At 32.1% G+C, this 72,089-nt stretch overlaps 3 protein-coding genes and 1 long non-coding RNA gene across 5 annotated transcripts; 3 read left to right on the top strand and 1 right to left on the bottom strand.

The window, feature by feature from the left end:
- Positions 1-27,512: 27,512 nt before the first annotated feature.
- Positions 27,513-32,115, bottom strand: LOC143073102 (uncharacterized). Its single transcript, XR_012977393.1, has 2 exons — positions 31,897-32,115; positions 27,513-30,009 (listed from the first exon to the last, which is right to left on the bottom strand). It is a non-coding gene; the product is annotated as an uncharacterized LOC143073102 (long non-coding RNA).
- Positions 32,116-34,651: 2,536 nt separating this feature from the next.
- Positions 34,652-38,911, top strand: LOC143073098 (neurocalcin-delta A-like). Of its 2 annotated transcripts, none has more exons than XM_076248412.1 (4): positions 34,652-34,815; positions 36,557-36,670; positions 37,148-37,417; positions 38,620-38,911. In XM_076248412.1, the coding sequence occupies exons 2-4, from the start codon at positions 36,563-36,565 to the stop codon at positions 38,818-38,820; spliced, it is 579 nt and encodes a 192-aa protein (XP_076104527.1). In that variant the 5' UTR covers positions 34,652-34,815; positions 36,557-36,562; the 3' UTR covers positions 38,821-38,911. The 2 variants fall into 2 exon arrangements, with proteins under 2 accessions (XP_076104527.1, XP_076104528.1); XM_076248413.1 differs by lacking the exon at positions 34,652-34,815 and adding an exon at positions 36,127-36,269.
- Positions 38,912-40,829: 1,918 nt separating this feature from the next.
- LOC143073097 (myrosinase 1-like) lies at positions 40,830-50,211 on the top strand. Its single transcript, XM_076248411.1, has 8 exons — positions 40,830-41,037; positions 42,199-42,326; positions 43,150-43,428; positions 43,831-44,014; positions 45,171-45,383; positions 46,366-46,486; positions 46,820-47,004; positions 49,701-50,211. The coding sequence occupies exons 1-8, from the start codon at positions 40,884-40,886 to the stop codon at positions 50,060-50,062; spliced, it is 1,626 nt and encodes a 541-aa protein (XP_076104526.1). The 5' UTR covers positions 40,830-40,883; the 3' UTR covers positions 50,063-50,211.
- Positions 50,212-53,186: 2,975 nt separating this feature from the next.
- Positions 53,187-62,731, top strand: LOC143073096 (neuron-specific calcium-binding protein hippocalcin-like). Its single transcript, XM_076248410.1, has 4 exons — positions 53,187-53,528; positions 57,710-57,824; positions 61,519-61,788; positions 62,371-62,731. The coding sequence occupies exons 2-4, from the start codon at positions 57,717-57,719 to the stop codon at positions 62,563-62,565; spliced, it is 573 nt and encodes a 190-aa protein (XP_076104525.1). The 5' UTR covers positions 53,187-53,528; positions 57,710-57,716; the 3' UTR covers positions 62,566-62,731.
- Positions 62,732-72,089: the final 9,358 nt, after the last annotated feature.

Raw genomic sequence — 72,089 nt, 5'->3', positions numbered from 1 at the left:
CGACAACCACTCAATTACAAGCTCCTTTAGCTAATTTTAGTATATTTAATTTGTAGAAACAATTTCCGAAGACCCATTGACGAAATCACGTCATATAGTGCGATCCGTAATGATGAATCATCAATTTCGCAGGAGAGAAAGTATAAATATGCAATCATGTTTTCGTCAGATTATTTGTAAAGCAAATATCTCCTTTTTTTTAGAAGCAGTCAATATGTTCCATATATTGTTGTGTTACCCTAGAAAAATAAGTGTTAACAGCAGATATTTTAAATATTTTTTTCTGTTTATCGTTTGTACAGCGATTACCAATCAATCAAGTTTATAGGGTCGTTGAGAAGTTCTGCACAATACCGTCCGTTTGTGGATTTCTTTATTTTTTCATTCCTGACCTTAACTAAATGAACTAAAAGACTGGGAGTATGGTAGAATTTGGGTTCAGTTTTTTTGTTTTGATTTTACTTTTTATTTTATAACAATCGCTTTTATTTATTTACACCATACATGGTGTATTTCGAATTTCCCCCTGATAATGAGGAAGAAACTGAATTACATAGAATGAAATTCAAAACAGTGTGGCTGTGGCCATTGATTGACACATTAAATTCATCCATTGACTGGGACAATTTACGTGAACGTTTGTCTGTAACGACCACTGTTCACGACGTACCTACGATAGACATTTAAACTGTGCGGTCACCAAAGGTTTCTTAACGCCTTTAATTATAAAATAATTCGAAAAATTAATCAGGAATAACCTTTATGTTTTGATTGATATAATTGATATAAATCAAAACATCGTGTTATTTCTGATTAATTTTTCGAATTACTTTATGAAGGTGTTGAGAACCTTTCGTGACCCCATAGTTTAAGTGTCTTTAAAAAGTACATAGTGAGCAGTGGTCGTTACAGACAAACGTTCACGTAAATTGTCCCAGTCAATGGATGAATTTAATGTGTCAATCAATGGCCACAGCCACACTGTTTTGAATTTCATTCTAGTTAAAGTACTGTATAAACCAAAAAGTGTTCATTTCTTCTGTTTACTCCTTTGAATCATCTGTAATCAATATCATTATAAAAACATGGTGCTTTTTATCTGATGTACAACAAACAGTAACGTATTTTTGTATCACCAATTTATATCTGTACCCAGATCAAATTATCATCAATGACCATTTATACCTATAAATGATATTGACACTTTCTGGTATGATTCTTTCTGAATATGGCAGAGACCTAAAATATAATAGACTAAAATGTTTGAGAGCAAAGAGACTAAAAGGGTAACCTTTTTAGTGGGACATTCGTTATTTAATTGTGATATCTATCAACTAGCAATTCATGCATGAACTGTACCATTAAAAAGTTATAACAGAAGCAACCGGTTTCGCTCATTCGATTGCAATTTATTTATGCGATTCATGCGATTGTTTCATTTGTTTCATTCATTTTGATTTGAGCTTTCAAAATCGAGTTACGACATTCAAAACTAATGATATATTATTGAAAAGATGAGAGTACTGAAAGACCAATAATACGATGGCTATACTATCGAACACTGATAGTCTTCCAGCAATAATATTAATGGTACAGATTCAATTGTATTTAAATATAAAACTACCTGTTCCCAGCGCCTGCTCCTTCAAATATCAATATATTATGTGTGATCGAAACCGGGAGTTATGTAAAACCTATGAAGCTGTTGCAAAATTATAAACTAAAAGATGTTAACAGGATCGTACATCTCAATTTTAATGGGGATGTAAATTTTACAACTGGTAATCCATCCATGTTAAGAAAATGGCACCTTGAAATAAATTAAACATTGTCGTACGTAGGATCTTTGAATAATATCTTTGTCAGTACTAACATGTATTTAAATATCTAAAATCAAGGAATACCAAAACGTATATTGCTATCCTGTAATTAACAATTATGACAATGCACCCAGTCGAATTATTTTCTGTTGTTTAAAACATAATCATATGTTGCCCAGGTTCCCTAAAACGTCTTCAACAGGTGATGTCGGATGTTTTCAAGTTGTAGTAACCACAATCCAGTCCTCTTTTCCTATAAATAAGTTTTCACCGACTTTGTACTTGCCTAAGTGGCCAGACGGCTGTTCTGCCAAGTCAGGAATATGACAGTTGTTTTCCATTTGTGTGAGCTTTTGATTTTGCAATTTTATCAGGGAATTTCCGTTTTGAATTGTCTTCGGAGTATTTTTTTTATTTTACTTTTTGCCACTTGCGCAATCATATTTCTTTATTTGACTTTATCATCATGACTTTGTCTGTTTGTCAGCGACTTGTAAGATTGAATTTCCTTTAGTTTCTCTCACCTCTTTTTCTTCTTTAAATCTCGCTGAATGTCATTTTTGTTATATAGTCTGGAAAAATGCAATTCAATTCATAAGTTGTAAATTGGCTCCCCATATTCGCGGGTACACTTAGGGTAATACTTTGTTTTTTTTTTTTTTTTTTGTTTTTTTTTTTTTTTTGCTTTGAACCTATTTTTGTTAGGGGTGAAGGTGTTTATACTGATGTGATTACTTATCTACCCTTATTGTACTAGTATCAATTAGAATACAGTTTAAATTTGATTTTTTTTTTCTGTCAAAAAGAAACACAATGACGACCATTTACAAATATCAAGCTATAAATCGACCCATTTGAATTTAAAATTAACAATCAAAGATCTAGGACTACAATCAACAGTATGATCCTAGAAGTCTTTTTTCCGACTTTGGAAAGTCCGCTCCGCATTTTTATTCATTTATACCAAAATGGAAATCAATCGTGTTAAGTATCTCTTTTAAATTCTGTTTATAATAGTTAATTACGCACATTTAAGTGCTGAACATTAATTTGAAAACAAGTCTGCTTTAATTGAAAACCTACGGTCTTACATAAACGTAGTTGACGGAAAATCTACTCTACTGCACTGTCCTATTAATATTTAAAATTAAACTTCAGTCTAGCAAATAAATGTTTTTTATTGCAGAAAATGTTATTAAAATGTATTTAAAGATGTACCAGTAAAAGATGTAGGGAAATCTTGATTAAATTACTCAACATACCGAGCAATAAGAAGATTCATAATTTTTCAATTGTATAAAAAAATAATAAGATATAAAACAGGGATAAAAAGAATTAGAAATCAGGTATTTTTTGTTACTTAATTGATATCTTCGTAAAGCGTTTATGACATTTTAGAAGCTCAATTTTTACAAAATAAGAAGGAGGATAAATCTAGTTTGTAAAGCTTCACTCTTATTCAAACAAAAATAATTCTGTGAAACTGACATTATCAAAATGCTTAATTTCTTGATTGACAACATATGTGTTTAGAGGACGTGTTTTGTGACAGACTGTCGGAATTCCAATGGGAACCAATTGTGTCCCTTTTCTTGCCGACTTGTTTCTTTATTATTATGAGGCTGACTTCATAAAGGAATTTCTTAGGAAGAAAGATAAGAGGTTAGCAATATCCGTTAACTTTACGTTCCGATATAGAGGATGTTCTCTCACTAAATAATACAACATTTGGTTACTATGTTGAACGAATCTTTTCCATCAAACTAGAGACAAAGGATACTACAGATACAGTAAAGTCTGCCTCATATCTTGACTAACATCTAAAAATTGAAAATGAGGGTCGGTTGAAACAAAACTTTACGACAAAAGATGATTTCAGCTTCTCTATTGTGAACTTTCAACTCCTATATAGCAACATTTCAGCAGCGCTTGCATACGGAGTATATATCTTCAATAGATATGATATTCCCGCGCTTGTATTTCCTATCATGATTTCCTTGATAGAAGGTTGCTGCTCACAAGGAAGCTATTAGACAAGAGTTCCAAACTGTGAGGTTAAATTCATCCCTTCATAAATGTTAAGGACACCATCACGAGTTGGTTGACCGTTATGGGATAACCGTTTCACATATAATATAGGATATGTTCCTTATGTCGTAACTACAATACCCTTCCCTTTTTACGAATGTGACCTACCGAATTAGACTACTTACCAGATTTGTAATAACATAAGTAACACGACGGGTGCCACATGTGGAGCAGGATCTGCCTACTCTTCCGGAGCACATGAGATCATCCCCGGTTTTTTATTTGTCTGTTTGTCTGTTTGTCTGTTTTTTATTTGTAGCTATGGCGTTGTTAGTTTGTTATCAATCTATGAGTTTGACTGTCCCTCTGGTATCTTTCGCCCCTCTTTGAGACATAGATAATCTAACGTTTGATCTATTAAATAATGTATGTTAAACTTGAACAGGTTAAAACATAAAACAAATACAAACAAGTTGTAAAAATATTGAAGCGATTTCAGTAAATATGAAAAGTTTCAAATATTTTGTTTTCTATTTTTATCTTACCTGCACTTTCTCAATATTATTTTTTAAAGTGTGTATAGCACTACTTTTGGGACAAATTATATCAAAATTTTAGAAAACTTCATCAGCTCTAACTTAAAATATGGACAATTTTAAACAGGGGGTCTTGAAATCTTTTGACAGCTTCAGAAGCTAATTTTTAACCTTTTTCATCTGTACCAAATCACTACTGTACTTTGAAATTCATGACCCAAATTGTTTTATAATGTAATTTTACCCCCCCCCCCTACTTGCCATGTGAGACATAACACATAGAGAAATAAATTTGGAAGGGGTATAAAAAAAAATGGCAAGTAACACACTGTCCACACTAGGGACTATATTACCCGCGCTTGATTGAATTTCTTCACTTTGACATTCAGAGCACTGGGCAAAAATCACATTGCGTCAACACCAGATGACGGCCATCGCAATGCCAAAATTAAAGGACGATTACTGTGGTCTCGGACCTAATGACTGCTCTGAGTATCAGAATACCATGGTTGTTCTTTAATCTGTCACTCTGCTGATAATAAAATCCGCACATTATGGTACCAACACACATCATAGCATGCGTGCCTTCTTAACATGTCCCGATATAAGTATATAAACGTCGAGAAATCTTATATAGAAATCTTATCAATACTTGGCAATTTATTGTAATGATAGACATAACAGACAGATGATTTTATAATTATTTTCTTATTGATCATTTATCATAGCACTAGATAAGCAACAAAGCAACGGTGTTAATGAATATCATAAAAGAATATACAAATTATGACATATATAATGACTGACCCATTTTTCAAACTACTAGATTAATCTATTTTTTATAATCATCATCGGCACTGCTATTAATGTAATGATACGTATGTAATGTATGTGTACAATATATTATTCCTATAATTCTTTTTATACTGATATAAGTTGATGAGAAAGAAAAAATGCAACGAATTGCGTCGCCTTGGAATATCTTAATTCAGGTACACGGACGCTGTTCCAAATCTAATCTTAACCTCTCGCGATTTTTACCGCGTAGAACATAATGTTTTATCTAAGAGCATTTGCTATGCTTTTGGCCAATGAAAAAAATAAATAACTGATATACTGATGTACATATGATAATAAGACATATTTTTTTTAAAAACAACACAAAAAAAGCAAGAACGAATTATATCAAATCTCAATAATTATAGAAAAAGCTCAACGATATGTTAATATTGATATTAAAAGACCTTCGTACAAACATGTTGAGATCCCCAAGCCCGAAGGATCTCAATTCTTATTGTCTTTTAGTAGATAAGTATAGTCATTGTGCATATTCTCCTATCTTTTTGTGCTATTTTTTAATGATAAAACATTTGAATATAAAAGAAAACCTTGAAATTCAGACAGTTGATTGTTGTAGCGTTTTACTGTTTATTATATATTCAGAGCGAATTAATTTTGATTATTGTGTCTAGCCATATATCCGTGTTGGTTTTTCGAAAAGAAATAATTTTCATTTATGACAAATAAAAAAAGATAATTGAAATATTGCAAATTTGAAGCGTAATCCCTGTGGAAATATATTTAACAAGATATGGAATAGTACATTACAAAATTATATGTCAAATTACACAAATGTAAAGAATGCTGATAGATGGGTTTACAAGTACTATTCAGTCCCAAATAGCAAATGTCACTTGTAAGACAAGCATCATTGCTCTATTGTCTATTAAAAATGGTATAAACCATATTTGATATGTTGCCAGTTTTATTCATGAAGACAATTTTTCTATGATTGACTACAGTATAAGTAATATAGGATTCTGCATAGTGTTATTCAACCGTTTCCCTCGAATTAAAAACATGTATTTTAAGAAAACAACACTTTGCAAATTGTACACGTCTCAAGATTTTTTTTATTGTTTTTCATTTATATAGGGAACACTCAAATGGAGTATTTGAAAGCCAAAGATGTATATTAGTACGGACACAGATGAAGTATCTATATAACCAAAAGGGACGTTAAAATAATATACAAATCTACCTGTAAGCTATTTTGAATGTACAATTTTAATATGACTTTGATCTTCTACGGGAGTATTTACCCTTTATACTTATCCTCTTTGAAATCTATATAAATATAATGTTTAAAAGGTCAAGTATAATCGGCAATTATTATTTCAGAAGACAAAAGTCACCTATCAAGAATGATTAAGTTGCTCCCATGCACGGTCATTCCAAGACAGGAATATGACAGTTGTTACGTTGTTCATTTGATTAATTTGTTTAAGCTTTTAATTTTACCATTTGATTAAGGACTTTCCGTTTGGAATTTTCCTAAGAGTTTTTGGTTTTTTTTTTTTTGTGTTTTTACTTTTTCGACTCCGACGAAATATGATATAATTTGCAATCATACCAGATCTCCTTTCTTTTATATTGTCCTTATGCTAAAACTGCTTTACTTTTTTTAAATGAGTTTACGAGACTTCATCATCAGTTATAATGTTGCCCCATATAAAATTCAAGGAGCAAATAACTAACGGTACTTTGAAGAAATAGCTATAAATAAACTCATCATAGATACGCCAGACGCGCGTTTCGTCTACAAAAGACTCATCAGTGAAATATTATTTATCAACATATTTCGTTTTAAGAAAATTATATATTGGTATAATAGGGTTGTTTTTTAGTTATATCAGAGACATAAAGATTCATCAATACATTTCTTTTCCATTATAAACACTTATCAGTTCTTATTTCCCCAACTGAAACTAAATTGAAATAAATATTGTTTATTTTGTGGAGATAAAAAGTGCATTGTCGTTACGAAGAAAACAATTAAGAGGAGGATGAAAATATCCCAAATCATTCCCTTGTTACTTGATGTTTTTACAGAAAGCAACGTTTTTAATTGAATTGCATTAACAATGGAACTGGTACCTACTGATTATTCAGAATGACTATTTACAATAGACTACTAGTATCTCTATACAAAATAGTATTCAATGATTGCAATTTAAATTTTTAGAGGGTTTCCAATAAAAAAAAACTATATCTAATTAGATTTGGCTATAATACCGTAGTGGGGTGGATGGCATCAACTATATGATTTCATATCTAACGTGTTTAACCTTTTTTTATAATCTTTTATGTTCTGAATAATATACACTTTTGCTGTATTCTTATCATTGGAATCCCTTCATATGTTGTCTTTTTACACGGAGACACTAATTATGTGTTTTATGTTTAAATTAACGTACTATTTTGATCCGTATCCATTATGCCTGACATTGCGATATTCCCCTTTATAAACACGACAAACCACCCTTACTCTACGACAAAATAAATGAATTCATGGTACTTTCTTCTATTTTAATGAAATAATTGATTGTTTGTGAGTTTTAATCGCCCGCAATTAGTATGTTTCGTTGCTCGTTATTTTTACATCCCGCCATTGTGTTATTATGCTATTGTAATTTTCAGTGTTTATAAAGTGCAAATCCAGCTAATTCAATTTCACTATCATATGCGAGTATGTCTATTGTAGAATAAAGGATCATGGGGAAATTATATTTGTTTACGTTTCGAAAATACCAAAATAATTGATTTGAAAGTAAGTTTCAACATATTTTCATTGTGATATGTCTTTTCAATGTACAAAAACAGCATTAAAGTTCAAATAAGTGTTATAAAAGCAACATAATATAGCATATCGATTACTGAAAGCGATCCATATTAACTATAGATGCAACGAATTATCACTATTTAGTGCAATTATTTCTGAGGTAGAATTTTCGAAGATGCGGGGAATTTTTATTGTAGATTTATGTGATAAATGGACTTGCAACAAATGGAAAAATTTCTTGTTACACTTACATGATAATGCGTCTTGTAACACTTGAATCATAATTCTTATTCTACTCTTTTCTGCCTCAAATGTGTCATTTTTATATCATTTAATATTTAAGAAATAATTGATGCAAGCTATACTTTATTGTAGTTTTAACATTGTTTGGCATTATATTCCTTTTTTTTTGCCCGAGCGATAGTGAAGGCTAAAATAACACGAATATTATGTCTACTCATGTTTAAACTACAAGAAAGTATAGCTTGCATCAATTATTTCGATTCTGATTAGGACAATTAAGGTAATTTCTATGTCCGATGTGTATAAGGGTAAAGCGATTGTGTAGGCTCTTCCATGAACCTCCTTTTTTTTTTGTTAAAAAGCAAACAGCTGGCACTATGATTTTTTAAATATGTAAATTTCCGAATGCAACACATTACAGTCATAATACATGAATTAGTAATAACATGTGCATCATTTAAGAGTTTGGAAGTATTTTAAGGTAATGAAATATATTAAGTGCATGCCAATTTGATAAAATTAATTATTCTGCAGTAGTCAATATACGCATGTGCAAAAACAAATATTGATTTAGAGCATGGAATTAATCATAAAGCGAAAGAAGCACGTCATATTAGAATATATAACTAAACATTGCTATGCACCAAAGGATACAAATTTACACATTTTATTTATTGTACAATTAATATAATACTTATTTTGATAATGCACTTGAATGATAACTTTAAACTAACTGATGACAAATGCTCAGTATATAAGATAACTTGTTTAATCAGTGGAACATATTTTACCGATGAAGAACTACTTTTACCAGGTGAGGAACAAATCTCACAAACCTTGAACTTATTTCACCAGGTAAGGAACAAATATTATTAATCCGGAACTAATTTGAACATATTTCACCAACCCAGTACTTATTTCACCAGGTAAAGTGGAACTTATTTTATAGAGATGGAACAAATTGTATAGAAATTGTCTGTAAAAAAAGTTCTCCCAGAACATATTTTCTGTGATATAAGTTCCACTGGAACTTTTTTTCACAGGAACAAATTTTGGCTCACACTATCAGCTCGGGGCAAGATCTCAAGTAAACATGAGTAGTATGCATGGTTTCTTTAAATCAGTAATGCGATTAAATTTTAGGATTAACTTCATTATTTTATTTTTGATCTAATATTGCGTAGACCTACATCTGAATGTGCAAGGTTTTGTCATTCTTTAAACGAAATGTCAACTAAAACAATTTTACTAAAATCAATGTGAATGTAATTAATTTATACTTGATGCTACTGGCTTAATAATTTCAAATTGATGGGCCCCACATTATTTTCTGAGACACCAGGAGAAAGAGAAAAAATCATTTCAAATCGACGAGATCAAGAAGTTTTTTTAATTTTTCAATACAAGTATGAAGATATTACAAATACCATAGTATATACGGTGGTATTGGATTATTAAAAGTCAAACTTCGCCAGTATTTCTCACAGACAATCCTTATGTCATGTATAATCCAAAAGGACAAACGTCATTGGAGACTCATGGGTGGCCTTCGGCGGTTATCTGCTCTTTGGCTGGGTTGTTGTCTCTTTGATATATTCCCCATTTCCATTCTCTATTTTTTTTAATCATCGTATTATGAAAACGAACATGTGTAGTGTAGTACAGATAAGGCTGTCGAACATGAACTAAAACTAATGGTTAACCGGTTAATCGGTCAAACGACTATCAAACTCATAAATCTAAAACAAACTGACAACGCCATGGCTAAAAATGAAAAAGACAAACAGAAAAACAATAGTACACATGACACAACATAGAAAACTAAAGAATAAACAACACGAACCCCACTAAAAACTAGGGGTGATCTCAGGTGCTCCGGAAGGGTAAGCAGATCCTGCTCCACATGTGGCACCCGTCGTGTTGCTTATGTGATTGCACAACCGGTTAGCCAAAATTGTACGATTTGACAACACTCATATTAATCCCATTATAAATATATTAGAAAAGTAGTGTGTTTTTTATTACTTTTTATCCCATCCCGTTTCGGGTTGAGTCATAGATAGATATAAGAAGATGTCATGTGTGACAATAAGAATACTCTCCGTCCGAGTCACAATTTATACAAGTAGACCGTTATAGGTCAAAATACCGTCTTCAACATGGAGTCTGGGCTCACACCGAACAACAAGTGTAAAACCTTTCAATCGGGAAAACCAACGGCCGGTTTAATCTATATCAAGATGTACGTAATTAATGATGAAGTGTTGTTTGAGTAAGTTGGCTAAATTAAGACGTTAATAGATAAAAAAAATTAGCATATAGTGAAAATGCACCACATATACAATACTAATGAATCGCTCTACAGTGAAAATGAAAGTATAGTATCATTATTCGACAGTAAACATGACTAGCATAAATAAAGCATCATAGTGGAATTAAGTTCAATACGAAGAAACTGAATGACAAAACCTATTCTACGTTATATAACTTTAATAATTGTGTTGAAATGAATATTTTTCTGCAACAACATCTTACCTGCTAGTTTTAAATCACCTGCACGATCTGTTAGTGAAATGTCGTAAATATTAACCTATTTCGGTATATATTTCAGCTGGATTGCTTTAGGCGCGACAAAAACCCATTCGCATCTCTTACATTGTCTTACTATTATTATTTATTTCTAAACATAAACATTTTTTAACTAATTTTCTTGATTTTCTTCAAAAATAAATAATAAATCGTCTGTTTATTTATGTTTCTACATCAGACATTTATGGCATATACAGTGAAAATGATAATTTAGGATCCACACTTGTCATACACTGATTCTGCGTATTGTTGTCTTTTATTTATGATTATGTGCTTTGTCTATAGAATGTGTACACATCATATTTAAGACATTGATTTGGTTTTTTTCATAGTGATTCAGATTATATCACAATGTTGACTGTTGTGCCATAATTGTTATCGTTTCAACCTACTATGTCTGTTTGTTTTGCTGACACTTGTTGTCCATATAATGAAATTGTATGTGACTGTCATACAAGAAAAGGGTTAAGCGAACTATAAAACCAGGTTTTATCTACAAGTTTCTACAAACGGAAATGCCTATAAAACATCAAGAACATGACAGCTGTTTTCCATTCGTTTAATATGTACGAGCTTTTGATTTTGCAATTTGTTTATGGATATTCTGTTTTGAAATTTAACTTTGAGTTCGGCATTTTTGTTAATTCACGTTTCAGTAGTTTCATAGTTTTGTAACACAATAGGCCACATGACGGTGACATATTTTATACATTTTTTGCAGTTGTTCCCCACTTTCCGTTAGTTGATTTCTTTTGACTTTGTCAAATGTTATGGACCTCCTCATTTTGACTTTGTCAAATGTTATGGACCTCCTCATTTTGACTTTGTCAAATGTTATGGACCTCCTCATTTTGACTTTGTCAAATGTTATGGACCTCCTCTTGGGATACACTTTGGAGTTCGGTATTTAAACTTTTTATGCAATTATCACAAGGGTTTCTGACCTTCTTAATAAATATTCCATATCAACTGCACAAATAATACACGAAGGTCGTAATGTATAGATGGTGATTTCCTTTTTCTTGAATGACCTTCGTCAGGTGTACTTAATATTAAATGTAAATGATGTGAGGACCTAACTGGATCATAAAAATTAAAGTTAGACCCAAGTTCAAGTATTCATAGTAATCATTTATGGCTTATATTGAAGTACGCTTTATTCAGCGAGATTGAAAATAGTATAAAAGAATTTAGAGCAGCAGTCTCCGCTGATAAACATTAGAGATCACATCATGAGATAATGTTCCCATTTCGCAAGTTACAAGCTGTACTTAAAATTATTACTTTTTTTCTTCATTATTATTATTTGAGTCAATGAATCGATTGAAATAAAGGATTACATCAACAAAACAATAACCAAACAATGCCAACACAATTTTGATATTTCATATGCTTATTTTATTTTTTAATCTGCAGATATTAAACGATATGTCAAGCCTGAATCTCCACGGAAATAAAAGCCACAATGAGTCTAAAATGATATCAAATACCTGTTGTACAACTACAGATTTAGACACTGGAATTCACTACCAAAACGTCTCTATTCCATTCTCAGTAAGTAGAATATTTCTCGGTGCAACACACTGTGTTCTCGTTTCTCAAACTTAATGTCAACGTTGGGTGTTATGTGTCCAAACCAATTCTTTATGAAAATGTTGTCAAATAAAATGAAATAGTTCTAAAATTAAATGTGTGATTTCCAATGTACCCAGCCCTCTGATATTGAAATGTTAAAGTCATATGAAACGAGTGACTGGTGAAAAATAATGTTTATCCAATTCTTGAACCAATGCATGTATATATATCATAATCTGAGTCTTCTATGCACGATTTATATTTTTTAACGAAAATGTATCGTGTAATCGTCAACTTTAACAAATATGGCAGCTCATTAAATGCCGTGTTTTGAAGCCGAAGTTAACCGATTGTCACCTTATATCAAACAATCAACAGAAAGCATAGGTATTGAGCACGTGTTTAACATGTACAATCTGATAATTGTTTATTTTAATGACAGATTATGCGTATTGCGATCACCGGATTTTTACGAGGAGGGTCACGCTAAGGTCACTATGCATACAGAAAATATGTCGGCGAATTGCTACCTGGAAGCAAGCAATTAAAGAAAGTAAATTCCTTTTAAATGTGGACAAATCAAAGAATTTTCTTCAAAAAAAAGTATATGTACATAAGTTATATAATGAAAACTATTCATGATCATTTAGTTATAAAAAACATATGCATTATTTGTTTTCATTTGAGGTTTCATATGACTTTAAGCATATAGAAAATAAAATGGAAACATGAAAATTACAGCAAATTACAATGATAATGACATTTCATGTCAGGACAGAAGTGCCGAACTTAACAACTGACAGTTGGCAAGTGAATGAGGTGGCATAAACTATCTATCAGATATGAAAATAAATCAAAACTATGAACAATGATGAATGACTTAACTTAACTTCCAAATGATGTTATCAATATTGCCAAAATATACGTTATCAAAAATGCTTTAACCCCCGGAGAGTTGTATGCATAGAAGCGCATACAAAATATTTAATTCGTATTTCCTAGTGTCGTTTCTCCCTGCGGAATATATTATTGGCATTTATTTCGATACTGATGAAAAAGTTTTAAATATCAACGGTTCATATTATATTTGTGCAAAAACAGTTAAAAATATAGTTCCAATGCATTATCCTTGTAACCTACTATCATACCCTGTTGTATGTTTTCCTCAATACGTAAAATTTGATTGATATTGTACAAAAATGTACAATGTACAATCCATATTTTTGTAGTTAATGGCAAAACGAAGAAGTAGAACTATTAATGCACTTAAAAATATTCTTAGATATAGGAAGATGTGGTGTGAGTCCCAATGAGACAACTCTCCATCCAAATAACAATTTATAAAAGTAAACCATTATAGGTCAATGTACGGCCAACATGGAGCCTTAGCTCATACCGAACAACAAGCTATAACGGGCCCCAAAATTACTAGTGTAAAACCATTCAAACGGGAATTACCAGCGGTCTCATCTATATAAAAAACGAGAAACGAGAAACACGTATAAATTACATAAACAAACGACAACTACGGTACATCAGATTCCTTGTTTATATAGGATTCGAATTTGAAAATTTAAAACAAAAGTATGCACAGTCCTTGGTTAATGCACTAGTACCACAATAGATAACATGAAGGAAACATGTCTTATATGGATTGTTATGCGTACAAGCTTTACTTGAATAACCTCCATTTTTACATTCGAGACAAAATGTATTTAAACCAAAATATAACAACAGTTTGATGTCAATCATGTACATTGTAGAACTTGAAGTAATTAGCTAAACAGCAGAATTAGACACAGAACAAATATATGAGACATGGTAATGACTTGCTTGAAAACTTAACGATTTATTCAATTAATTGTCGGCGAATTGCTACCTGGAAGCAAGCAATTAAAGAAAGTAAATTCCTTCTAAATGTGGACAAATCAAAGAATTTACTTCACATTAAAGTATATGTACATAAGTTATATAATGAAAACTATCCATTTAGTTATAAAAAAAACATATGCATTATTTGTTTTCATTTGAGGTTTCATATGACTTTAAGCATATAGAAAATAAAATGGAAACAAAAAAAATGTACAATGTACAATCCATATTTTTGTAGTTAATGGCAAAACGAAGAAGTAGAACAATTAATGCACTTAAAAATATTCTTAGATATCGGAAGATGTGGTGTGAGTCCCAATGAGACAACTCTCCATTCAAATAACAATTTATAAAAGTAAACCATTATAGGTCAATGTACGGTCAACATGGAGCCTTGGCTCATACCGAACAACAAGCTATAAAGGGCCCCAAAATTACTAGTGTAAAACCATTCAAACGGGAATTACCAGCAGTCGAATCTATATAAAAAACGAGAAACGAGAAACACGTATAAATTACATAAACAAAAGACAACTACGGTACATCAGATTCCTTGTTTTTAAAGGATTCGAATTTGAAAATTTAAAACAAAAGTATGCACAGTCCTTGGTTAATGCACTAGTACCACAATAGATTACATGAAGGAAACATGTCTTATATGGATTGTTATACGTGCAAGCTTTACTTGAATAACCTCCATTTTTACATTCGAGACAAAATGTATTTAAACCAAAAATATAACAACAGTTTGATGTCAATCATGTACATTGTAGAACTTGAAGTAATTAGCTAAACAGCAGAATTAGACACAGAACAAATATATGAGACATGGTAATGACTTGCTTGAAAACTTTACGATTTATTCAATTAATTAAATTGAGAGGACCATTGTCTGCACAGATAAACGTAATGTATCATATCAGATAATAGTGTCCCATTATGCAAGATTTAAGCTGTACTTAAAAATGATTGTATTGATAACTATCTTTTAACTTTTTAATTTATTTTTTTTTGGAAATGAATCGAACCGAGGGAGATATAGGATTACGTCAACAGGCAATACCAAAACAAAACAACATGATAAAACGAACACGTCAATTGTGTGATATTTTGTTCAATTCTGGCATATACTATACAATGTCAATTTATTGACGTATTTTCGGAACAACTATTTTTTTTCTTTTTCAGGTTATTGATAACCTTACTAAATGGTTATCAGTAGCTATACTCGCGGGTATTATAGTTTTCAACACTTTAGTAATAATGTTACTGTTTCGCACAAAGAAAAAAAGCAGAATGGGATTTTTTGTTCAGAATCTAGCAATAGCAGGTATGCTTTATTTCAACTTGAAACCATACATTTTTAATAATTTTTGATAATAAGAATAATTTCACGTATTTAAGAACTCTTGTGTTAAAAAAGTTGGCATATGTTTATACAATTTATATTTACGTCTCAGCTTATGCATACACATATACAATACTATCATAAAAGATACATTGTTAGTACATGAGCCAAATTGTACATTTATGATTAATAGACTATAGATAAGGAACATATACAATAAAAATTAAACATGAATGATTAAAAAGATACAATATAGTTGTGTTACAATTTACAATATAAAACTTCTAGACGTCTTTTCAGAATAATTTTTTTTTTTTAAATAATATCGTAAAATATTTATTCGCAAATAAAATCGATTTTTTTTTTTTTTAATTTTCATCAATTTCAATAGATTGTTACACATAACGGTTATGTAATTTGTGTTATTAATATATAAATACATGTCATATCTGAAGTTATAAATATGAATAGCTTAATGCTGCTTCTATTTTCTACTGTTGTATGGTTATCAGATTCGTAAAAAAAACGAAATTTCAAGAAACTCAGGTTTCAACTCCCTCATGCAAAGATTACTTTAGACGAAATAGGCTATTATATCGGTGCTTATTTTTTGTCATATACATGTAGCTCTTCAATGGTTTCTGTTCTTACATGTATGACTTTTGCATCTTCCTGGTGAAAGTAAACCCAGAAAATTGTTTCGGACACAGGAAATACATAAAATGTTGTTTTCAGTCGTTTTTTTCTCTTTTATATAGTCTTATTATGTTTATTTATAAATGAATTACATGAATTAAGAAATTTCAAGAAACTCAGGTTTCAACTCCCTCATGCAAAGATTACCTTGGACGAAATAGGCTATTATATCGGTGCTTATTTTTTGTCATATACATGTAGCTCTTCAATGGTTTCTGTTCTTACATGTATGACTTTTGCATCTTCCTGGTGAAAGTAAACCCAGAAAATTGTTTCGGACACAGGAAATACATAAAATGTTGTTTTCAATCGTTTTTTCTCTTTTATATAGTCTTATTATGTTTATTTATAAATGAATTACATGAATTAAGAAATTTCAAAGAAACTCAGGTTTCAACTCCCTCATGCAAAGATTACCTTGGACGAAATAGGCTATTATATCGGTGCTTATTTTTTGTCATATACATGTAGCTCTTCAATGGTTTCTGTTCTTACATGTATGACTTTTACATCTTCCTGGTGAAAGTAAACCCAAAAAATTGTTTCGGACACAGGAAATACATAAAGTGTTGTTTTCAGTCGTTTTTTTTTCTCTCTCTTTTATATAGTCTTATTATGTTTATTTATAAATGAATTACATGAATTAAGAAATTTCAAGAAACTCAGGTTTCAACTCCCTCATGCAAAGCTTACCTTAGACGAAATAGGCTTTTATATCGGTGCTTATTTTTTGTCATATACATGTAGCTCTTCAGTGGTTTCTGTTCTTATGACTTTTACTTCCTGGTGAAAGTAAACCCAAAAAAGCGTTTAGGACACAGGAAATAAATAAAGTGTTGTTTTCATTTATTCTGATTTCAGATTTATGCGTTGGTTTAATATATTCATTACCAGAAGTATTAGCAGTGAGATTTGACGTTGGATGGGAGAATCATATATGTTATATTTTTAAAGGAATGAGCATGTTTCCAATATATGTATCAACATTTGCAATAGTGACTCTATCATTGGATCGTTTATATGTTATTATCATGCCTGTCTCGTCAATAGCACGGGGAAGGAAATACAGATTTTGTTTAGTAATATTATGTTGGGTTGCTGCACTATTTCTTTCCATACCAGGCGTTATTTATGTAAAATACGATAAAGAACAGTCTGCTTGCTTTCATGATGCTGGACATCTTACAAAGGTAAATATAATCAAAGTACTGAAGTACTGAACATCGGGTTACCGCATGTTTTTGTGGATGGCCAAAAGCACTTGTCACAGAAAAGCATCACACCTCTTTACCTTAAACTGAGGTTAATGTAAAGAGATTTTTTTCTGAGACAAGTTCCTGCGTGGATGATGAATAAATGACAGGAAATTCAACCTCAACGTAATAACTATTATATTGTAGTGATACAAATCAGTATACGCTGGTTTGTTGTTATATATTATATTCATATAACAGTTACATGTATATACAATTTTCATCGATTTGTATTTCAGTCTATTCTACTTTTTTAATAAAAGTCCAATGCAAGTGCATGGTGGACACTCTTCTGTAAAAAGTCGATTTTCGAAACGTAGGCATTCATATCTTCCAGCAAAAACAATCTTCAATGCAGAGTTACCGGTCCTTGCCATTCTTTGAAATATTCTTCCGCATGATTTGACACAATTTTTCGGTACGTGTGCATAGATATCATCAATTATTTTTTTACTTATAGAATCATATTCAAAACAGTGTAGCTGTGGCCATTGATTGACAACCTTAAATTATCCCATTGACTGGGGCAGATTATGTGAACGTTTGTCTGTAACAACCGCTGCTCACTATGTACTTGTTAAAGGCACTTAAACTAAAAGTATGATAATTTCAAAAAAAGTAAATAGACCCTTTCATCCTCCATTAAATATGAATACCCAAGAGCTACAAACAGTTAGCAAACACAAACATCTAGGTGTCTTTTTTTCTAACAACGGATCCTGGAACGACCATATTGAATATATAGTTTCTAAATCTTACAAAAGAATAAATATAATGAGAAAAATGAAAAATGTTCTTGATAGATTTTCACTTGAAAAAGTTTACATATCATTTGTTCGCCCAATTCTCGAATACGCCGATGTCGTTTGGGACTCCCAAAATCAGAATTTGATTGCTTAACTTGAAAATATTCAGCTTGACGCAGCGCGTATCGTCACGGGGGGTACTAAACGTACCAGTATAAACAATTTATATATTGAAACTAGATGGGAAAAATTAGCTGAAAGACGACGCAATCATAGACTAATTCATTATCACAAAATTTTGAATAATAAAACTCCAGAGTACTTAAGAGACTTATTGCCTGATTCAGTAGGAAGTAGGCATGATCATAATACAAGACAAAGAAATAATATTACCCAAGTCAACACACGGACCCGTTTATATTCTGAATATTTCATCCCTGCAACAACAAAACTATGGAACACTCTTAACTTAAACATAAGAAAATGTGAATCTCTATCATTATTCAAAAAACAAATTAGTACCCAAAATAGTAAGGTCCCAACGTATTATTATATAGGACATCGTTTCGGTCAAATTCTTCATGCTCGCTTAAGAATGGATTCAAGTTCTTTGAATTCTCACCTTTTCGTTCGTAATTTAGTAGACTCTCCAAATTGCCGTTGTGGTGATGTAGAAACAAATACTCACTTTCTGTTATCTTGTCCTATATACATTAATTTAAGACATGAACTATTAGATTCTATTTCAGTTCTTCCTGTCCAAGTAAACACAAAAACTTTGCTTTTTGGATCAACGGTACTCTCAGATGAGCAAAATAGTATTTTATTCAGTTTGGTGCAAAAATATATTATTTAAAGTAAACGTTTTAACCCTTGATGTTAATGCCTCATCACTCAATAGGAACCCAAGCATTTCACACTGTATAAATTACAATTATTCACGTTTATTTATTATTATTTTTATTTTATTTTTCTCATGAAATTTTTTTTTCTTCTTCCTTTTTCTCCTTTTTCATATTCATATATTTATTACAGAGCATGCCAGTATTTATATTTATGTATTGTTCAATAAGTGTATTATGTCTGTAAAGGGAGACAGATTTGTAAAAGCAAATTGCTTGTTTCTGAATCCTTAAAATTATTTCATTGTATAATATGTTTAATGTTGATTTATCTGAATAAATATTGTTTAAACTAAACTGTGGGGTCACAAAAGGTTCTCAACACCTTAATAAAGAAATTAGAAAAACTAATCAGGAATAACACGATGTTTTGATTTATATCAATAAAATAAATCAAAACATAAAGTTATTCCTGATTAATTTTTCGAACTATTTTAATATTAAAGGCGTTAAGAACCTTTGGTGACCCCATAGTTTAAATTCTATAATAAGTAAGTAGTGAGCAGTTGTCGTTGCAGACACACGTTCACCTAATCTGCCCCAGTCAATGGGATACTTTAAGGTTGTCAATCAATGGCCACAGCTACACTGTTTTGAATATGATTCTATATATACATCATACGACAAAACATTTTCATATTATTAATTTATGTTCTAAACAAATATATTTTTATCAATATTCACGCGAGAGATGTATACATAACAAACAATAAGGAACGCTATTTTGCACTCATTAATATCCGCGTAGTTATCATGTTTATAGATGGTTAAAACCCAAAACCCAAAACGAAAGTTAGGTAATGGAAATCTAGGCGATAACAATATACATGGTCATCCGCTGTAAAAACTGCTTTTAAAGAATTTATCATTTAATCTTAACCTAGCAGCATTTATTTGATAATGCCATATCTCGAAAAGGGCTTAACTGTACAATATCACAATTTGAAATGATTAATAATTTTTAAAAAGATATATGAATAAGTCTCATAGCGCACTGGGTGTCTGCCCTTATTCCTTGTTTGACTCTTGAGACTATTTTATAGCATAGTTATCAAAACATGTCAAAGCTGGTAATAGACGAGATATAACCCTGAATAGGTAAACATTAGATAACAAAAAAGTATAATTACAAATAGTATATCAACAGGTCAAATTAACAAGAAAGTAACCCTGATTGCCAATGACACAACTACCCACCAAATTTCAAATGAAGTGGATGTAAGTATAGATTACCTATACGCCTTCAACAATGAGAAAAACCAATACCGTATGGTCGGATATAAAAGGTCCCGACATAAAAATATGAAATAATTCAATTGAGGAAACTAATTTAAAACCATTCCATTTTTCAAATTTTGCTTTTCATTTCAGGTTATACTTATGATTGATATAAATGTTAACCTCACAATACCAGCCTTAATAATTGGTACGTGCTATACCTGTATTGTTATAACAATATGGAAACGAGAACGAAGTACATATCTGGAGGAGGGTACAGCAGCTTCTCGACGTAAGCTATCTTAAGATTAATAATCATGAATAATCACATGACATAGGTGTTGCATTTTGATTGGCAGACAAATATGATGTAGCGTATAAAATTAGTGAATAAGAGTTTTTGCCTCTCAATAAATCGATAGGTTCATAACTGCATGTTCTCCCAATCTCAACGTTTACATAAAATCAATCAGCCATAACTATGTGTATTAGTATCGGAGTGGACCCAAAACTAGTTACTTATCGGTAATGTATACTAATTATGTGGAAAACCAAAGGGCATGTTAATATTGGGACATGTATATACTAGTACTATTATTGAATTGTGCAATAACCTATTTAGTTGGAATGTTATGTTATGTATGGGCAGTCTAGATTTGTGTATAGGAGAATTGGGAAGGGTGTAAATGTGAAAATATGAAGTTTGACAGCATATGGGTCATTTTAAAAAAATGTCGAATTTTGAAATTGAAAAATTTATTAAAAGTTACTTATTCAAACATACCTATACATAAGCAAATAAAAAAAAACAGTACTTTAAGAACAACATATTAAAAGATACAATCTTAATGATGTCATACACAAATATCTTGAAACATTTTGTGATCGGTGGTACAATATTTTGTCTATCCTGTTACCATTTTCAAAAGAAATTTTGGGTTATTAAGAAAAGGTTTTGATAAAATGTTAAGCTTGTTTTACGTAGCCAATTAGATTGTTTTCAAGAGAATAAACTTCTATATATATTCATTCTGTAAAATAATAGATAATTTGCCAATTTTCCAGGTTGTACTGAAAAATGCCGCTAAAAATTGGTTTTCAAAGGTTGTTAAAATTACCACCAGTAATGCAAGTCTAAGATAGCAATTTATATTGTTCGGCATTTTTTCACCCTTTCAAACAAACTCAACATCAAGTAAATCCCTCATAAGTTAGTTTACTTTTTTCTTTATTTCTTTGGTAACAGGAATGTATATCACTATATAAAAGTCTATCCTGTTACCTTTTTGTCTATCCTGTTACCGATATCAGTATTGCACCTGCAAATGCTTAATTGTGAAGATTAAGACGTTATAACCTTAAGATGAGTTCAAACAACGAAATATTTCATTTGTTTTGCAACTATATGTTAAGATAAAAAATTAACGACGTTTTTGTCTACAATTGTCTATCCTGTTACTGTAACCATAGCAACCATAGTAACAGGATAGACATAACAGGATAGACAAATTTCTTCGTTTTTGATTGCTGTTGTGAAATAACTACTCCCTTTGGTGAAGTGATTATGGTTTTCTATTGTGAATTTTGTTTCCAACACGTTATTGCACTTTTTACAAGCATACTGTTGGTGTGATTAATCTAAATTGTTGGTAACAGCATAGACATGAAAAAAAGTACACTCTATTTTTTCACTAAAATGTCTTGAAATTTCTTTTCTCTACACTGTCGTTGAAGAAACGAGGCGTTTTTAATGTAAAGATTACTTTGCACTTTTGAAATCAACTCTGACTGATTCAATATTCATAGGGAGAATAATCTAACGGCTGATTTAAGTAGCGGTAACAGGATAGACATGAACCTCCCGTACGCTGATTGAATTTAGTTTGTAGATTATATGTTACATACAAATCAACTCTGACTGATTCAATATTCATAGGGAGAATAATCTAACGGCTGATTTAAGTAGCGGTAACAGGATAGACATGAACCTCCCGTACGCTGATTGCATTTAGTTTGTAGATAATATGTTACATACAAATGAATGATAAAGAAGCTACGATTTTTCGTTAGAGTAATATTTAACGTTCTTAAAAAGTCCCTTTTGCAGATATCAAGGCGATAAGAAAATCGGAAAAAAATCATTTGAAATGTGTTTTTCTGACACCGTACGCACACAAATATCCCCAAAATCGGACTTCAATGCAGTTTAATCTTATCAAAATAGATGTAAGGTGTGTTTATTATTAATGTTCTGAATCACAAATCCGACATGCTTTCATTTAAACCATTTCAACTGAAATTTCCATTAGAAATAAAAAAAAAATAGCATGGGTGTACTGAAAATTCTACTTTTTTTTAAAACGACCCATATAATACCACATGCCCGAACATTTTTTTTTAACTAAACAATGAAAAAATTATTTCCGACCATATACTTGACGGTCAACCGCTTATTTTATATATTCACTTGTGTATTCTCTATTTTCAACTTCTATTCCAGGCGCTACAAATATCAAAAGTGATCGTTCCAAAAAGTTACGATGCTCAAATGTAATAGCAAAAGCAAAGATAAAGACTATAAAACTGCTGTTCGTGGTTGTAACAGGTAATAGCCTTTTTGTCTTTTCTGTTGATAGTCCAGTATCTGTATATGCCATCATTGATTCTGTCATTTAAAAGTCATATGTAATATCAAAATACACTAAAAAGAACAATGTATTTTTATATAGATTAGACCGTTGGTTTTCCCGTTTGAATGGTTTTACACTAGTCATTTGTAGGGCCCTTTATAGCTTGTTGTTCGGTGTGAGCCATGGCTCCGTGTTTAAGGATGTACCTTGACCTACAATGTATAATGGTTTACATTTATAGATTGTAACGAGGATGGAGAGTTGTCTCATTGGCACTCATAACACATCTTCCTATATTAATAAATATACTTTTACGAACGATACTAATTTTACTAAATTAAGATGACACAAAAAGTTTGAATTCATTTGAATGATGACTATGAATTTCTTTCATAGAAGGAGTTGATGGAGTATGAACAAACATAATAATAATAAATGTAATGCTCTATATATATATATATATATATATATATATATATATATACAACTCGTCTAAACATCAACCCAACAATGTTAGATCTGTAAATTTGCTTTCGCAAATTTTTGGTTCTTCCCTCGCCGGGATTCGAACCCATGCATGCATGGGTTCGAATCCCGGCGAGGGAAGAACCAAAAATTTTTCGCAAATTTACAGATCTAACATTGTTGGGTTGATGTTTAGACGAGTTGTATATACATTATGTACACAGCCATGTATCACCATCATTGATGGCGATCCGATGGATACATCTGTTGTAGGGTTGTCACTGACTCAGACGTACTTATATATATATATATACTTTTATGTCCAAAGCATGAAATAGAGCAAACGTAATATTCGGTCATCATATTTATCTAAATTAAATCAACGTACACTCACTCTATAAATTCTGCAAAGTACAATCTATAAAATATGCTCAACAAATTGACCATGGCTAAGAAACATATAAAAGAGGGACGAAAGATACCAGAGGGACAGTCAAACTCATAAATTGAAAATAAACTGGCAACGCCATGGTTAAAAATAAAAAGACAAACAGACAAATAATAGTACAGATTCTGAAGATACAACATAGAAAATTAAAGACTTTAAAATACGAACCCCACCAAAACTGGGGGTGATCTTAGGTGCTCCGGGAGAGTAAGCAGATTCTGTAGCAATTGTGGCACCCGTCGTGTTGCTTATATATGTTATTACAAATGCAGTAAATTGTCTAATTCGATAGGTCACATTGTGAAAAGCTATGTGTAACCTATGGTATGTAAATGTCAATCGTAAACACAAAAACAAAATGTTAGCTGCACAAAAAATCTGAGAGTAATATTTTTTTCAAATGATATAACATGTAATTACGATTTATGTAGCCTGTTTTGACTGATATAATATGATTCTTTATTTCAGCATATATTGTGTGTTGGACACCTGTATGCGTTGGTACCTCTTTGCTTGTTTGGGGCAAAATTGAGTACGGCACAACATACCGACTCTTGGATGTTTTGGCACCATTAAATAGCTTGGTGAACCCTTTGGTGTTTTTATTATTCAATCGCAAGATGTTTAAGGAAAATGTGAAAACTCTTAAGAAAATATATATTATAGGTACATTTACAGCTTCATTTTACACACATCTTTCTTCTAAAAGTTCAACAAGACTGTCCGGAAATTGAGATACATTGGACCAATATTTAAAATAGTGTCTGCAACAAATATTTGAGTGATTGAACCTTATAGATTTTTACAATTTTCACTTTATATTGGTATAAACAATACTTTATAAATTGTGTACTTGAAGAATTAACTATACAATACAAATCAAACTGTTTATTGAATACAAATGCTAAATTGCATTGCAATGCGAATGGCTATATTTCATACACATTTTTAACTAATTATTTTATTTTTGTACAATACTTTTACTGAAGTATATCAAATTTGTATTCAAAAGAACAATTTAATTTCGAATTTGATAAATTTTTTAATATTATTATAATGGAATTTTAAATGACAGTATTGGCAATTTGAATTGATTAATTAAAAGCATGCATATGTTATTACTATTAGATGTTAGATATATAAGCTTTGACTTTTATTATGTCTATTGCATAAACAAATTTGTATACTACGGCTTTTCTGAAATAAAATGTTTGTATCCTTTTGGATCTTCCTTCAAATTTTTCCTGTGTTTGAATTTATCCGTATTAATTGTATTAATAGCTGTCTTTGTTCTACTTCAAATCATTGTATTTTTTGAAAACCATTTATAGTTACAAAAAAATGTTTCATGTTGTTCAACGTGTCTTCCCACCATAGCCCCTGTTTATTGGTGCATATGTAACCCTTTGAAATATATATCAAAAGCTCTTCGAATAAAGTAAAATCACAAACATACTGAACTCCGAGGAAAATTCAAAACGGAAAGTCCCATATCAAATGATAAAACACATCAAATCATGGACAACAACTGTCATATCCCTGACTTGGCACAGGCATTTTCAATGTAGAAAATGGTGGATTAAACCTGTTTTTATAGTGCTTAACCTCTCACTTGTATGACAGTCGCATCAAATTCCATCATATTTACAACGATGCGTGAACAAAACAGACATAATAGGTAAAATTGTCAAAATATGGGTATAGCGGTCATCACCATGTCACAATCTCAATCAGAACAAAAACGAAGGATGCCTAATGTTATTTCAAAGTCATATCCCTTCGAATATCTGACGGACGAAACATGATCCCTATTTTTCCTCGATTATGACATCAACGAATGAGACTTTAATCGAATTTGTATTTTTCAGATTAAGCAACTCGGTGATTGGACCATAGTGTGTTTATTCTTACAGGGCACATGCGTTCACCTACGGGTTTTTTTTAGATTTAATTGCTTTTTTGTAAGCTACCTGTGTAGTGTTATGACGAATATTGTTTGCTTTTATTTTGGGGGGGGGTCGCTTTTTTCTGGTTTTCACCGTGTTATTCTTTCTGTTTTTTCCGTCATGGTATTCTTTTTTCTGTTTTTTTTCCGTCGTGGTATTTTAGGTTTATTCGACGAGTGATTTTGTATTGATCATTTTCAATTTCTCTTTAACGTCATTAATGCAAATAGAATGAAATTCAAAACAGTGTAGCTGTGGCCATTGATTGACACATTAAAATCATTCATTGACTGGGACAATTTAGGTGAACGTCTGTATGTAACGACCAATGCTCACTATGTACTTTTTAAAGACACTTAAACTATGGGGTCACCAAAGGTTCTCAACACCTAAATAAAGTAATTCGAAAAATTAATCAGAAATAACACGATATTTTGATTGATATCAATTATATAAATCAAAACACAAAGGTTATTCCTGATTAATTTTTCGAATTATTTTATAATTAAAGGCGTTAAGAAACCTTTGGTGACCCCACAGTTTAAATGTCTATCGTAGGTACGTCATGAACAGTAGTTGTTACAGACAAACGTTCACGTAAATTGTCCCAGTCAATTGATGATTTTGATGGGTCAATCAATGGCCACAGCTACACTGTTTTGAATTTCATACTATTTGTTTTTTAAAGAACTGTTTGAGTGTTGATGCCTGTGTGTCTTATTTCAAATGTCAGTTAATCCACGATATGCTTAAAAGGCAATATTTTCAACGTAACGAGTACACACATTGTTGTGAACAATTCATTGCAAGTCAAACAGATTTTTTTTTTTTCAGATCGAACAATCCAGAACTTATATCGAAATAATTCCTTTGACATTCACATGCTCATGGAAATATGTACATGCATTACTAGTACACTCTGAATTAAGTCATGAAAATAAACGGCCACAGTCATGTATACCTAAAATATTCTTTCTTCACAATGTAATTTAAATTCGAAATCTAAAAAATTGAGGTATCAGATTTTCAAATATTATATTATGTAAATAAAAAGCTGCTAAGATGGGGTATGCGTGCCAATGCAACTACTCTCAATCCAGTTCATAATATTTATCCAAAGTTAAAAACTATAGGTTAAAGTACGGCAGTAATCACGAAGACTTGGTTCACACCGAACAGCAAGATATAAATGACCCGAAATGACTGGTGTAAAACAAATTCAAACAGGGAACCCAATAGTTAAATCTATTAAAAAGAAAACTAAAAAAAACAAAAACAAAACGAGAAACACCCATGAACCATATCATCTGACGACAACCCCTGCACAACATATAATCCATCTCTTGGATTTGATTGACATACAACCATGACATCAACAGCTCCTTCGATAATTATGATGAATAGTGTGTTTTGAGACTTTTTGTACAAACGAAAGGCGTTGTAAGTGCTTATAACAACTGAAAAGTTAAAACATGCAGGAGTTCATCACTAATGCGAGTTGAATGTGCTCGATTTTACTTTTAGATGAGCGTTTTAGTTCACAATTTACGGTACTATAAATACGAGAAGATAAGCTTCATATTCATATCGTTTTAATCAAGTCAATGAGGATGGACAAATATAATTTAAAATCTATGTAGATAGTAACTATGTTATTGCTACAACTCCTTATTACTATGAATAATGCTGACTACAGAAAAGATTTGATAGAATTGATTTATTTTTATTTTCTTAAACAATGCTAAAGCTCGAGATACACCTCCCTCTCCTTTCATCTCACCTAGAACCTTAGAATGAAATTCAAAACAGTGTAGCTGTGGCCATTGATTGACACATTAAAATCATCCATTGACTGGGACAATTTAGGTGAACGTTTGTATGTAACGACCAATGCTCACTATGTACTTTTTAAAGACACTTAAACTATGGGGTCACCAAAGGTTCTCAACACCTAAATAAAGTAATTCAAAAAATTAATCAGAAATAACACGATATTTTGATTTATATCAATTATATAAATCAAAACACAAACTCATTTTAAGGTTATTCCTGATTAATTTTTCGAATTATTTTATTATTAAAGGCGTTAAGAAACCTTTGGTGACCCCACAGTTTAAATGTCTATCGTAGGTACGTCGTGAACAGTGGTCGTTACTGACAAACGTTCACGTAAATTGTCCCAGTCAATGGATGATTTTAATGTGTCAATCAATGGCCACAGCTACACTGTTTTGAATTTCATTCTATTATTAAATTGTGATCACATCAATAGTTTTAATTTTGTTCACAGTCTTCTTTTTAAAAAGTATAAAGACATTATATAAACTTTAACCTAATTGTTTATAAACGGGTAAAAGTCTTCAATGTTCTTTTTTCATGTGACAATTATATTGTCGTCTTAGACTGAATTCCATTTCACAGATATGACACTGGTATGGTGTCTCTCCTGTGTGGATTCGAATATGTCTGGTTAAATCACATTTTGAAGTAAACGCCTTTAAACACACATCGCATTTAAAAGGTTTTACTGCAGTATGTAAGCGTGTATGAACTTTCAAATGCCCTGACTTCTTAAAACTTTTCCCACATGTATCACATTCATGATTTCTGTCTGTATCTATATACTGATGTTTTGGTTTATTAGGAAAATCATAGATTTCATGATTTTTCTGTATATGTAAACCGAACATTTTTCTACTCTTGAAAACTTTTCCACAAATTTCACAAATATGTATGTATATTCCGTCTGCCGCATGTTCTTTCATATGGGAAATTGCAATGTCTTGTTTGGAAAATTCTTGACCGCAAATTTCACAAAATTTTAGATTTAAATCTACATTGTTTTTCTTTGCATACATATCTTGATTTAAATCTACATTGCTTTTCTTTGCATGCCTTTTTTTATGTTTATTCAATGAACTCCTGAAGCGAAAAGTCATATTGCAAATTGAACATTCGTAAGGCTTTTCACTCGTATGGGTTATCATATGATCATCACGTGTTCCTTTGGCACTGAAACTTTTACCACACACGTGACATTCGAACGGCCGATCACCTGAGTGAATTCTCATATGGGTGATTAGGCATTGTTTTGATGCAAAATATTTATTGCATATGCTACAGTTGATCGTAGAACCTGTGTGGATTTTACTGTGTAAATAAAATAATTCTAAACTTTTGATTTTTTTTCCGCATAAGTTGCATTTTACTTGTTTGTCTTGTACATCGGTTTTTACACCAGATTTCGAAATATTTTCTGTACAAAATGATTTCTTATTGGAGGTACAATTTGTTTCCTCGCTATACATGAGATTCATGAAAAGGGGGACAGAATCGGGATCATTAATCTCGGAAGAATTTACGAAGTAGTTGAGTTCCCCATCTTCGTGATTGAGGAATTCGTCACTTGATATACTTTGGTGTATATCTGTGTCACCGACATTTACGCTTGTATCAACATTATTTGAATTGTTCATGGTATGCTTGACTATATGTTTCTTAAAGCAATCAAAATTGGAAAATTTCGAAAAACAAAATTTACATTGGTAAGTCTGGTTTCCGTTGTGTGTTTTCATGTGTGTTTCCAATACTGTCTTTCTTATAAAGTTACGACCACAAACATCGCAATGGTGTGGTTTAATACCAGTATGGAGTTTCAAATGTTCAACTAACGTACTACGGTGTCGAAATTTCTTTCCACAATTCTGACAGCTATGTCGTTTGAATCCAGAATGTCCATCCATATGCAGTGATAAAGCATATTTGCTACTGAGAGTTTTTCCACAAGTCGTGCAAAGAAATTTTGCTTTATTGGATTGCATCTGAGTACTCGTAATTTGACTTTGAAAAATGAGTTTCGGGTGCTAATTAATAATTCGCCAATTCTTTTGTTTGTTCTTTGGCCAAATTTGTTGTCTGTTAATCCAGTTGTCTTTGGGATACTTTCAAACGATGTAATTGGAACCGTGATCCACTGTCCTGTTTCATACAATTTGTGATTTACAAATTTCTTGTTTGAACTAAATAGCGGATTAAAACTTTTTTTGACCATTCGAATTTACAATAACTTTTCCTGAAACAGAAGAAAAAGTGTAAATTAGTATCAGAGAAGTACATGTACATTTTAAGTACTTATTGTAGCTTATAACCACAGACATGTTTTCACCCAATTGAATGCTCACATTACTTTTGGGACGTTCTTTCAAAAAGTAACGTTTTGTCGTTCCTTCGTCAGACTTTGTAATTTGCCTTACTAGGCTATACTATAATATTGTACATAGTACACGTGGTTGTGCTTGTTTTCTTTGACAGCTTTTGGTTTTTATAGCCGACTACACAGCATGGGTTTTCTTATTGTTGAAGGCAGTTAGGTGATCGATCTGTGATTGATTATGTCCACATTATTTTAACTTTGGTGGCGAATAGTTGTCTTCTTGGCAATCATATACCATCTACTTTTTAATATTGTGGGTCAAATATAATTACTTTGACATATTTTGTATATCATAGTGACACTCAGAGAAAAAAACATATCGACATGTCTTTGGGCGAATAATGAAGACATATCAATATCTGTATACGGTATTTTATTAAACTGTAAATACGATCTTCGTATCACACGCAAAAAATGAATTTGTATTCATGACGTATGAACAAACAATAATATAGCTCTACTTTATGTGTATTACTTTCTTGATTCTCGCATTTTTAGTTTGGCTTATAACATTTATTAGATATAGGAAGATGTGGTGTGAGTGCCAATGAGACAACTCTCCATCCAAATAACAATTAAAAAAAAGTAAACCATTATAGGTCAATGTACGGCCTTCAACACGGAGCCTTGGCTCACACCAAACAACAAGCTATAAAGGGCCCCAAAATTACTAGTGTAAAACCATTCAAACGGGAAAACCAACGGTCTAATCTATATAAAAAAACGAGAAACGAGAAACATGTATAAATTACATAAACAAACGACAACTACTGTACATCAGATTCCTGACTTAGGACAGGTGCAAACATTTGCAGCGGGATTAAACGTTTTAATGGATCCAAACCTTTTCCCTTTTTCTGAAACAATAGCATAACATCACAACATAGAAAAACACATTATAAAATGTCAATTGGCAGGCCTAACTCAATCAAAAAACGTAAATTAATACACTATGAACGAATAAATTTGATCGGCGATATCTGAATGCAAATGCACAGTTAATAAAATATTAGGGACAAACAAACAAGTCCAAACAAAGCCATGGCAAGACACCACTGCGAAATATTTAACCCTTCGAAAATATTCACTTTAGAAAAAAACCGGTTTTAATAATACAGGTTATAAATCTTGAAGTTTATACAAATTTAGTAAGAAGAAGTGAAAATTTATACAAAATAACAAAAAAGCATTATACATTTGTAAACAGTATCAACAGGTCGAATTAACAAGAAAATACGATTTGAGAGTACTCGCAGTTACTGACAGCTAGTTAAAAGCCAAAAACAATTAATAATTTAGTTGAATTGTAAGAGTGCACAACTAGAACATAAATATTAGTACCTTTAAATGTTGTTTACGCACCAACTTCCTCCGCCAATAAAAACTGCCCACCATGAAATATTTGTGCTGTTTAACGCCACATTCAACACTATGCAGCCACTAAACAGTTACTATTATTGAATGTGGTGTTAATCAAAATAAAGCCACTATTGTTGAATGTAGCGTTAATCAAAATACAGCCACTAGCGTGAATGTGGCGTTAAACAACAATCAATAATAATTATTATTGAACTAGTATTCGTACTTATTTCTGCTATTATGTTGCTGTCTTATTTATATATCTCATATCTTAGTAAAAGTGTATGCAAACCATGTGAAATTTTATATTACGGTATAATATAGAGTTGCTCTAATGGTATTACATAGCAATATATTTTAATAAACAGGATACTTGAATTATCTTACCTTCTCTGCATGGTATGTGTGAATATCCATAAGAATATCGTAGACGCATGTATACACAGCAGATCCGTTCGGAAAGAATACAATATGAAGGTAGGGTATTTTTTTGATGTACAAATAGTCATGTACTTTCAGTTTTATTATGCCTGTAGCCAATTTATTTAGCGAACAACTATCTTCTACCAAAATTTAGCCGACGGAAAAACTTAATATAAAGGAAAATATGAATGAATTGATATGTATAAATCAAATCAATTAAGGACAATCATGTTTGAAAGCTAGTGACACATTGCTCATTATTAATACTTATAATAATTGATATATTCTTAACTTTTTAATTCTATGATATAAAGTAAATGCTTAAGGGTTTTTATATTCTGTTCTATCATTAGAAATCTTGTTTTGAGGTGCTGTTAGGGTGGCGTGCAAATTTTGTGTAACCCAAAAATAAAACCATAGTTTTCTTTAGAGCATTATCATATTTAAAAAATGTATTTGTTTGTTTTTATCGATAAATAGCTAAATTAAATATTTTCACAAGCTAGGAATTGTACGTTATAGTTAAAAAAAAAAACTACTGTAACATATCAACAGACCTATTTTATTTCAAAAATTCTTGAAAATTTCAAATTACATGCTAAAAAATATAAAGGAAAACAGCCTATGCCAATGTCTACAATGACCGGACTTACAGAAAATACGACAAATAAAATGTTCCATCATAAAAAATTGTACATCCCTGTGTGTGTTATTTGGGTGTAGATTTACAAATAGTATAAACTTTGCAAAACATTGCTGATCAAAACTTGTTCCATTTCACGTGCAAACATGTGTGTATAATTTAACTTCATTTGGAAATAATGAACAGATTCTTTTAACCAAATAGGGCACATATATATACTCCATTACGGAATTTTCCTAAATCATAACATATTCCTTTTCAACATGTAGCACCAACCATCAAATTCGTTGTTTACGAATATTTGGTATGCCCCCACCTACGATAGTAGAGGGGCATTATGTTTTCTGGTCTGTGCGTCCGTTCGTCCGTCCTTTCTTTCGTCCGTCTGTCCCGCTTCAGGTTAGAGTTTTTGGTAAAGGTAGTTTTTGATGAAGTTATAGTCCAATCAACTTGAAACTTAGTATACACATGTTCCCTATGATATGATCTTTCTAATTCCATTGCCAAATTATAGTTTATATCCCAATTTCACGGTCCACTGAGCATAGAAAAGGATAGTGCGAATGGGGCATCCATGTACTGGGGACACAGTCTTGTTTTTTTATTCACCAGTCAGTCGAAATGACAAAAAAAAAGCAGTTCTTGGTAGTAAACTTTTGAGGTATATGAGGGTACTGTATATGTCTAATATTTTTGGTTACTTCTCATTTTCTTTTTTTTTTATTATCTTCTGAACCACGATTATTATCATTATTCCAAGCATACATTCCTATATCTTATTTGTTTTAAATAAAAGTAACAGTATAGTAAACCGCTGTTCATATCCACTAATTGAGAGAAAACAGATCCGGGTTACAAACTTAAACGAGGGAAACACATCAACTATAAGAGGAAAACAACGAAACAACAGATCACTGAAGTGCAACAATAAAAAAAACAATCAATAATGCAACATACATAGAAACGAACTATTAACTACCATATTCCTGACTTGGAACAGGACCTTTTAACAAAAATAATAGTTGGATGAACCTGGTTTTCTTGCTAGCAAAACCTCCGCGCTGTATGACAATGTTGAATTTTAGTTTGACTCTTTTTTCTCCTTGTAACGTCATTATATGATCTGGATCTTGTTTATAAAATAGCTTTGATTATTTGGAATATCTTCTAATATTCATTTCGTACTATGAACATCAAAGTTATTCCATTTCACCTTAAATTTTTACAGGAAATTTTATCTAGCTCTTATTGTATAGTTTTATTGTTGATATTCACCCCATATGTACCAAATGTTAGATTATGTTTATTTATATTACAGAACTTTCTTGATATTTCTAATAGGAAGATTTAGTATACTTAACGACAAATTTTTTTTTTATTTACCTGTGGAGAATTTGAAAACCGTTTTATTTCAAAAGTTAGGATTTTGTATAAATTGTTTAAATATTTCACAGTGATATGTTTTTTTCGTGCAAATTCAAATGTTTATTAATTTTTCATAATAAAAATTTAAATCAACGCGTTGATTTTAAGTCTTATAAATGTACTGTGTTATTGGAAAAAAAAACTGTTTATCAAAGTTTACAAAAATAAACATCTCCCCCCCCCCCCCCCAAACCCCTTTCACCACCACCACCACACACACATAGTGAGTTACCCTTGGATGTATTTTGTTGTCACTGTTGTTGTTGTATTTCTGTCTAATATTAGTTGACCAAGAATCTCAAGAATGCGTAAGAAAAAAACTCAAAATCTCAAACAGACATACAAGGCACAACACTTAGCTATTATGGAACTCGTAGTGGACGGAATTTAACTTGATTCTGGCAGAAAGTGGAGTTCGATTTCCTCAAACGGATTTATTTTTTAACTTGACTACAGTACATACTTTGCCTTTGAAAAATATGGAATTATTAATAAAATAACTGAAATATGCTAGATTACACTTCGATGACTGGGGCATTATTATATCGTAACCTTTTTGTCTGTGTACGTGCTGAATGCACGTAATACAGTCTGTATATACTATGATATAAGATAGATATTTAGATTGACAATATCATGAATAATACGCATTTATCTAATAAGATATATACGACTACACGTGTATAATCCTTGCCAATTTTGTTACATGAGCACTTGTGATGCAGTGAATTTCAGAAAAAGCAGAAAGAAACATGATTACGCTTATGTAACAGGTTATTGGCATTAAAGGATATTTAGTTATCAACATATTGCAAGTAAGTTAAGATATGTATAAATTACTAGTACTACTTATCAATTCAATAAAAATCTTGTAAGTACACTGTATGTATGCAATCGACAGAGTATTTGTACATGTTAGCAAGTATAACTCATTCATTTTATTTTTCATTTGTTTTGAGGAATTGTGGTGAAAAAGATAGAGAGAAATACACACTTATTCTATTGACAAAATTGGAGCAACCATTTGATTGTTTGAAAAGTCGACAAGACGGGAGCGCTTTAAAAACCTTTTTAGAGGTTATGGCATCCTTTAGAAAAACTGCTATTTTTTGCATCAAGACTTCAAGTTGAATCTTTGAAGAGGATACATGTACTATATATTGTATTATGTGATTTTATTTTAAAAGTTGAATTAAAATAAATTAAATGATTAGATGAGCGATTACTTAATTCGCAATGTGAATTCATTTAAAGATCCACTTATAAAAGTTTGATAATTGAGTAAATAACATTTTGATGTTTCTATCAAAAGAGTAAATAATAATAAAACATAATTATATGACAATATTCTCAACATTTCTCCAATCTCAATTTGAAATGGAAATTATCTAGCAATTATGCTTAAAAAAACCTAGAACTGCAACTTTTTCAACTTTTTTACTTTAAATCTCAACAAACTAGTGGATTCATCCAATGTCTATCTCGGTTGCAAAAAATAATGTTAAAATTACGGAAAGAAAAGGCATTGTGCAATTATTCATGACACAAATTCGTTTATCATAACACACATTCACTAAGCTCAAATGAAAATAAAATATGAGCAAATGAACAGCGCTTTAGGTGTAGTTATTTTTCTCAAAGTCACAAAAAGCCTTCAACATGGAGTAAAACCTTACTGCACTTGTTTTCATTGAAGAGCTTTGCTAGACGTCGATAGCGTAATGTCTGTGGGTAATTGTAGATTATATAGCTTGTACACAAATACCGTAATAAATTAACTGACAATATTACTGTAACATGTAGCAACGATACGAACATATTTATAATGTTTAAATGTTCCCAAAATAAATGTTTCTCTTTGCTACGGTGTATATTGATAAAAATTGGTAATATCTGATAATCAATCAATCTTTTCTAACTCCACAAATGCATTATTTTCCCACTAAGTTGCACTGAAAAAAAAAACAGTTTGTAACTTTGAGTATTTTTTTAAAGCTTACGTGAAACATGAAATAAAGTTGTTTTTTAGAATCGATTAATCATACCTTAGGTAAAATGTCAAATTATAGGACAAACAAAAATGTGTATAACAACCACCTGTCCAATGCCATTACAACTAAAGACAGGTTGTTAACTTGATTGAGACGTGAAATAAAGCAGTTTTTATTATCAAATAATTGGACGAGAACTAACAAACGAAACATCTTAGCCATAAGGAATCTGAGGCGTATACAGAAGTTGGAAACAGATACAGATCTTCAAAACTAAGGTAGATTTATGGTATACCGCCATCTTGGATTGCAGAATCCCATTACAAATCTGCAAATTTGGAGACATTTTTGCAATTTATTGTTTATTTATATTAAGAAATATTATTTAATGTGAATGCTTAAAAGTATCAATCCTGGTCAGACTTCATATATGCAAAAGTTGAAATGTCCCTTAATTCTTTAGCTGATTTGTGGGCTGCAACATGTTCGACAAGCTGTTACAAACTGTAATCCAGTGCATTAACTAATACAATATATTATTTGTTTTGTTGCATTTTTATTATAGGTAAAAATGGGGAACCAAATGAGAAAGCATATACCGGAAAAAGACTTTGAATATCTAGAAAAACATACAGATTTCCAGAAACCAGATATTATGGAGTTTTATAAAGAATTCATGGTGAATAGTTTCATAAAATACATGTATAACATATTATGAGTATCAAAATGTAATTTAAATTTTTGCAACGATAAATAGAAGATCGAATTATTTTTTAAAAGATCAGCTATTTTACATATTAATTTTATTTGAATTTTCTTTCAATTGATGTATAAAAAAAGTGAGATTCTGAAAAATGGAAATGACTATATCAATGTCTGATAATTCTGATATATTATACAAAAGTCATGTTATTAAAACATTTAATGAATGAGAGAGACTTTTTGGATTAAACCAGCAATCAGAAACATCTGAAAATAATTTTCTAACTACAACAAAATTTAAGTATTTGTTTCTGCATTTGACAATTGAAAATATAGCTGGATGAAAATTAGCGACTTTTTTGCCAGCTGTCCCTTCTGCAATTATGTGTATCTTTTATAATCCTGGTACCTTTGATAACTACTATTAATTTACATGATGTGTACCTCATTTCAGAAAATCAATCCGGATGGAAATATGAAGCTTGAAGCTTTTAAAGAATTTTTGAAAGGGTGTTACAAAGAAAGTAGTTCCGACTTTGCTGATAACTATTTTCGTGCTGCAGATAGAGATAAAAGTGGAAAAATAGATTTTAAAGAATTTTTATTATTCTTGAACCATGAATGTACTGCAGATCCAGTGGAAAAACTGAATTGGGTGTTCGATTTATTTGACATTGATGGCAACGGAACCATCGAAAAACCAGAAATGATTAAAATTTATAAGGTAACAAGTATATTCCATGTAGTTTACTTTTACAGATTGTGATTTGGATGGAGAATTGTCTCATTGGCACTCATACCACATCTTCTTATATCTATATTCTGTATATGTATTCAGCTTTATGCATTTTGAATTGAACCAAACAAATAAACACATTCACGTTCACAGGTACAGCACATTGCATCATATTTTAGACACAATACATTTTAATTGAATGTATGACAAAAATATAATGATGGTTCATCAAAAATATGCATACTCTTTGCATGCCACACGGAAACGGTCTACAAAAAAATGCAACCGACTTGCAAGTGGACAAACTGACAATACCTAGTCAAAAAACAAAAAACGATCAAATGACAGTATAAAAGACAAAAAATAGAAACTAATTATTATAATAGACAGTCACTGATTAATACGAAACCTACTAAAATCGGGGGGGGGGGGGGGGGGTCAGTGCTCCGAACGGTTAGGAAGATCCTGCTCCACATGTTGCACCCACCGTGTTGCTCCTGTAAGTACACATTTTGCGATTAAGTCTTATTCGTTTGGTCATTTTTTAGGAAAAGAGAATGAAAATTTGGTAACGAACATATTTGTCGTCATCTGTACATGTAAAACACATGTTCCATGACAGTCGACCATTTCGTGATGGTGCAAGGAAAATTTCCAAAGGATGATTTCAATTTAACCACTCGGAACTCTTGATTTATAATCCTCTATGTAAGCACCAACTCTAGATATCAAGGAAATCATGACAGGAAAGTTAAGCTCTGTAATATCGTATCACTTAAGAGATATTATACTCTATATTTGGAAAGTAAAGAAACGGGAAGAATATGGATGGCAACCACAACATATAACTTGGTTCGAGTTACCAAGTCAGTTGTAATAGGAACAGGAAATATATAAATAAATTCAGAACCGCATCTGTTTTTAAATTTCTAACCTTATTTTGGATTATTACTACGTAGTTTGTATTGTTGCAAATCTAAAAGTCTTTCTAAGCTATTTTACTGTACATTACATTTATTTCTACTTCATCAGATATTTTATGGGTTTGTTTTTATCTATGGTTTGAAAACAATTACATGATTTGAAGTTTAACATTTCTTAACCTATTAAAAGAAGACATTGATTCTTTGAATTATTTTCTTTCCTATTTTGACGATTTATTTTTGATATTATATACATTGTATTTGCAGACAGTTTTAGCTTTAAGGAAGAAACGATCAAAATACGACACAACTCCAGAACAAATAGCTGAGAAAATGTTTGAGATATGCGACAAAAATGTTGACGATAAACTAACAAAGGTAGAATTTATAACAACATTCATGGAAGATCCTGTTTTATATGCAATATTCTGTGGAACTATGACAGAAGAAGACGAAGAGGACACGTGACATCCTAAGTTTTCTGTATTTAATGATTTGGTTGATAAATGAAAATGACAAAAATATTGCTTTTACATTAAAACTTTTTTTTGTTATAAAATTTGTAAATTCGGTGTTTATAAGTTAAAGGTTTGTACATAGTCCTATATATTTTAACAGTTAATGGTATGCGTAGTCCTATCTATCTATACTATTAAACGAGAAGACCTCATTTTGTGTGTCGCTTCTCTTCCTTCGGGATTTTCGGGATCAGGACCCCTCCGACCACCTCTCAACTTAGCCTTAGTCGGTCTTATTCATTTATACAAGATTCATATCCTACCATTGGCATGATAATAAGGCTCTCAAAAGAAAAAGCACTGATGGATTGTCCTAGAAGCAAATTTTATTAGACTAATAATGGTCTATATATAAGCAGTGACATTTATTTCATGGATGAAGCGGTGCAATTTTTTTAATTTGACTCTTTCCAAAAGATGCATTGTAGCAAAGGAGAAGAATGATTGTGGTCTGAGGCCAGAAACACGAAAATAATTAAATTTAAAAGAAGGGAAACAAATATCGTACTTTGAAAGAAGGGAGAGCTTTTGATACCTTTTATGAAATTTTCCATACATAATATCTTTTACAAAATATCAACCTACAACAAGCTGTATATGCCCGCGATTTCGCGGGTGTGTTCTAGTATATTTTAACAGTAAATGAAGTGTCGGGTATATTTCTTTTAACAGTAAATGGAGTGTCGGGTATACTTCTTTTAACAGTAAATGGAGTGTCGGGTATACTTCTTTTAACAGTAAATGGAGTGTCGGGTATACTTCTTTTAACAGTAAATGGAGTGTCGGGTATACTTCAGAATTCCAGAATTTCTGCATACATTGTATTTATATAGTTATAGGACGAAATGGTATGAGTGTCAAAGAGACAACTTTCCATCCAAGTCACAATTTATAAAAGTAAACCATTACAGGTAAAGGTACGGTCTTCAACCCGGAGCCTTGGCTCACACCGAACAGCAGGCTATAAAGGGCACAGAATTTTTTTTAGTGTAAAACCATTCAAACCGGAAACCAACGGTCTAATCTATATAAAAAAACGAGAAACGAGAAACGCTTAGTCTTATGAACCAAATCAACAAAAGACAACTACTAAACATCAAATTCCTGACTTAGGACAGGTACAAACAATTGCAGCGGGATTAAACGGATTATATACATGAAGTGAAAAAACTGAGCACTGGAATCGTCTGCTTCTGTCTGCTGGAAATACAAATATATATAAATTGTTGTTCGATTCCTTCCGTGCAAAACATTATTTGGTGATAACAATTTTCATTGTTATTAGGTTAAGTAAACTACCCTCCTTTAAGAGTCTGACAGATAACCAATCTTCTAGCTGTCTGTAGGACAAGACTACTTCGAAAGAAGGGTATTATACCTTACCTAATATTGACTTCACAGTTCAGCTAGCAAGCAATTTTACCCAAAGATATTACTTTTAACTACACCCAAATGCAATCGGCTGTATAAACGGTACTAGTTGAACTGCTCAAGACGAGCTTTTCCACATTTAATGTCTATTCCGTTTGAAAATCAAGCTTGAGCGGGAGCATTCGTGTCCTCAGACGCATTCTTCTTTAATGTTTTGTATTTCATGTTGCATGTAATTTGACAAAAAATAAAATAAAATAGAATTTCAACAAAATTTAAGATTTTAATATGATCAGTTAATAGTGTATAGCAAACATTTTTTTTTTTAATTTCAAATATTAAATGTATGGATTTTCATAATAATAATATCTGCAGATTTTGCATGACACAGATAAAGAGAGAGATGCTTTGTGATTTTTTTTTAATCTTGATAACGGCGTATTGCTAACCATGGATTATAAAGGACTAATATAGTATTAAGTGTGCATCTACTTAAATAAATGAATAAACAAAGATTTAGTTACAGAGTCATATGCAAACATAACAGTGAACAACGCAGTTATTTTAAAATAGTATAAGAGATATTAAACCTGTCTAAGCGACAACATATCTATCATCGTCTAATTTGGTGGTACAAGAGCTATGGAAATATTCCTTGGATTTGTACTGCTTAGTTTCAATGGATATCATAGTGTGCTCGGTACAGATGATTTTTATCATGATACCTTTCCGGATGACTTTCTCTGGGGTGTGGCAACTTCATCCTACCAGATAGAAGGCGCGTGGAATGAAGGAGGTATCGTTATCATTTATATTTTTTCTGATTAAAATCAATGTGTCGGAGAAAACATCTTGGAGTTTTGGGAATACATACTAATATGTACTAATTATTACATATTTGTATCTAATGAAAAGCTTCCTATCAAAATCTTTAAATTAAACAAGAGGCTTAACTTAAAGCCATTCACTCCAAAAAGAGTGACCGTCTACTTACTATTTAGTATATATTGACAAAATTTGACTTTTTATTAGATCTTGCTTTGCTGATCACTTTTGTGATCAAAAGTGTCTATTTTTCTATTATTATATTTTGTACGATATATAGTAAAAACGCAAAAAAGAAATGTTAAAAATCGTCATCAAAAGGAAATTCAGAGCCTCTAGTCTGATAAAAAAAATAGTAATATTATCATTTCCTAAAAACAAATCTTGTTCCTTTATGTTATTGGAAAAATCTTGTTTCTAGAATAAAATTCACTACAAAAGGTGGATGTCTAGTTCCGAAATATGTCTCATGCATAATCTAGAAGAAATCAAATAAAATAAGAGGCTCTAAAGAGCACTAGTCGGTCACAAAGGTCTACATGCATAGTCTACAAAATTCATGACTAAAATCCATTTCGTTTGTTAAACATTAAAATTAAATAGCAGGCAAAAAAACAAACAATTGAAAAGTGAAATATCTCACTTTGTACATCAACTTTTCAAAAGTAGGCATGCACTATATTGAAACATGTTAGGGAAGGGTTCAGCAGAGGAGGATTTATAGAGTGACCCCCTTACAGAACTTCATATATGATAAATAAAAGTACCACTCCAAAAGTTGTTAATCACGCCGCATTGTGTATGAGTCTTTAGTAAATCCGAAACTTGCAGTTCAGTGGTTTCTTTAAAATTTCCAACGGTAACACTTTTTAGAACACAACAAAACATATGTAAAACATATGTACATAATAAAACAAAGCAATGTGACATTTTGAACCGTAGTGTAGACAATAAAACAACATTAATCGGATTCAATTAAATACAGACAGATCATATTTAGTAAACCTTTAGTCTTGTATGACAGTAGCAAGTATGCCTCGCCATTTGTGTTTTAGTTATGATGGTTTAAATTAATGTTATAATTGGTGTTTTTGTATATCTAAACTTCTCCACTATTCATGTTTATCTCCAGGAAAATCAGAACATATATGGGACAGATTTAGTCATGACAATAATAACTGGCATAACGATACAGGAGATATAGCATGTGACAGTTATCATAAATATATGGAGGATATGCAACTGATCAGAAGTCTCGGGGCAAGTTCTACTTTTGTAAAGATAGAATTAAAGTTAGAGTTATCTTCCTTCAATTTGAATTCTTGTCTGCTTTGTCGGAGACAAACACATTAGAAAAAACTAAACTTTAGAAAAAAAACCGTTTTTGAACAATTTTCATTTGTTTCAGCCTTAACTTATATAGTTACATGTAGTATAGTAAGGATATTTTATCAGACTTGTGTATACAATATGTCTGAATTTGGGGGTTGGTCAACAAGTTTTAAGTTAAATAGGAACATTAAAATTATGTACTGATTTACACATGTTAGAAATATAAATAAAGATTTAAATAAATTTTGTCTTTGCATTAACATGTGTGTCGTACTTCATGATAAAAGGTCAGAGAGCACTAGCGATCTTATCACAGGTGCTTGAGGACAGGATCCTGTTTTGAGCTCCCCCTTATTATCATAAATCTCAGATTTTTTTTTTAATATATATCACTTATTAGTACCATATATATACTTTTTAACTCTAAATATGCATGTTTACTATCAACGTGAATCTCGACTATACGCTCTATAGTCAAGATTCACATTACTACTGATTATCATAAGGTAGGTCTTTCGGGTAACTGTATGTGTAGGAACTGTGACAGTGTTAAAAGGCAATTGGAAAAATCTATAAAAACAAACAAACAAAGCTGTAATTATCCGTTATGCCCAGGAAATAATATCTATAGTGTCGTTTTCAGTCTTCTCCAGATCTCTTTTTTGCTTCGCATCACGGTTTAATTTGCCTTAAACATACAGAGAATACTTAGTCTATATTAATATAATTTACTTGACCAGTATTCTTTCAGGTTGACTTTTATCGATTTTCAATAGCCTGGACACGGATTATTCCAGATCCAATAGCTTATAGAACTGGTAGAAACAAAAGCTTAAACCAACCTGGTGTCGATTACTATAATAATGTTATCAACGAATTAATTAAGTACAACATTAAACCTTTAGTTACTCTCTATCACTGGGATTTACCACAAAGTCTTCAAGAACAGATTGGAGGATGGAATGGCTCTGATATAGTAGATTATTACAACGACTATGCAGACGCAGCATTTAAAACATTTGGCGACAGGGTACGTTGTGTATTGTTAATTTATTTCTCAACATCTCTGGGACCCTCTATCTGTTGAAGACTCTGTAGATCTTTAATAAAAAGATACCTCAGAATCAGAAATCGTTTGAAATAATGTTATTGTAATAACGTATTACACATGACATACAAGTTAAACAGTTTCTAATCCATTAGAGTCAAATGAGATACATGTAACCATTATTGCTGATCATTGGGCAAAATAAAACACTTTAAATATGGTTGCATTGACAGTAATTTTCGTCGACATGACTATAACATTTAACTCATAGTAGACAAAGTTAATTGCTATTTACGACATATCCAAGTTAATGTATTGACTAGATAAGTTCCAAAACAGTACATGACAATAAAACTCGTTAAAAAAAACTTCTACTTTGAACAGGTCAAACATTGGATCACGTTTAATGAACCCTGGGTAATCTGCTGGATGGGACACGGTTCCGCGGAATATGCACCCGGTATCAAAGAACCTTCTGTAACACCGTACAGGTGTGGTCATCACATTATCAAGTCACATGCAAAAGCATATGATACATACAAGCACCGGTATAAAACTACACAGAAAGGTATTGTAGTATCCTATATAGTGTCAACCTACTGAAATCAGTTATGTGTTTGTACATACTTTTGATTAATTAAGTGCTTTCTATGCTTATTTATAAAGAGAATAAAGATACGATGTGGTATGATTGCCAACGAGACAACTCTCCACAAGAAACCAAATGACACAACAAATTAACAAACCCATATACCTCATACGGTCAGCTATGTTCATTAAAGCTTCACGCAATCTCCGAAATCGACGCTTCAGTCAGCCTGTATAATCTATATATTGTAGTTGCTAGCTTCTACATCATTAGGTCTCTGGTGGTGAGTTAGTTGTATCATTGGCAAGCATAAATGTAGCTACCACATCCTAGTAGTTTATATAGCCAAAAAGAGAGTTCATTAGTTTTTAATATTTTTGATGGGGAGGGGTAAAAGTTTATTCCCTTGAGGAGAAAAGTACACTTGGTATGTCATGTAATAGATGCCACGTGTTTAAGCTTCGAAGAAATTTGGAGTGCCACGGGAAAATAGGGGTTTAACCGCATTAAAGAGGGTCAGATATTTTAGCAACTAGCTAACTACGCGGATCCCTACATGAGTTATTTCGAGGGTTCTTCAGTTTTCTATGCTGTGTCTTTAGTACTATTTTTTTGTTTGTTGGTCTTTTGATTTTTTAGCCATGACATTGTCAATTTATTTTCATTTATGAGTTTGACTGTCCCTCTGGTATCTTTCGTCCCCTTTTTAACGTGTAAAAGGCGTTGCACTCCCTTTGCACGATGAATTGGATATCTCGTCCCCAGTTACCAGACATGGATACGTACTTAGATGAACCTACAACCGACTTTGTCAATGGTTTACGTACTGCTGGTCGGAATAAGACTTTAGTGACAACATTTCTATTTAAACACTCATTGTTGACTTTTTCCGCCTTATCTTCAAAGAAAGTAAACAACTAGTTCCGCATCATTTTGGAAACAACGATCACTTTTAATTATTACTTCCCTATTGTTTGAAATTAGTGGAACACACTTATATCACTCTTCATTATCCCAAACGTATCCAAATACTAGTATGTAATGTGCATTTAAAATTTTCCTCCAATATGATGAGATGATTTGCAACGAAATGCTGCGGTAATCATCAATCATTGTAAAATCAAATTTGTTGTAGGTATTGTGGGAATAACGATGAATTCTGATACTATGCATCCTAAAAATGAAAGTAACCAAGAACACATCGATGCTGCAGAGCGTGGACAACAGTTCATGCTTGGTTGGTTTGCTCATCCTATCTACAAAGATGGCGATTATCCAAAGGTTATGAAGGACAACATTGGTGATCGTTTGCCTAAGTTTACACCACAGGAGATTGCACTCAATAACGGTTTGTCGTCTTTTAATTACGAATGTTACTCATGAAACGAAATTGATTCTTATCTGAGCGACTTGTAAGATTTTTGCAATCATAAATAAGTCTCTGGAAATGGTTTGAAAATTTGGATGTAACACTTCTTCTAATTGACTGAAAGTTTATTGTCTATCAGCTCATAGACATAACTTTGTCATGACTTTGTGATTGGGATATCTTCAATGTTTTTTTTCATAATTTACTCCTTAAAAATGAAATAACTGTATATGTTTTCTTATCATTCGAATTAACCTCTTTTGAATGTTATTTCTTCATAGTCAGGGTAAAAACGTAGTCATTCCTTTATTTTTTAGCCTTAAAGCTTCTAAACGTGACACTCTAGATCTCTTTACGCAATGTAAGTGTAAAGTGTGTGTGTTAAGGTTCATGTGGACCCTTTGCGTAAAATGGCCGTATTTTCACCTCAAAATTTACTCTGAGTACAGACAAACCTGTTCATCTGGAAAAGTTTTAAGGCATAGCATGTCCTAGATAAATAGAATTCGAATGCATTGTATGATTTAGAAAATTCATAACTTAACTGGATTTTGCCGTGCACTTTTTTGAAAGAGGTTTGAGAATCTCTCCTCATATAATACATGTTGTGAGAAGTATTGATTTAAATGGACAATAGATGGACAATTGACATCTGCAGACACTAAGTGATTTAAACTGTGTAAAATAAATGGGTGGACCGTATCAAAAGAAACTCGGGTGATTGTTTATTTTGCTAGCTTCTGCAGGCTGGAAAAAACTGGACATCAAAATCCAGGTAAGTTTTTAATTATCTAAAACTTATACTACATATAACTTTTATATATCTAGTTCCTGCCATGCCTTAAAACTTTCCTAGATGTACCAGTTTGTCTGTACTCAGTAAATTTTGAGGTGTAAACACGGCCATATTTTTCAATTCCTTATGATGAACCTTTACAGATTGACTTGAATTTCTTATTAGGTAGCTTCGATTTTTTTGGATTGAACCACTACACGACCGTTTTAGTAGAACCAGCAAAGAAGGAGTTTGGTTTTCCAGGTGATTTGCGGTTACAGCTATCAAGAGATCCATCGTGGACAGGGTAAGTGGTCATTAAGTTTGAGTCAGCAACTAACTTAAGCTTTTAATAGGGAAAGAAATAATAACTGACTGTATATTTATAATTATTCATGACACAGACACGAATACCGCAATGAAAAGGCGGTTTTATTATTGCTCTTCATCTCAAAATGACTTCGAGGCTTTAATATTAGCGCTTTAATGGAGCTTTGAAGATTTTCCTCGCAGTTCGGTATCTTTGAGATTTTACTTTTTTTGTGAGCTGACCTGTAGAAGTAATCTTAATTGTTCTTAGTGAGGTTTTTTTAAATAAAGGAAACGAATCCAGTTAACATTTATAATTTATATATTGTAGGTCAGGATCATACTGGTTGAAAGTTGTGCCGTGGGGGTTTAGGGATATGTTAAATTGGATTAAAAAAGAATACAATAATCCAAAAGTAATTATAACTGAAAATGGAATCACTGATAATAATGGAACAACCAATGACCCGCACAGAATTAATTACTACCGACAATACATCAACCAACTACTTAAAGGTAAGTGGTCAAACATTGAAAACAGCAAGTTTTGGGAGATTTTCACAAATACGTATTCAATGTTAAATGCATTAAAATATATTTACATAAAATAGTAATTTTCGTTAAATCTATGGCTTCATGTTGATGCTCGCAAAGGGTGTAGTTCTTTTAATATCATATAATAAAAATGTATCGAATGAAGTAGTTATCGTTTGGTTAATATTTTCCAAACTGGGCAAGTATATGAACTGCATCTGGCTTGGACAGAAGTTTTTATAAATGGTTCAGCTGAAGGACGCCTCCGGGTGCGGGAATTTCTCGTTGCATTGATGACCTGTTGGTGACCTTCTGCTCTTGTCTGCTCTTTGGTCGGGTTGTTGTCTCTTTGGCACATTCCACATTTTCATTCTCAATTTTATTTTGCTAAAAAACAAAAAAAAAATGAAATCTGATGTTAGTTTATTTACAAGGTCAATTGTCAGAAGTAAGAAAGTTCGAAACATTTTAAAATTGGAGATTAAGGGAAAAACTCCATAAATTCACGTACGATAACTTCCTAAATCAGTTTCTGTTTACTATAATATAGTTATAAGAAGATGTCGAATGAGTGTATATGCAAGCTATAAAGGGCACCCAAAATGACTATTGTAAAACCCTTCAAACAGGAAAATCCAGTTTTGACGGTTCTATATAAAACGACTGAAACGAGAAACACTTGTGAACCACACAAACAGTCGACACTAAACACCCGGTTCCTGACTTAGGAAAGGGGCAAACGAATGCAGCGGGTTTACAAGTTGGCGATAGGCACACATCTTCATCCTTACCTGAAATAACAAACAGTAGTATACATTTATCATTGTAGTGCAATCAATTTGTTAATGTTGTCTCTATGACATTCATACTTCTATCGATCTAAGTGAAGTGTGCCTTTGATAATTATAAATGTGATTTTTGCAAGATTTTAATGCTCCTTCTTCAAAATTATAATTTTCTTAACGTTACAAATCACATGCATAATACATGTATAAGAATTCACAAAGTCTAAACGTGTAAAAGCACCAAGGGGAACCGAAAGTGCAATGTGTGTTGTGACAGTCCATTAGAGAAGTAATCTTGAATTTTATCCAATTAAAAAAAAATCTTTTCAAGATGACCTGTATACTTGAGTGAGATCATCTTAAACGAAGGACCTCTTTGTTGTATTACATCTAGAAAGGACCGACTGACCCTGAAGAAACCATAATATATGTCAATACCATTTTATATATTTTTATAGTTTGAATTCACAAATTGTAAGACTTTTTGCGTATTTTGTATGCGGTGTACAGTCGTTAGTCTGTCCGATATGTATTAAACTTGTTGTTTCCTATAGCTAGACTCTTATACAATGTACAATGCGAATTACTTTATTTAATGTCAATGTCATTCCATAAACACGTCTGCTTTTTCAGTCCTGAGAACAAATGTAAAAAGAGAAACAAAACTAATTTCCAACATTTTGGAATAATTTCAACCTAACCTTCTGAAAGATATTACTTTGTTTCATTAAAAAAAAGAGTGGCGAACGTCTATGCAAGTATCTTGCCTTGGGGAGGGATACATCCTACTTTGTAAAAATCACTCTGATTCAAACAAAAAATCACTGGAACTGACCTTATCGAGGTGATTGATTTCTTGATTTCTTGATTTACGTTTGGAGGAGGTGTTTTTCAACAGACTGTGGGAATTCCAATGGGAACAAATTGTACCCCTCTTCTTGCCGACTGGGTTCTTTATTATTATGAGGCTGACTTCATACAGGAACTTCTTAGGAAGAAAGATAAGAAGTAAGCAATATCCTTAAACTTCAAGTCCCGCTATATAGATGATGTTCTCTCACTAAATAATAAAAAATTTGGTGACTTATTTTAACGAATCTATCCCATTGAACTTGAGATAAAAGATACAACAAATACAGTTAAGTCTGTCTTATATCTTGACTTACATCTAAAAATTGACAATGAGGGTCGGCTGAATACAAAACTTTACGACAAAAGAGATGATTTCAGCTTCCCAATTGTGATCTTTCCATTTCTATGTAGCAACATTCCAGCAGAACCTGCATACGGAGTTTATATCTCCCAATTGATACGATATTCCCGGCCATGTGTTTCCTATCATGATTTCCTTGATAGAGTATTGCTGCTCAAAAGGAATCTATTGAACCAAGAGTTCCAAATGGTGAAGTTGAAATCATATCTTCGTAAATTTTACGGACGCCATCACGAGTTGGTTGACCGTTATGGAATAACCGTTTCACAGATGATATCGGATTTGTTCCTTATGTCGTTACTACAATACTCTTCCCTTTTCATGAATGTGAACTACCGGATTTGTAATAACAAAAGCAACACGACGGGTACCACGTTTGGAGCATGATCTGTATTCTCCCGGAGCACCTGAGATCACCCCATGTTTGTTTTTTTTTTGGTGGTGTTCGTATTGCTCAGTCTTTAGTTTTCTATGTTGTGTCTTCTGTACTATTATTTGTCTGTTTGTCTTTTTTTTTAGCCATGGCGTTGTCAGTTTATTTTCTATCTATGAGTTTGAATGTCCCTCTGGTATCTTTTGTCACTCTTCTGCTTTACGCATGGTATGCCGTCTTGGTTATACGCTTGTTATTTCTGCCGTTTTGCAATTTACCAATATTTCAACACATTTTATTTTTTCAGCTATAAAACAGGATGGCTGTAACGTCTTTGGATATACGGCATGGTGTCTTTTGGACACTTTCGAATGGAATAGAGGATTTCATGAGAAGTTTGGACTTCATTCCACAGACTTCAGCGACCCTGCTAGACCAAGAACACCAAAGCGTTCAGCTGCAGCATACACCGAAATAGTAAATCAAAATGGATTTCCTCCGGTTGGAACGAGTACTACTGCTTCAAGTGGGAACACAAAAATAATAAATCAAAATGGATTTCCTCCGGTTGGAATAAGTACTCCTGCTTCAAGCAGTAGCAGTGATGTTCAAAACTTAATTATGTTGATATTGTTGTGTGTTTCATTCTTTTGTATTTTGAATGAGTGATCAAGGACAACTTGAGTTCAGTATATCTGATACTTATCAAAAGCTTAGTTAGTTAGCGCATTGCTTTAAAATTAAGTTTGTTATATTGTAACGCTGTAGTCTTGTACATAAACATTTTCGGGTTACTCAGTAAACAATCATGCACGCTACTTTCAGTTTCTTTTAATTAAGTCAGTGATAATTAGTTTCTCTGCTTCCATATCAAACCAGTCCCGTAGCTGTTATGCAATTTGAGCTACCATTCTGTAAATTAGATTGTAACTCAACACCAGGGTTAACAAATATAATAATTTATTAAACGGAGCTTTTGCTAAAAGGAATGGGAATCGTAGATACAAATTTCTTGTTTTTAGGTTATAATAATTCTTATTTTATGAAAAAAAAACCACAATGAATCTACCAGAAAACATACTGAAGATGATATTTCAACAGACAGTCGGTTTTCCAATGGGAACCAATTCTGCACCCCTACTGACCGATATTTTTTTGTACTCGTATGAAGCAGAATTCATTCAGAACCATCTAAACGACAAAAAGAAAAAGCCCCTTGCAAAATTCTTTACTTTTACTTTGAGATATTTTGATGATTTCATATCACTAAATAACTCATATTCCAGCCAATAATCACATCTCATATATCCCAGTGAACTTGAAATTAAGGATACTACTGATACTAGACTGCTTCATACCTTGATTTTTTCCCCTCAATATTGACTCAGATGGACGACTTCACACTAAAATATATGACAAATGGGACGATTTCAACTTACCAATTATCAATTTCCCATTTCGCAGCAGTATCATACCTCTGCCCCATCGTATCGGGTTTACAGATATCAGAATACATAATGATTAGACAGTAGATACTAGTATTGTGTTCGTCCGGACACACTATAATCCGTCCCGTAACATTTTGGGCATACGAATAAAGGCAAAATCAAGCCTAGAGAAGAGGACAAGAGCAAGAATATTTATTTTATGAAAATCATCGACGCAGAAAATTATATCGCAAATTACAGTGTATCTATCCCCTGTTGTGGTCATGACGAATGTTTTTATCTAGTTTAGTACATACCTAAGGGGACCATATTTGTAAATCAGAAACTAAAATACAAAACACTGATTACAAAGTTCCGAATCGCACGTCCGGTGTAAATGTTATTTTATTTATACCGGTATATATGTAAGTGTTTTGTGTTACATTTAACAAGCTGTACAATCGAATAATCATTCATTTAGATTGTTAAAAAGAAGTATCTGGTTAAGGTTTTCAATACTAAGTAACTTATTTCATTTTGACTGACTTATTTCTTAAAAATTAGACATGTGTTTAGGGACGCAAATTTGATTTCCTAGAAAGGAGGGTTATGGGGAATATTCTTTCAAAAATGCACAACTGAGTTGTGTACAAAGGTGAAAATATACATGTTATCTTAGCAAGAGGTAAAACATAGTATTCCGTTCTCAATCCGTAAAAATCCTCATGTGCCCCATCCGGAATAAAAAAAAAACTATTGGTCATCCCGTAGAAGACGAAATATTCTACGGCACGATGTTGATAAAACCGTACATAACAGTCACAAGATTATCAACAGAATTTTTCTCATGTTTTATATACATTGAAGACCTTTCCAAAATAAGTTAGTATTTGTGTTTACTTAAGGTCCAGTGGCAAATATGTCATGCCTATTTTGAACGAGAACAATGTAACAATCATCCAATGGGTATGTTATTTAAAGAAATTTACTGTGATAACTGCCATTGGTAAATGAAGGTAGCTATGATGATTAGAAAATATTAATTTGCTTTGCATCGATTCCTTAATTATAGGCTCATACAGTTTTTAACTTGTCGTTTACATGTGGTTCTCTCCCTACACGAGACATCAGATTCTGTCCTGAGTTGTAGCTAGGCGTCTCGATACATTCCGAGCAGTCAGATCGGCGTTAACATTCAAGATGGGGTTTACTGCAGGATGGGACACTGCATACTGTGATGTACGAGTATACAACTGTTACATAATCTATGTTCTAAATCAACATTGAAATGCATTCCTTCAATTATCGTAAGTACCGTCTTCTTTTTGGTTCTAGCCAACACACTACCCTATTTTTCCAATAACATCCTTCATCCCAGTTTACCCACTTTGCGAAACAAATTATAGTTTTGTGAATAACTATCAGACGTGAAGTTACCTGAATTTCCTGAATCATCTTTATCTTACCTCCTATACATTTCTAGGAATATGATTGGTTAAAAGCGTCCTCGTGGAAACTGTGTATATTTAATATTAGGTTAGTTGGAAGGCGGGGCTTATTTCATACACGGTTAGTAGTGGAGTTGCGTCCCTTTATATTCCATATAAGGTAATAAGGAGGAGGGGCTTATTTCATACACGGTTAGTAGTGGTGTTACGTCCCTTTAGAAGAACAAAACAGTACTGAGAAAAAATATTAAAGGTTTCAAGAGACGAAGAAAGTGATGATAAAGTGAAATAAATTCATTAAACACATTTAAATCTAACAGGTTGTCATTGTTGGCATCTGTTTTTGTAGGATCAAAGGAAGTAGCTACTGACCCCATATATTACCGTATTAGGTCACTAGCACACTATGTAACTAATATTTTATTACACCATATCCATTTCCATTTTGTTAATATCTGTTAAAGTACTTCGGTAACATCTCTTGTATTCTTAACAGAATAACGCCGAATTATTTTAACACCAATTTGTCTCTTAATTTCTCCCAATATAAACCTGTTAAATAAAGGTAGCAGTGGCGGATCCAGAACTTGTCATAAGGGGGCCCGCTGACTGGCATAAGGGGGGCCGCTCGAGTCATGCTTCAGTGATTCCCTATATAAACCACATTATTCCCACGAAAGGGGGGCCCGGGCCCCCCAGGCCCCCCCCCCCCGGATCCGCCTATGGGTAGAAGATAAATAAGTAAGATATTTTTTATTCAAAATAAAAGGCGTATGACGAGCAAAGGAGTTTATCACAATGATTTCAATAAGTATATTTGTATATGAAAACAAATTCCAGAGATAAGTAAGTGCCTGGAACGCTAAAAATGTACATGCTTCCTTTAAATTTTAATTTATCTATAAGTATAACTTCCGTTTTGTACTATCTTAAGTTATTTTAATGTGTCCGTGTATACATATATAGAATAGAGGGCACTGTTTCTTGGGTTTCTTATTGTACAATGATTTGTCACTAGTTTGAGACTGTATATCAAGATCACTAAGTAATTTATACCCTAGCTACACATAACTGTCAACATAAACAAGCGTATAGTTCACGTCGTAAGGACAAAACCACATTTCCTGTGAAATAACATTGTTCGGATTAGACTTCAACATTGAACAATAACTCGGTCATCTATAATAAGATTGATCTTGTAAAATTATAATGTGTACAAAAAGATGATATAAGGATATATATTTAATTATTACACAACACGTAAGTCGTTACTCTATATTTTCATCCTCTTTGTTAACCTTGCTTCATATGAAACTAATTAATTAATCTGTATATCATTTGTCACTTCCAATAATTGCATTGACAAGTATTACTGTACAACGATAAGTCACAGGTAAAAGAGAGAAGATGTAATATTACATGTACAAGTGCTGTCTGATTAATTAATGTCAGTGACTATATTCATAAACTGTTAAATTTCATTAGTATTACAGAATGGCATAACTATGAGTAAATAGTTTATATCATACTTAGGGAAAATCACTTAAACAATTTCTTAATTTAAAGAAACCTAAGTGGTGCGCTAAGTTAACGTTAAGCAAACAACAATTGCCAATCATACTGAACCTATGAAATATTCCTTGATACTTTCCTTTCCAGTTGCAGACCTAATATTCTGCTCCGAACCTGGTCAACTCATGTCGCCGACCAATATAAAAGACTATAATTAAAACGAGTCGAGAGAGCTTTTCTCATCACTTAGCGTCCGTCGTCCATTAACTTTTACAAAAGTCCACTCAGAAACAACTGGGCCAAATTTTAGCCAAACTTGGCCACACTCATCTTTGGGTAATCTAGTTTTCAAAAAATGTATCCGATGAACCTGCCTGTCAATTAACATGACCGACGTAGCTAAAATAAAAGCACATAGGAGGCAAAATGAAAATCTGACAGGGAAAGATGTGTTCAGAATTATGAGAACTTTGGACTATTAAGTTTGACTATTATCTCGAAAACTGTTTTACTTTTCTTTCAGAGTAAAAATTCAAGAATATAAAACATGTTCAACTTTTTTTTTCAAATGACTTTAAGGAAGGCGGACGTCAAAAATAAAAACATGATGCTATCTTTCTGAGTTAACTTATCAACAATTTGATCAGGAAACTAAAACTTATCGTCTTTCGTGCTCATTTCATCTATGAAGGGAAATTACTCAGTAGCCAGGAAATTCCTTTCGGGATATACATGTATGTGTATGAGGTATCCAAAGGGGATAGTATTACATATCTAAGGTATACAAACATGTCAATTAACTTGAAAAATCAGTCAACCGGGATCCTTTTTTTTTCATTCTTTAAAGTTCATCTTTCGTTTATCATTCTATGATTACTATATGATAAGTATCTCCTAAATGATTTAACTTGCAAGCTCATTAACTACAAATCCATATGAATAACTATAAGATGCCAACAACCTTGTGAATGGCAATATGTTGAATACAGTTATTCCTAGCCTACTTGGTATGGAATAGTAACCATAGACACACAGGGTATTATCAAAAAAGTAGTTTCTCAATTGCTCGTCTAATGAATTCAAAAAAAAAGATATATTTTAAAAGATTGTAAATGGTATTATCCTATAAGGATCCATATTAACACTTATTATAATTTAATTATACAATATATATCTTGAATGTTTTCGCGAAGTTTGTAGACAGTATCAATAAAAATATTTTTTAATAAAAGTACACTTTTAAGTCCTATCGGAATCATAAAAGCAAAGAAGGACATTATAAAGATTGCATGTTGTTTGTGTGCTTATAAGGAAGTTAATCAAGTAAAATAACAAATCTTCAATCTGAGCAAGCAAAGTCCATTATCTGAAATAATAAAATGAAGTATACGTTAATGAGAAAATGTATGTCATTGATAAACAAGGATATATAACTCTGCACTGTCATGGTGCAACTTTTACCTATAAAAGTCTATATAATAAAATTGAGCATGGAAACGAGAAATGTGTCAAAAAGACAACATTCCGAACAAAGAGCGAAAAACAGTCCAAGGCTACCAACGGGATTAGACACAGCAAGAAAATCTCGAACCCGAAGGCCGACTTCAGCTAGCAAAGTATGCATGTTTAAGTCTCCGATTTTGCCTGTGTTTTGTCTGGTTGTCTACAGCTTTTGATATAAATCTTTTCAAAACTTTTAAAATTCTAAATGTCTTTCTGACTTTATTGGTTTCGAATATACGGAATATACTACAAGTTCAGTTTTTGCATAAAGAGCGAAGCAAAGATTGATAAATCATAATTTATATCTTTTTTTTCTGTATTGATCATTCTATCTTTACGGATAGGTGGATTTGTAACAATTGGCTTTTCCTTAAAAGACTATTTTGTAAATCTATATTATGGACTGCATGGTATTTGTGACTGAATAGTAAGGCAAACATAGAAACGTCCTTTAGGAATTTTGGTCCTCAATGCTCTTCAACTTCGTACTTTATTTGGCCTTTTTAACTTTTTCGGATTCGCGCGTCACTGATGAGTCTTTTGTAGACGAAACGCGTGTCTGGCGTATAAAAAAATTTAGTCCTGGTATCTATGATGAGTTTGTTTGAAGAATATACTTTGTGAGTACTAGGTTCTTTTACTTATAATTATCTTTATAATAGTGAATGTAATACTCATGAATTTAAAAAAAAAAGCTATGATAACTCTGCAATTGACACTGAATTACACTTTTATAAGAATGGATATGACTTTTGTATAATTATGATAAATCTTAAACTGAGTGTCATTGTTATAATTTGTAACTTTGCAATAACTACAGTGAAGATCACTTCTAACCTCTCATCAAATCTGTCAGAATCTGTTAGAACTGTATTAGGACAGTATGTAGAACTGTCATTCTGACACCTTTTAGACAGTTCTCACCTAGAACTGATAGAACTGATTTGGTCAGTTCTACCTAGAACTGATTAAGACAGTTCTAATCTTTGGTCAGTTCTACGACTAGGACAGTTCTACGATTAGAACTGATTTGGTCAGTTCTACGGCTAGAATGGATTAAGTCAGTTCTATCCATAGAACAGTTTTAAGAACTCTTTGTTTAAATATAAATAAGTCAAGCGAATAGAATACATATTCATCACAGCAGCGCGTGGATTCATCAACGATATTAATAACACTGAATGGTGACCAGTGAGATGCCCTGTCTGCAGTGACGTCATTTAGAACTGTTCTACAATGCTGGCAGGTTTGGACAGTTCTACGGTTAGAACAGTTTTAGACAGTTCTGCTGGAAGTTCTACGATTAGAACTAATTTAGTCAGTTCTGCTGACAGTTCTACGACTAGAAATGATTTGGACAGTTTTACCTAGAACAGTTTTAGACAGTTCTAACCTAGAACTGATCCTGAACTATAGTTCTTACTAGAACTGATTTGGTCAGTTCTACCTATAACTGATTCTGACAGTTCTACTTAGAACAGTTATAGGGTAGAACTGTTCTAGGACAGTTTAGAACAGTTCTATGGCAGATTATTTTGACTGTTCTAATGAGAGGTTAGAAGTGATCTCCACTGTTAGATTGCCACTTCGTAGGAATCTTAAACGGTTTTGTCCATTCTTGCCCGTTAAGTTGTTACTGCAAAGTTTTAAATATTTAACATTCCAAACTTTTGATCACTACTGTACCCTATGGAAGTTTTCCCAGAAACACGTGTTAATCGCACCGAAATTATACTATCCTTGTGTGCTTTTTTATTTGTTGACAATTTAAATCAGAGATTTTGAAAAATTAAACTGTACGCCTCCCTTTCGACCCTTTAAACGTAATGTTTCATGATAAACGAATCCCAATCCAAACAGCTACTGTGTCTTTTTTTTATCAAGTGAGAAACATACATTCAGGTCCCCTTTTTTGCTGAAAATGGACGTATCGTAATTGACCAGTCTACAGGGTTGAAAATATCGCGATTGGAGAAAAAGACCTGTTTTATTGAAATTTAAGCCATGATGTCAGTTAGTAAACTTCGATACTGTTCGACAAACTTTGGAAAGTGTCTAATCAGAAATTGTATAGTATAATGTGCGAGACGAGATTTAAAAAAAATATATACATACTAAATACACTGACTGTTATACATACTAAATACACTGACTGTTATATACATACTAAATACACTGACTGTTTAATACATACATGTTTTTAAAAAAATATTGTCTCGCACCTTTGTATTGTATAAACATAATGTAGCTGATAACGGTATACAATAATTATCATTTTAACCAATATCTTTCGGATGCTTAAAAACGCAAGTTCAACAATTAACTAAATTCATCTAGCAGGGAAACTAACAAAAAAGCATAATCGGAGTAGTAATAAACAAACTATTTCAATTTATCAATTTATGCATCACGCATCAATTTTTCAGAAGTGAAATGGGGAACCAGATGAGAAAAAAGTTATCTAAAGAAGATTGCAAATTTTTAGAAGAGCACACAGATTTTAAAAAGCCACATATTATGGATTTTTATAAAGACTTCATGGTAAGACACACTACTAATATTACAACTTTTGATTGCTGTACATAAGCGCAATAAGATCATACATGTACATGTAGGTAAATATTAATGAGAGAGTGATCCCAGTAGAGTATTGAAAATCTAGAAGTCTTGATTTGATTGTCAATTATATGCAAACAGCCAAACCATCAAATGTATTTGACCTACCATTAAACAAGAAGTGATGTACTTTAATTAACTAGAAACGACATTTATTGTAGCTCATTTGCTATGTGTATACGTATACTATTGTCTGTAAAACGAATGCATACATGTATTGACTAGATTCCTATATACAATGAATTCAGAAAAACGGAGTCTTTTTCCTAAGTGAATCATGTATTTTATGTTCTATTCAGACACCTTTGAAACTAGGACAGGATGTGTCTGATTAAACATATTTACCATCTCCCTTCAAAACTATGCAACGTTAGATCAAAATGTTAAAATTATTTGGTTGATAGTGGTGCTAGCGTGCCTGGAGGTCTTTACTCAAGAGATCGTCAGGAAGCGAAAAATAAAACAACTGTCAAAAAAGACAAAAAGATAAATGACACCAAGTATTAATCTAATAATAATACTCTCAGTTACTGAAAACATTAAGTTACAATCAATAAAGGATTCACATTATCAAATATCAATCGTTACATATCAAACAGAGTTGGTGTACGGTCGCAATAAACGGGCTGATCAACCTTGTGATATTTTAAAAGATATATTAGTACGTCTTCCTTGTATACGAGAATTGATAAGTGTGAATAAAAACAAGAGGCGGAAAACATGATATAAGTTACATACCATAAGTAATAGTAATGAATTTAGAACATACAAACTTTTTATGCCCCATTTATGGGCATTATATTTTCTGTTCTGTACGTCCGTTCGTTCGTCCCACTTCTGGTTAAAGTTTTTGGTCGAGGTAGTTTTTGATAAAGTTGACTTCCAATAAACTTGAAACTTATCACACATGTTCCTTATGATATGATCTTTCTTATTTTAATGCCAAATTAGAGATTTTACCCCTTTTTCACGGACCACTGAACATAGAAAATGATAGTGCGGATGGGGCATCCGTGTACTTAGGACACATTCTTGTTTTAGTATACTTCATTTTAACTTTTATTGATAGTTGTCTTATTGCCAATCATACCACATCTAATTATTTTTATATTGCGACTGAATAAGAATATGCCAATATGTCGTCGCATTGTTTTGTTTGAAGATTTAGTATTGGTATTTTCTGTGCCAATTTTACAGATGCGCATTCATTTGCCGACAATTCGTGTCTTTTCAGTGAAGTTCGAATCTAGGGACAAAATATTTCAAAATCGAAAAACTCTAATACAAACGTTGAAAAGTTGATAAAACAAAAAAAATAAGGTCAGTACCAGACAAAGAGTCAAAGATGATTGTACACAAGGGATACATTTTCCTCAATCTAACTAATGATACCTAAAACTTTAACAGAAGATTTCATCATTGAAATCTTCTGTTCCAGCAATGTCCATATCTTATTGCTAGTACCGTTACGAAACAGCATTACATATTACATATTACATATAATTATGTTTTCCAAGGCCGTAGCTACCCTTGAGGCAAGTGAGGCAATTGCCTCACTAAAATTTCGACACCGATTATTTTCTTTTTATACATATATATAAATATAATTATAGTCATTTGTTGTTCTGTCTCAACCTTAATTTCTATAACTTGTCATCCTTCCTTTTAAACTATTCTTCCTGGATATAACTCAGCACCTCAACGGGTGATGTTTCTCGATTACATTAACCTAGTAACGATAAGCATCATGGATCTTTAGTTAAAAACAGGCTTTTGCAGAAAAAAGAAAAGCGACACTGAAGGTAAAGAAGGAATAATTCTAGTAAACTAGTTTTTTTTGTGAAGAGAGTCTGAGTATTGCATATATAACTTCATTAGAACAATCAAAAAACGATAAGTAGACTAACAAATAAAGTACTGGTCTGGAATGGGGCAGTCCTGTCTGCGTATTCATTTCTCCGTTTCACCAACTTTTGACAAATCAAGTACTGGGCATCGCAAGGGGGCAGTCGTGTCTGTGTATTCATTTCACGAACTTTAAACTTTCTCTTTACAGATAAATGAAATATAAATAATATTAAACATGAATGCATGGATTAGTTTTTATCCATGTTTCTTTAACCTTAAAAATTGAATGAATATCCCATATTCCAATTTGATATTATTGAGAAATGGTAGAACCTTTAACACAGGATTTTGTCTTTACTTATTCGGGACTACGGAATTTCGTTTCTTTATATTCGGGGTTTCGAAATCGGACACCCCCAAACCCTAACCGCTAAATTTATAGATTCTGCAACTAAAATACCACCAGCTATTTCCAGAAATAATTTGTAATTACGGAACTACATGTACAAACGTCAAAAACTCCATTGCAATTACCCTGTAGTACCCATATTACCTACTCTATAGATAGAATCATATACATGTATCTTATCTCATTCTATCCCTAGTTTGTCTACTCTTTGTCAGCATAAAAGCGAGTTTAATATTGTGTAACTGCGACTGTATGATGGTGCTAACAGGAAAGCTTAATTCGCTTTTGCAAACAAAACTGTTACTACCGATGCTGCTACCGAATTGCTGATGGAGAAGGAATTGGAAAAAGACATTGTTCATTGTGTTGATGATGATGTGTTACCTTTAGAAACACAAACTGTCCTGACACAAACTGAAAACTTGGAAAAGAGCATGCATGAGTGGCAAGAGATTGTGCGGTCTTGTCATGCTCCATGTTCATCGCGATAAGGATATCAGCAGACCAAATTATGATTCTGAAACGAGTTGACTGAACCGGCCATAGAAAAATTTGGAAAACTCTACTGAATCGATGTTTGTTCTATGTTCTGGCAGCAGACTCAATTCAGTGATATTTGGATGATTATCTTACATATAAATTTAAATAAAGTTGTTAAAAATCAGTTTTGTATTAGAAAAAGTTTTAAAATATGAAAAATTTATATAAAAAGTGTCCAAATTCAAAACATTATCAAACTCTCTAAAAATGCCTAGAATGCAGGATTTTGCACCATTCATTTCATACCCTCCAAAAACATTTTCGCCTCGCTTCGCCTCGCTTCGCTCGGCTCAATTATTTAATTTTGTCTCACTAAAATAAGATGCCTAGCTACGGCCTTGGAATGATATAGATTGAAGTAGATATATATGTATGTCTCTCATAATTCACAAAAGAAGATATTAATAGACAAAGTATAATAATTACGTCTCTTATTCAATTCATGATTGCTCATACATTTTGTTTTAAAAGTTTGTTGATAGTGGCTAAATTGTCAGTGTTAACTTATTGAATATGAATATACTGCCGTCCTATGTAACAATTACATGTATGTCTACGTTTTATGTCTGTTAGTGTTGATTTTTTTTTATATAAAAACAATTCATATTATACATTTGTACATACCCCACCTATGTTATAAGTAGTAATCATATAGACTATATATATACACGTATGAATATACCGCTCAATTTTCGACAATTCTAAAATTGTGACCCGTACATTATAACGCCAGCATAATCTTTTATTATAACCGCCATTTTTTTTTATATGTATGGTACTTTACATTTCATTCAGACTAAATCATTCAAATTGATATTGCAGAAAATGAATCCAGATGGAAATATGAATTTAGACGATTTTAAAGATTTTCTGTATGGATTTTACAAAGATAAGAGTACTAACCTCGCAGAACATTATTTTCGTGCTGCAGATAAAAATAAAAGTGGGACGATTAACTTCACGGAGTTTTTAATGTTTTTGAACCATGAGTGTACATCAAATCCTGAAGAACGACTCAATTGGATGTTTGATTTATTTGATATTGATGGGAATGGTACAATAGAGAGACCAGAAATGATCAATATTTATAAGGTAAGACCTGGTGTAACATTCGGTGCAATACATTTGCACGCAAATTATCTTTCTACTTTCCTGTGTTACCTGCAAAAATAAATGCGCGCAAACGTATTATATTTTATCCCCAGATGTGTCCACATGTTATGCAAAATAAAAATCTGCTACATTTGTGGAATGTGTATCAAGGGGTATCCAGTATTTTTAAAAAGGAGGAGGGTGTGAATAATAGCCAAACAGTAAGGGCTGTATAGTCAGTCAAGGTCGTTAAAAACTTCCATTTGTACCGATAAAACTTTGGTGACTATGCTAAAACTGTATATAAAATATAGCGAAAAAAAATTATGTTTTTTTTATATGGCAAAAAGGAGGCGTATGTCCTCTACGCCATATTTTAAAGTTACATTGCATTTATGTGTAAGTCGTGCAGGATAGTTGTACCATTTGGTAAGCTTACTCTAAAAAACACATGAACTAACCAACATTCATTTAACATTGTGTTCTCGCATTTAAAAGTAAGCAGATTGTTGAAAATATCTTAATAACAATCAGTGCATGCATATTTGTTTGTTTTTTAATTGACGTCTTGTGTTTTTGTAGATCGCTTTAGATGTGAATGAAAAGAAATCACCCGGGGATCCAACCCCAGATGAAATAGCAGAAAAAATGTTCGAATGCTGTGATAAAAATAAGGACGACAAATTAACAAAAGAAGAATTTATAACTACTTTTATGGAGGATCCTGTGTTATTTGCAATATTTTGTCGAAACACAGATGAAACAGAAGACAAATGAAACTGTACTCTTGTGATATACTCTTGTTGCATCGGTCCACAGGGGTCATCATACATTTGTATTAGTTTACCCTCGTCAACTCTCACACTCTATCATCTCTGGAATACTTTTTGATTTTGTTTAATATATTGAGCTTAACCTCTAAATACATGTGCATTTGATAAAACTTAGATTTACTGCATGTTAAGGCCATATCAAATACCAAGTGCCTCCGTTAAAAGACAAATGGAACACACAAAATAATACGTCTTGTTCCCTTAAGAATCGGACATTTAGTTTCCGTTTTGGTATAAAAAATAAAATAAAAAATAAAGAGATATAAAGTTAATAATAACATAAAAATATTGTTCATGCAATAGAATTGTTTTTTTTATTCGAGTTTTAGAAATTTAAATTCATAAAAAGTAGTAACAAGTTATTCATGTATATGTTAAATAAACATTTTCGGTCTGAAAAAGGATGATATAAAATGAACGATATATTTGATTAATCCAACGCGCGTTTCTAGATCAACTTTATCATAAATGGTCAATTCATTTACATATAACTGAAATCAAGGATGAATACATACCTTTACGCGTGATGAGATTTTTGGTCAAAATTTACCAGTATTAATGGTACATGTATGAAATAGTCTTTAAAACATGACATAATAATGCAATTGAAAAAAAGATTATTGCAAATGAAACAACTATCCATCTAATAAAAACAGACAGTGATACAAACATGATACGCCCTTCAACAATGAGCGACATGCCTTATTGTATTCTACAGCTGCATAATATAAAAATAAACATTTCATACAAGAAAACTAACAGCGTTAATTAAGCAAATATCATTCAAAAGGAAAACCCAAAAAGACAAAAAAAAACCCATCTCAAATTTTAAACATTTTTGAGATCGCTCAATTTCTACGCCTATCATGGGACAATGGGTTAAATGGCACAACATTAATTCGAACTGTAAAAAAATCAGATGAAAAGAGCTTGTCTCGTCAGGCCACAACTAAATACACAAACTAAATAAAATAATTATAAAAATTACAAAATAAACAAAGTACTTAAAAAACAAAGCACTTAATAAAAGTATATAAGAGTAGACTAGTCGAAGTTACTCAAAGTTAATTCCAAGCCCCCAGTTTCAACTAATATTTTTTCCAAATTTACCAGAAAAAAAATATCAAGTTGTATCCCAGCGATGGAAAATACGATTAACACGAGCCAAAACCATGCCGTATAAAGGACAACAACTTGAAAAATGTAAAACAATTCAAATAAGAAATTCAACAAACTTATTAATGCAACAAGAATGTGTCCCTAGTACACGGATGCCCCATCCGCCCTATAATTTTCTATGTTCAAAGGACTGTGAAAATGGGGGGAAATATCTCATTTGGCCTTAAAATTAGAAAGATCATATCATAAGGAACACGTGTACTAAGTTTCAAGTTGATTGGACTTCAACTTCATCAAAAACTACCTCGACCAAAATTTTTAACCTGATGCGGGACGAACGGACGCACGGACGAACATGGGGCATAAAAATAGAAAAACGAAAAGCAAATATGAAACAGCAACAAATTCGGAGGAAAAGTATTTCTGAAACAACTTAATTTGCTGACATGTTCCTTGAAAACAGGATTCTCATTATAAGTATTTCCTTGTTCACAGAAGTGTGGTGGATGCTGATAAATGATTTCAAGTGATATATCAAAACCTTTCCTGTTGTATATTATAAATCAAATTAAATACTTTGGGTTGTTTTTCTGAAACTTTTAAGGAGTAAGTCAAAGTGATAATTAATTTGCAAAAATGGCAATTTTAATATTAACACCAACCTCTAGGTTTTTTATAGTTAATTTTATTCAGATTGGTCTATATTATATTTAGTGAAAGTATCATGAAAAAAGTTTAATTATGAAACTATAATTTGTTTTCATAAAAATAGCCCAAAATGGGTAAAAAGGGAAAAATCAGATACAAACTCATTTTGTAGGATCGAAAATTGCTTTTTTTACTCACCAAGATCACACTTAGAAAAAGGTATAAGTTATTGTTGTATTAACTATTTTATTAATTGTTTTTTTTTTACATATCCTCTTCTTAACGGTCTTAGTATTTTGCAATAGCGTATGTGCAATAAGAAGTAACAATAGATAGTGTGCACTTGAATGAAACTCAGTTATATAAAAGTAAGAAGATATAGTATGATTGTCAATGAGAAAACTACATGAAGCCACCAGGGACCAAATGATATATACTGTAGCTTTATGTATTTTTATGTATACTGATTACAGAAAAACTTAAATAACAAAAATACTGAACTCCGAGGAAAATTCAAATCGGAAAGTCCCTATAATCAAATTGCAAAATTAAAAGCTCTAGCACATGAAACGAATGTATAACAACTGAACTGTCATATTCCTGGCTTGGTAAATATATTTTCATATGTAGAAAATGGTGATTAAGGTTTATGACACCTTCTGTAGCCATATAATTATGAAATTTTAAAACTGCAATAGTATCAAAACAGCAACAACAAAAAATGAATAGTAGAGATGGGCCATTGTGTACATATACTAAGGGGAAACTTAGTGCAAAGCATTATTATTCATTGTTTCATTGCGTTTAATAGAAACGGGATTTTGTGGCAGATAAAACAAAACTTTTGTAGAAAATCCACAGACTTTAATACAGAGAATTTTGTTATAATATTCAGAACATTGCATGGTGACTTACTTGTTTTTTTATGATGCGTTTATTGTTGGCAAAACTTTCTAAAAAAACCTTTAAATTACAAAATACCTCGTGATGAGTCACGAAAGTCGAGCGCATTCTAAAAGGTGTATTTGAATTGTACTATATTTATATTTGATTTCACCAATATCCAAATCTATAAACTTGTTTAAAGGAAATCATTGCTAGCACTGCATGCAATAATCCTCTATCTATCAAGCAACGAATTTTTAAATATGAAAGTTCAAGGGGAAAGGCTGTGGATTTTCTATAAAATTTTTATATGTTTAGCATTGAGTCAACAGAAGGGTACATAATCCGACCTGGTTTTATAGCTAGCTGAACCTCTGACTTGTGTGACAGTCGCATCTATTTCCTTTATATTGACAACGATGTGTGAACAAAACAAACAGACATCATACTAGGTAAAATTTTCATAATTAGGGGTACAGCAGTCAACATTGTGTTATAATCTTAATCACTATAAAAACAAACAAACATGCAACAAAGAAGACATAAAGGCATATAGACAAAGCACATTAGCAAAAATAAAAGACAAGAATACAAAAATTTACAATAGCACAATAATATAATGACAGGATGTATAAGTACAAAAAGAACCACGTCATATGTATCAAAGAAACACAAAAGGGCATACAGATAAAGTACATTAACTACAAATGAAATACAAGCATATAAACTTTATCATAGAGCAATAATACAATGACGGGACGTGTAACTACAGAGCTATGTCATATGTATCAAAGAAACACAAAAAGGCAAATATAGACATAGCACATTAGCAAAAACGAAAGACAAGAATACAAAAATTCACAATAGCACAATATAATGAAGGGATGTATAAGTACAGAGCCACGTCATATGTATCAAAGAAACACAAAAAGGCATATAGACAAAGTACATTAGCAAAAATGAAAGACAAGAATACAAAAAATATCATAGAACGATAACACAATGACGGGATAAATAAGTCTCGTCTAATGGATACCACCAAAACAGTCTAAACAGTTATAGTAATAGTAATATTCATTAAGACAAATAAAAGAATAATAATTAGAGTTAAATTCAAAACAGTGTAGCTGTGGCCATTGATTGACACATTAAAACCATCCATTGACTGGGACAATTTAGGTGAACGTTTGTATGTAACGACCGATGCTCACTATGTACTTTTTAAAGACACTTAAACTATGGGGTCACCAAAGGTTTTCAACACCTAAATAAAGTAATTCGAAAAATTAATCAAAAATAACACGATATTTTGATTTATATCAATTATATGAATCAAAACACAAAAGTTCTTCCTGAATAATTTTTCGAATTATTTTATAATTAAAGGCGTTCAGAAACCTTTGGTGACCCCACAGTTTAAATGTCTATCGTAGGTACGTCGTGAACAGTGGTCGTTACAGTAAATTACAAGTAAATTGTCCCAGTCAATGGATGATTTTAATGTGTCAATCAATGGCCACAGCTACACTGTTTTGAATTTCATTCTATAAAACGCTATTATTGACCGTAAACAACGTCAGTACGCTTAACAAGGCTGAGTGGGAGCTGTCTTGAACACTGTATGTGTTGGGAAATGTATATCCTATATGCAGTCGAAGCTGGTATATTGCTACTAAGGTGGGGAAAGTTGATAATTTCAAAATTAAAATCGTCTCGTTTGTCATAGATTCTGGTACTGAGAAGACTGTATGTCAAATTCGATGTATAAAAATGAGGCATATGAAGCCGTGTCTGTTGTTTCATTAATTTAGTTAAAACATTATTTATTAATGAAAAATTACAAGAATAAAGTATAACAATATTTAATGAAGTTCAAATATGGGATTCGGAAACAAGTTTGGAAACACTTATATATACACTTCTCAGTCGTTTCTTTAATTTCTAGTTCTGAGGGATATATTAATGGAAACCAATCAGAAAAGTTCGGTGTGTTACATGTGATGGAATGAATATCACCAATATATCTAAGTGTGAAATCAAATAATCTGGCTTCTATGGTCTTATTCTTTTTGACAAGTTTCTGAAGGAACTCAGATTAATATGAAAATAAGAATAAGAAGAGGAGAGGCGCACAGTTCGTTCCTATGGCAATCTTTTTGAAAAAGTCTACCTCCAAATTCAACAAAAATGTTGTAAATAAGAAATCCAGCATACTGATCACTTGTTCCTTTGTGTATCATGTCAACCTTTTTGTTCACCATCAACAAAATATACCGTACGGTATCCCAAAGTAATAAATTTATAGCGTACGGTAATATGCTACCACTTTTGTGTTGAAAAGCATTGTGAATTATTTCTTTTAGGACGATTTTTCAATTGCACATGGGGAATGGTGGTATGCAGGGTTGAAAAAATCTTTTGATAGAACTAATTGCAGAAAAAGATTGAGATTTAAAATTATCCAGACGTTCTTTAGAGTTTTTATAATCCACATATGGTTAATACTACTACGCGAGTCAACAGTTTCACAGTATTTCCAAAAATCCTCTATCACTGCGGACAGAAATTATGTCAATCTAATAGACAATTCATAAGTCGAACATGCAGATGAGCCTGCAAAGTACCGTTGTTTGTATGGCATTTTGTGAAGCTTAATAAGGTATCCAATACAAACAAGGTAAGACCTCCGATGTGTTGTTCGATGTAATGTCCATTAAAGCCACGAAGGACTTATGATTCGCCAATATCTCATCCATTTCAAAATTATATGTATGTGGGATTACCTGAGTGCTCATTTATTCCTATTAATTCTTTCACAATACACTCGTAGTAATAGGATTTACATACAAAGACAATATTATTTGAAGCTTTGTCCGCAGGAACAACAACATATTTATCATGAAGAAATAATACACATTTCACAGCCTCTTTGTCTCTGAAAACAGACTTTGGTCGATCAGTGATTCAAGTTATGAATGCGACGTTTCATCAAGGGACCTGATTGTTTTGACCCATTCTGACAGTGTCCAGTCAAGATACCAGCGGCCGTAAAGATTAAGACTTTACCATCATTTATATCTATAAAGTAAAATCATAAAAATACTGAACTCCGAGGAAAATTCAAAACGGAAAGTCCCTTATCAAATGGCAAAATCAAATTATAAAACACATCAAAAGAATGTACAACAACTGTCATATTCCTGACATGGTACAGGCATTTTCAAATGTAGAAAAATTTGTAATACTAGTGAAATCCATGATGAATTTACCTCACTCATTTTCATGCGATACACTACGTACACGAATGAAGCGTTTTTCAAAAGGGTGCTTTACACAGTTATATGCTAGACCAAATCAAACTTTATTCTGTTATCAGAAAATTAAAACCATACTAAATATTATTGTTATATACACACACAGTACCACGATCTGTCGATATCTATATTTAGCCATTGCACAATATCATGTTTTTCACTATGAAAATGATGTGTATGATTGCCATTGAGACTACTGGCTGTTAATGACTTTTTTTTAACACTAAATCCATTAAATATTGGATGTGTACTGATTGAAATTTTAGTCTTATATTCATGATGGTTCATAACGATTGTTTCATTAGTTGTTATTGACTTTGAACTTAGCTGTCAGCATAACTGCAAGTACTCTCAGATCTTCAGTTAGTTGGATGTATGGATTCGCTGCCGTGTAGAGTCTATATTTTTGTTTAATGTTTTCTGCTTTGAATCGATCTGATTATACATTTTCAACTAATTTGTAAATTTTGTTCTTATGTTGTACTGTTGCACAACTGTCCAATGTTATGGGAAGGATTTGGCACCAACAAACTAGTTTAATATCGCCACATTCTATATTTGTCTGTAGTTGATTTATTTTGTCGTTTTTCCTATTTCTCATATATTTGTTTTCCGATTATTGATTTGCAAATTTTGTCCTTGGTTTATTGCCTTATACCACTGTCCCAGGTTAGAGAACGCATTCAAACTAGTTTAACCCTGTCATATTCTGTATTTTCCTGTCATGAGCATGACATTCAATGGTCGTCTTTGGTTCTTGTCTGTCATATTTGTTTTCCTTGATTGTTTCATTATAAGTCGCTATTTTTTCAAGTCAATTGTTGCAATTGTTCAGATCGGGCCTTTTATAGTCGACTTTACGATATGGATTTTCGTTGTTGAAACCGTACGATTGCATATTAATTCTAGTAATTGCGTACATCCACTACATTTGAACTTTGGTGGGTAGCTGTCTCATTGGCAAATGTGGTATACATTCCTTATTTTTATGTAAATACATAATGTAATCAAGAAAACCGAAAAAGTAGCAACAATTATCTGATTTAGCTAGAATGTCTACAAATAAGTCAGACTTAATTAAACTGTCAGTCATCTTATTTCCCTTCAACGATGATTGTACCCCTGTTTGCGTTTTTTTTTATATCAAATATCGCTGTTTTTGGTCAAAATAAATACCCTGAAAACTATTATAGGTAGAAGTTTGAACAGGATAGGTGGCCACTCAGACAAGATCTTAAATCATAAATCATCGATAAATCGTCAATCGATCTATTACAGGAGTTACTGCTCTTGATTTTTTAGATCGGTCTTTAACTAGTTTGAGTCCGTCTCCATTTTTATACGACCGCAAAAATTGAAAAAATTTTGGTCGTATATTGGTATCACGTTGGCGTCGTCGTCTGCGTCGTCGTCGTCTGCGTCGTCGTCGTCCGAATACTTTTAGTTTTCGCACTCTAACTTTAGTTTAAGTCAATAGAAATCTATGAAATTTAAACACAAGGTTAATGACCATAAAAGGAAGGTTAGTCTTGATTTTGGAAGTTTTGTTCCCAACAGTTTAGGAATTAGGGGCCAAAAAAAGGCCCAAATAAGCATTTTCTTGGTTTTCGCACAATAACTTTAGTATAAGTGAATAGAAATCTATGAAATTTAAACACAAGGTTTATGACCATAAAAGGAAGGTTGGGATTGATTTTGGGAGTTTTGGTCCCAACAGTTTAGGAATAAGGTGCCCAAAGGGTCAAAAATTAAACTTTGTTTGATTTCATAAAAAATTGAATAATTGGGGTTCTTTGATATGCCGAATCTAACTGTGTATGTAGATTCTTAATTTTTGGTCCCGTTTTCAAATTGGTCTACATTAAGGTCCAAAGGGTCCAAAATTAAACTTAGTTTGATTTTAACAAAAATTGAATCCATTGGGTTCTTTGATATGCTGAATCTAAAAATGTACTTAGATTTTTTATTATTGGCCCAGTATTCAAGTTGGTCCAATTCGACCGAGGGTATAGTTTGCCGGCCTCGATGGTCGAGAGACCCGCGGTAGCCCGTCCGCGTCTAACGTGCGACACCTCGATGAAAATTTCACCCTCGTCAAAAATTAAACTTTGTTTGATTTCATCAAAAATTGAATAATTGGGGTTCTTTGATATGCCAAATCTAACTGTGTATGTAGATTCTTAATTTTTTGTCCCGTTTTCAAATTAGTTTACATTAAAGTCCAAAGGGTCCAAATTAAACTAAAGTTTGATTTTAACAAAAATTGAATTCTTGGGCTTCTTTGATATGCTGAATCTAAACATGTATTTAGATTTTTAACCGGATTTTTGTGACAAAAATGTGGGTTATTGATTTGGGGATGTACGGCGGGCGGTCGGCCGGGCGGTCGGTCGGTCGGGCGGCAATCAAATGTTGTCCGTGCATTTACTCATGAACCGTTCAACCAAAGCTTTTAAAATTTTAATATGTTGTTACTGACAACTAAATGAAGGTCAAGTTCAATAATGGCGATTTTGACTTTTACCGTTCAGGAGTTATGGTTCTTGAAAGATTGAAAAATGGAGTCTCCAGTGGTGTCCGTGCATTTACGCATGAACTGTTCGACCAAAGCTTCCCAAATTTTAATATGTTGTTACTGATGACAAAATGGAGGTCAACTTCAATAATGACGATTTTGATTTTTACCGTTCAGTAGTTATGGTTCTTGAAAGATTGAAAAATGGAGTTTCCAGTGGTGTCCGTGCATTTACGCATGAACTGTTCTACCAAAGCTTCCCAAATTTTAATATGTTGTTACTGATGACAAAATAGAGGTCAAGTTCAATAATGACGATTTTGTCTTTTACCGTTCAGGAGTTATGGTTCTTGAAAGATTGAAAAATGGTGTTTCCAGTCGTGTCCGTGCATTTTCTCATGAACCATTCAACCAAAGCTTTTGAAATTTGTATATGTTGTTACTGATGACAAAATATAGGTCAAGTTCAATAATGACGATTTTGACTTTTACCGTTCAGGAGTTATGGTTCTTGAAAGATTGTAAAATGGCATTTCCATTCACGTTGTTGCATTTACTCATGAACCATTCAATCTAAGCTATTCAAATTTTAATATGTTGATACTGATGACAAAATGGAGGTCAAATTAGATATTGACGATTTTCACTTTCACCATTCATCAGTAATGGTTCTTGTGATATTGCCAGGACACAAATAAATGTTAATAAATCCGGTTTGCTGTCGTTGTGACAGCCTCTTGTTGATTATGGGCCCAGTTTTCAAGTTGGTCCAAATCAGGATCCAAAATTATTATATTAAGTATTGTGCAATAGCAAGAAATTTTCAATTGCACAGTATTCAGCAATAGCAAGAAATCTTCAATTGCACAGTATAAATTGTGCAATAGCAAGAAATTTTCAATTGCACAGTACTGCGCAATAGCAAGAAATCTTCAATTGCACAGTATTGTGCAATAGCAAGTATTTTCAATTGCACAGTATTGCGCA

This window comes from Mytilus galloprovincialis, chromosome 4 (assembly GCF_965363235.1).
Source record: "Mytilus galloprovincialis chromosome 4, xbMytGall1.hap1.1, whole genome shotgun sequence".
In the NCBI taxonomy this organism is placed as follows: Eukaryota; Metazoa; Mollusca; class Bivalvia; order Mytilida; family Mytilidae; genus Mytilus; species Mytilus galloprovincialis.
The sequence above is the reverse complement of the archived record's forward strand: the minus strand, read 5'-3'. Positions and strand labels throughout refer to the sequence as shown.

Coding starts and splice junctions, on each gene's coding strand:
- LOC143073098 (XM_076248412.1), top strand. CDS start 36,563: ATGGGGAACCAAATGAGAAAGCATATACCGGAAAAAGACTTTGAATAT. Junction 36,671..37,147: donor AGTTTTATAAAGAATTCATG/GTGAATAGTTTC, acceptor ACCTCATTTCAG/AAAATCAATCCGGATGGAAA. Junction 37,418..38,619: donor AAATGATTAAAATTTATAAG/GTAACAAGTATA, acceptor TTGTATTTGCAG/ACAGTTTTAGCTTTAAGGAA.
- LOC143073097 (XM_076248411.1), top strand. CDS start 40,884: ATGGAAATATTCCTTGGATTTGTACTGCTTAGTTTCAATGGATATCAT. Junction 44,015..45,170: donor GTATAAAACTACACAGAAAG/GTATTGTAGTAT, acceptor AATTTGTTGTAG/GTATTGTGGGAATAACGATG. Junction 45,384..46,365: donor GGAGATTGCACTCAATAACG/GTTTGTCGTCTT, acceptor ATTTCTTATTAG/GTAGCTTCGATTTTTTTGGA.
- LOC143073096 (XM_076248410.1), top strand. CDS start 57,717: ATGGGGAACCAGATGAGAAAAAAGTTATCTAAAGAAGATTGCAAATTT. Junction 57,825..61,518: donor ATTTTTATAAAGACTTCATG/GTAAGACACACT, acceptor TTGATATTGCAG/AAAATGAATCCAGATGGAAA. Junction 61,789..62,370: donor AAATGATCAATATTTATAAG/GTAAGACCTGGT, acceptor GTGTTTTTGTAG/ATCGCTTTAGATGTGAATGA.